Genomic DNA, 53,765 nt, shown 5'->3' with positions numbered 1-53,765 from the left:
CGTATGATTATTTCATTGAACTTTGAAAAAAAATAATCATCTTGCCTCAAAACTTGTTCTTTCTAATCAACCATTCAAAAAAAAAATATTTCAATATGTTAAAACTCATATCATCTTGAATTTTTAAATACTCATATCCAATCACATAGCTTTTACTAAGATATCCTCTTAACATAGATTCATCATATACACTAAACATCAAAGGTGACAATATTTTTTATTTTGAACTTTTTCACTTTTCCTAGAACTTCAATGTCTTTACAACACAAACTTAACATTTCTTACTTTATAATCCTCGTAATGAGTACAAATGATTAACCACTTGAAACAATAGATCATATCTCCAAATTATGGTATAATTCTCGTGCTTACTTTAAACCATTACTTAATCAATCAAAATTTATCAATCATTTGTTCCATAAATTCAAGAAATAAAAGTTTTTCTTCTTTGTCCTTATGCCAATAAGTCTAAGACTTAGATCTGCTTTCATACAAAACCTCAAAATAATGAATCATTGAATGTTTATCTTATGACTATCGTTATAAAATATTTCTCTTCAAGTCATGACATAAGCATTTCTTAAAAGAATGTCAATCAACAATAAAGCCTAAAAAATGAAGGGAACATAAAATATTCTTATCCAAAATCCATTAGTCCTTATTTATTAAAGATTCATCACTTTCTCAACTAATAATAGTACAACAATTTAGAACTTAAAATCAATTCAGGCTTTCATTGCGCACTCTGATATTTCTTTCCAATACAATTCAAACAAATTAACTTTCATAACATCGTTTTGTAACAAGAAAAGCATGTGTCCATAAAATTCCTTGTAATATGCTTCACACCATGTATTCATAACCATAACAACCTTGAATAACAATATCAACAAATCATTTTGTCACCAAAAAGATATCACATAATACTTTAATTTTCTTTTCTTTTCCACTGACAACATAAAATTTTCTATCAATTAACCACTATAATACATATGACATTAATGCAATAGATCATATCCATAAATTTACACCATGTAAATTCAAACATAAATCTCTAATTATCAAAGTTGTCTTCAATTACGAATATTATTCTTTTTAATATACCAATTATCATATAACAATTGATTCTTCATAATCCCCACAAACATCATAATGTCTCAAATTTTCTTTTTACCAAATATATTGCTATCATCTTCATGTCAAAGTTAAAAACTATGCATCATAATCCATAAAAAAAAAAAAAAATTTATAAAGTTTGAACCAATAAGAACTCCAAACACTTGAATTCAGACCAAAAGTATAATTATGAACAATATCCAAATGCATCACATTATTTCAGAAGTTCTATCAAACTTCTCTAAAATTGAATAGATGCTTAGCATCACTAAGTAAACAAAATCATCACTTATAAGATTTCAACCAATTTTTTACCCTTGTAAAATTCAAACAATCATTTGCACTTATAAGATTTCAAACAATCATTCTTAACCAAAACATATATATATATATATATTTTTCTGTAAATCAATTACTCATTTAAAACCAACTTCCTTACTAAATCATCTAGATAACCATAATTTTAATTCATTGCTAAGTATACAACCTCATACCACAATAGGCCATGTTCTCCGTAAATATAAAATTCGAAGGAATCCAATAGTATACTTCAATTAAAAACTATAACCACAAATTAATCACTTTAGCCATTAAAAATATCAGTACACCTTAAATAGGAATTTAATGATCAAACTTCAAATTAACTATACAAACATCTAGCTCGCATGATCAAACCTTAAATACTTTTTTAATAAAAAAAAGTATAACCAAATCAAGTGAACATCCTTCTTTACAAATATAAAGCTATTTACCACAATTATAACATTTTGGACTAATTCCATCAAGACAAATTCTCAAACATTATAACCCATAAATAATTGCATCAAAATTTCAACATATCATTTCATTCCAACTCTAATATTCTATACTTTTAATTTCAACAATGTACACTCATATTCTAATCTTCATCATTGATCAAGGATTCACTTAACACTTATCAAATAATTTCAAAACCTCATTAAGTCGAAAGTCTTTTCTCAAACCCATAGGATCTCCAATAACCAAATTGTTCTCTTAAATAATCTTTTAACTTATAAAATATATCTCATTATAAATGGCGTCAAAAATCTCTTCAACTTATAAAATCGCACTATATCAAAGTAATTACATTTTCTCTTAACTACAAGATCCAAAAGCAATATATAAATATCAACAAAATAACTACACCAAGAATCCATTGAATCATTGATTCCTCAAAATTCATTGAAACTTTAACAACTCCAAAATTCATCGAATCATTTACTTGTACTCACCACTATAGTCTATGGATCAAAGTTATGTCCTTAAAAAATTATCACATTATCCATAGGTCATAATCTAATTCTTAAAAATCTTCACATAATATATAGATTGTAACCATACTCATAGAATATCTCTTTCAATCCAAGGATCATAAACTATATTCTTTAAAAATCACCGTTAATCTACTTATCATAAATTAGCTTCTTAAAAATCTTCAAAGATTATAATCGTAGTTCTTAAAAAATCTTCAAAATCATATTATAAGCTCCTTAACATCTCATATAGTTTAAGGATCATAACCTGAACTCTTAGAAAATCTTCAAGAAACATAACTTAAGCTTTTAAAGAAAATCTCAACACAATCTACAAATCATAATCTACCTCTTAAAATTCTCAAAAGATCGTAACTTAAGCTCTGATATCACTTTTGTCACACCCCGAGATCAAGACGCAATACGATCGTATTACCTTGAAAAAAATCTCAAAGTAATACGAAGCCTTATTTCTTAATCATTCTAAAATTCTTCAATAAAATAATCTATCAAGTAAAATTTATATCTTTAATCCAACTGATAATACATCTTTATATGTGCAAATACAAACTATATAAAATATAAAACTATCTCTTAAGATCTCATTGGTCAATATTTTCTTCGACGACTAAGTAATCTTTTCCATTTTATCTTTTAGCTTCACACAAGACTAACCAAACTTATCACTTAATCATCTGTAAAGAAAAAGTAAAAAAAAAAATGAGCAAACCGCAGCTCAGTAAATATGGCTCACACACCTTATCAGATCAAACATCGTTTTCTTACACATCATATAGATCATTCAAAACATTCATCAAATCATAATATCAAAACATTTCAAGATCATCGTTTTGTCAAATATTTCATAAATTCATAAATCAATATCAAAATATGTCACTTCATAAATCATTGTAAAATATACTATCATTCAAATATCATATTCAAACCAAATCATGGATAAATCATTAAAATCATCATAAATCATCATTATCATTCATTTATCGTTAGCTACAATCACTGCTATAACTCGTGACATTGGCCGTATCGACAATTTCATTCTCATGATCATTGCTAACTATTATAACCTGTTAACCAGGGCTTACGCTAACTACTATTACCCATTAGCCAGGGTCGTATGATCATATCTTTACTAACTACTATTACCCGATAGCCAGGGTCGTAGAACTAAGTTCTGGTGTCGATGATCCCACTTCCCAGGGATGTAAAAACGTAGCTATCATAAAATTATTCTTTAAACATAAATCATTTTCTCATTTCGTTCATAAGCATGATCCGTCATTTATATAGATAAACACAAAATAATCATATGCTTGATCCTATTTTCATACACTAAAAATAATGAAACAAAATATTCATTCATTTAGAAATATACATATATACATATATTCAAAAACAAACAAAGTGTGTAAGATTCTACTTACCTCCATTCGATTTCACTACTTAGTTTTTCTCCAAAAATAATTAATGGTCTATCCAAGATCATTTCAATAGATCAGAATTTAATCAACCCTTTTTTTTAGACTATTTATACAAAAATCAACTAAGTTACACAAAGGGTTAACTTAACTAATTAATACTGACAGCCTGACCTCTTTTCATTAAAACAGTCATATCTCAACATATCCAAATCAGAATTATGATCTCTTTAATTTGTTAGAAACTAGACTTAATAAGCTTTCTAACCATATATGGCACACCTCATAATTCCTTGTAGATTAATTATAACAAATTTTGAAATTCACGTCATATACTACTGCCAAATAGACTGTATACCTTCTAATAAAAATTATATACTTATTCATAGGAAACTTCAAATTCAATTCCGCTTATTTCATTGGAAAGTAGACTCAATAAGCTTTCCAAACATATATGACTTAATCTATAAATCCTTGTATACAAATTAAGAAGAATTTCGAAATTCAACACTGATGCTGCTGTCTTACAGCTTGCATATCCTTAAGTTAAAATTAGACAACTCTTTATAGAAAACTTGGATTTGACTTTCGTTTATTTCACTAGAAATTAGATTCAACATGCTTTCCAATGATATATAATAATCACAGCAATAATCTATCCATTAATACAAAATTCTATTTTAATTCCTTATTGCAAATCACAACATCTCATCCAAAAATAGAATTTCTCCTTCAATCTTTAAAAACTCAAATCCTTACTTTCAGCCTTCAAATTCTATTCAATAATCATCAATAAATCTTAAAAACATGAAATAAACAAAGCCCAATAATTTACCTAAATAGATCATCAAGATTAATGAAGGATTTCATGATTTTTCTTGATTTTTCTCTCAAAACTTCAACTCCAAATAATAGCAATTAACTTGATATTTCTTTTCAAATAAAAAGAGGGCATGTACTCACCTTTAAGGAATTAACTTGATTGTAGCCTCTGATTGTGAATCTCCAACTTGATTTTTCATATTCTCTAACCCTAAGAAAGATGAAGAAGAAGAACTCTATTTCCTTTATGTTTCACGATAGTTAGGTTTTCTTTCATCTAATATTTTAGCCATTTTTCTTTTACTAAATAATGTCTTAATAAACTGATGGGTTTTAGTATTAGTCTAGCTCAATTATTATTTGGGCTGGGATATTACAGTTATACCCTCTAAATGTGTATAAAAACAGCTCTCTAGGTTCTGATTTCAAACAATGCCTAGCTTAATTTCACTCAACTAACTCTTTTGTTGGAACTGAATATGGCTAAATTTTTTATGAAGTACTTTTCCTTTTTCAAAACCCTGTTCTTTTTCTTCTTCTATGGAGTTGTCTTTAGACAGTCTAAGAATCCCAAAGCTCTCCACAGAAACGTGAGCAATATCCATGCAAACAAGTGTACATATCACAAGTATCCTTCTTTTGCTCACAGATCAAACCTGTCAAATCAAACTCTGGTCTTCAATGTAGAAGAGGCTTTGTTGAAGTCCTCATCATTGTTTCCTTACTTCCTGCTTGTGGCCTTTGAAGCAGGAGGGCTCTTAAGGGCTTTTATTCTTTTTGTTTTATACCCATTTCTATGCTTAGTTAGTGAAGAGACGGGGTTGAAGGTAATGGTCCTGGTTTGCTTCTTTGGGATAAAGAAAAACAGCTTCAGAGTTGGAAGTGCTGTTCTGCCAAAGTTCTTCTTGGAGGATGTTGGCTTGGAAACATTTGAGATTTTGAAGAAAGGAGGAAAAAAAGTGGCTGTCAGTAATATTCCTCAAGTGATGATCGACAGTTTCGTGAGGGATTACCTGGAAATTGATTTTGTAGTTGGAAGAGAGCTGAAGGTGTTTTGTGGGTACTTTTTGGGAGTCATGGAAGAGAAGAAAAGAATTAAGGCTGCTTTGGAGGAGATAATTGGAAGGGAAAATTTGGGTTGTGAAGTTATTGGCATCAGTGGCTTCAAGAAATCCCTTGATCAATATCATTTGTTTTCTCATTGCAAGGTGATTTCCAACTTCTACAAGTGTCCTTTCTTTGAAAATCACTTTGGGTAGCTTTTAAACGAATATATATACCAATCTTTAGGTGGCTGATGAAAACCGAAACAAATATACATGCAACGCTTCAATTATTTAGTTTATAGTTTTGACTCTATGCCCCCACCCTAGGAAGATTCAGGTTTATATTTTTGTCTGTCTGCCAATCATTTGCATAACAGATGTGCCTGTGCCGACGTATGTATTTCATTCAAAGTAAACATTAGAAAAATCATCGATTTTGCTACTTTTAATACTGTGAAAGTTAATAGAGAAGACACCTTTTTCTTTCGGTGTTGTGTCTGTCTCTCAATTTATAACGTTTGCCGGTTACTAATTTATTGCATTTGGTTGCAACAGGAAATTTACCTGGTGAGAAAAGCAGAAAAAAGAAGCTGGCAACACGTAGCAAGAGAGGAATACCTCAAACCAATCATTTTCCATGATGGAAGACTGGCTTTCCAGCCAACTCTGTTGGCCACCCTGACCATGTTCATGTGGGTCCCCTTTGGCTTCACTCTTTCCATAATCAGAACTGTTATTGGCTTAATTCTTCCATACAGGATTTCCATCCCTATGTTGGCCTACAGCGGGTTGCACCTCTTTCTTTCAATCCCGCAAACCACCCAGCATCCTCATTCACTTCAAAGCTCAAACAATCGTAAAACCAAAGGCCGCCTTTACGTTTGCAACCATAGAACACTGCTGGATCCCCTCTGCCTCTCTTTTTTATTACAGAAAGATCTCACTGCTGTTACTTACAGTTTAAGCAGGGTATCAGAGCTGTTAGCTCCAATAAAAACCGTCAGATTGGCAAGGAATCGTGATCAAGATCGTAAAAAGATGGAAAATCTATTAAATCAGGGGGACCTAGTTGTATGTCCCGAAGGGACCACGTGTAGGGAGCCCTATCTCTTAAGGTTCAGTCCTTTATTTGCAGAGATGAGCGAAGATATAGTCCCTGTTGCAATGGACAGCCATGTTAGCATGTTCTATGGCACAACAGCCGGTGGCCTGAAATGCCTGGACCCACTTTTCTTCCTCATGAACCCACGACCAAGCTACAATGTCCAAATGCTTGAAGGTGTATCTGGCTTGTCCGCTTGTCATGATCATAGTGAAAGATCAAGGTTTGACGTGGCTAATCATGTTCAGAATGAGATTGGTAAAGCTCTGGGTTTTGATTGCACCAAGCTTACGAGAAGAGACAAGTACTTAATCTTGGCAGGCAACGAAGGACTAATTAGCAAACCCTAATGAATCAACTTGTTGTAAGAACATTAATGGTTTCCCTCGTAAACTTACGACGTTGCCAACAAATGTTACACGTAATGATCAGGTTAATGATTGTTGGGTTTGGCGTGATCACTGGACCTACTTATTGAATATGATCATCTTTTGAGCTGTAAGTAGTTAGTTGTAAGCTGTAAGTAGTTAGTTGCAAGCTGTAAGTAGTTAGTTGCAAGCTGTAAGTAGTTAGTTGTAAGCTGTAACATAATGTATACTTATATATTTTTTGGCCGTATTACTCAATTCTTCTTCGTATCCTGTGGTGGAGATCAGTATTAATAATATCATCTAGGCATTTATGCATGGCTCTCAAGGACTCCCAGTAAAGGAATAATAAAAGAAGAAATATTAATTTTGCATCCAACACAGCATTCTATTAATTATATTGGCGCTTATATATACAAAAATTATATTGGTGCTTATATATATATCTACTTTATTTTTAGATATATTGGTGATTTTATAATTAAGGAGTTGTTGCAATATCACCAAAAAAAAAAAAAGTTTTTAGAATAAAATTGTATTTATGAAAAAAAATGCATCCATCCGAACATTTGATTCAAATGTAAACGCAAGTTATTTTAATTTTTTTTAAATAGAAAATAAAAATATCATTAAATTAAAAATGTTAAAGCAACGATTTATGGTAAATCCATCTTTTACTACTATTTTATTTAGATTTGATTTAGATGCGATGAGAGACTCTTGTCCATCCAACTAAACTCACTATTTTTTTTTTTTTATTTGGGATATCCGGAAAGAAATGAAAGGATTTCAATTTGAACAAAAGGGAACACAAATTGTTGGTTGTTAGTAGTAATTGTCATCCTAGAGTCAAGCAAATGGATTTATAAATGAATGCTAAATCTTATCTTTTTTCAACTTTATTTTTTGTGTTCATTGAATTGTGCGTGTTAGCAATTTCTCAATATGATAGGACTTGCCTACAATTTCAAGTTCTAGTAACTTTTTTTTTTTTTTCATGTATATGCCTTCGCCCTAGCATATATTGGCACCAAATGAAAATACAATTCAGTTCATTTCATTTGAAAAACATATAATACTATGCTAGACAATATTTATGTATGAGAAATTATGTTTAAAATCAATAGTTTTAGGCAATCAAGAAAGGCAAATAAATTTCAAATATGTTTCATTTAAATATTATGAATTTTATTTGTTCATTCCAAATAATATCATCTATGCATTTGCTTAGGGAAAAAAAACATTAATTGTTTATCCAATACGTTCACGAGTGTTTTAAACGTTTTCTTAAATCTATTTTTTTTATTTTATATATTTAAAATTATCAAAATTAAATTTTGTTCATTGAAAATTTTTGTAGGTTATATAATGTACGGGCCCAAAGCCCGATAGTTCAATTAGATGCAAAACAGACTATTTTATTGAACCCAAAAAGGAAAGCTGGATCCAAAGAAGGTAAAAAATTACAGAAAAAGATTGGGTTGCCCTTCCTGAGCCAACTCAAAAATTGAAAAGCTCGAGTAAATAAAAAAAAGTTTGGGTAATGGTTTCGAAAGTCCGTTTTATTAAGATCCAATTAAATGGGCCCAAAGGCCTTAAGGGAAGCATTAAAAAAAGTAATATAATAAAACCATCACTAAATTTGAAGAGGGCTCATGGTGATTTTTTTTGTCGGTCAACGAGAAAAGGTTCCCAAGTAAATTAATCAAATGGTAGGGACCAATCAGTAAATCTGTCTCTCGATCTTTCTTTTCAACATATAACAAGTATTGCTGCTATTAAAATAAATGTAATAACCTGACGCAAATAACCTAGCCGCCCTCTTTTCCCCAACCTTGAGTTCCGCTTCTAGGGTTTTCATTTTTTAAAGAGGAGTTTTCTTAGCTGACCCAATCCAAATTTCCCTTTCTATAAGGTCTAGGGTTTTGGATGGGTACGGAGAGGAAGAGGAAGGTGAGCTTGTTCGATGTGGTGGATGAGACATCGGCTAAGATCGGGAAATCGAACGGCGGAGGATTTGCGGCGATGAACGTCAACAGCTCGATCAACAAGTGGAATGGAAGGCCTTATTCGCAAAGGTATTACGAGATTTTGGAGAAGAGGAAAACCCTCCCTGTTTGGCAACAGAAAGAGGAGTTTTTGCAAGTGTTGAAAGCCAATCAAACCCTTATCTTAGTCGGTGAAACCGGTAGCGGTAAAACCACTCAGGTTGCTACTTTTTGCAGCTGTAAATTTTTAATTTTTAATTTGATTTACTACCTATGAACAATTATTGGGGATTTCTGTTTGATGAAAGAATTAGGCAGTTACATTTTTAGGGTTTTTTTTTTTTTGGTTATACAGATACCTCAGTTTGTATTGGACGCCGTTGATATAGAAACTCCGGATAAGCGTAGGAAAATGATGATTGCCTGTACCCAGCCGCGAAGGGTTGCTGCAATGTCTGTTTCGCGGCGTGTTGCTGAAGAAATGGATGTAACTATTGGAGAGGAGGTTGGTTATAGTATTCGTTTTGAAGATTGCAGCAGTGCAAGAACTGTGTTAAAGTAAGCTTATCTTTCTTGATCTTATATTTGGTATTATTGGCTGCGACGTGGATATGAATGAGAGAAGTATTAAGATTTTCTTGTTTATGTTCTTGGCAGGTACCTAACAGATGGGATGCTTTTAAGGGAAGCTATGACTGATCCTCTTTTAGAAAGGTATAAAGTAATTATTCTTGATGAGGCCCATGAAAGAACTTTGGCGACGGATGTGCTATTTGGGCTTCTGAAAGAAGTGTTAAAGAATCGACCTGACCTTAAGCTTGTTGTTATGAGTGCAACGCTTGAGGCTGAAAAGTTTCAGGGTTATTTTTATGGTGCACCACTTATGAAGGTTCCTGGTAGGCTACACCCTGTGGAGATATTCTATACCCAGGAACCTGAAAGAGATTACTTGGAGGCTGGAATTCGTACTGTTGTGCAGATACACATGTGCGAGCCTTCTGGTGACATACTTGTTTTCCTGACTGGAGAGGAGGAGATAGAAGATGCTTGTCGCAAAATAACAAAAGAAATTGGAAACATGGGGGATCAAGTAGGACCTGTTAAAGTAGTGCCTTTATATTCAACTCTTCCACCAGCAATGCAGCAAAAGATTTTTGAACCTGCTCCACCTCCTTTGAAGGAGGATGGCCCTCCTGGAAGGAAGATTGTGGTGTCAACCAACATTGCTGAAACTTCCTTGACCATTGATGGCATTGTATATGTTATTGACCCTGGGTTTTCTAAACAAAAAGTTTATAACCCACGAGTGCGTGTTGAGTCCTTACTGGTATCTCCGATATCAAAGGCAAGTGCCCACCAAAGATCTGGACGTGCTGGAAGAACTCAACCTGGCAAATGTTTCAGGCTCTACACTGAGAAGAGTTTTAATAATGATCTGCAGCCGCAGACTTATCCTGAAATATTACGATCAAACCTTGCAAATACAGTTCTCACCTTGAAGAAACTGGGAATTGATGATCTGGTGCATTTCGACTTTATGGATCCGCCTGCTCCAGAGACATTGATGCGGGCGTTGGAAGTGTTGAATTACCTGGGAGCATTGGATGATGATGGGAACTTAACAAAGTTGGGAGAGATAATGAGTGAATTTCCCTTGGATCCTCAAATGTCAAAGATGCTCGTTGTTAGTTCCGAGTTCAACTGTTCAAATGAGATTCTTTCAATTGCTGCCATGCTTTCAGGTACTTTTATTTGTTTTCTGGCATGCTTTTTGATTTTGTTGAGTCAGGTCTTAGGAGGTAGTTGTCATGGGGCTCTATCATGGTTGATATTGTCCCTATCTCAATAGTGTTTGCACGGGAGCTAGTGCACAACACTAGATGTTTAACTGTTTGCATGCATACGCTTGTATGCATTGATACAGTTAAAGCTGTAACGTGTCTTAGGTTGTCATCAGCAACTGTCTTGTCTGGGTTCCATGCCCCCCGGTTGGCATGCACCATAGGATTTCTAAGTAAGTGCTGATGCAGATAGTTGCAGTTCTCAGTATTCTCTCATGAAGCAAATGGTGTCTCGACTGTATGCCTCTGCTGACCTACCGTGGGCCTGTTCTGTGATAACTAAATTCTTTCTTTAGTACCCAATTGCTTTGTACGGCCTAGGGAGGCACAAAAAGCTGCAGATGAAGCTAAAGCTAGGTTTGGGCATATTGATGGTGATCATCTCACACTTTTGAATGTTTACCATGCCTACAAGCAAAACGGTACGTACTTAATGCCGTTCTCTAAGATTACGCAAATTTATTTACTAGCAACAATTTATCAAAGAGTCTTACCATCTTTGAAAAAACTGCAGATGAGGATTCGTCTTGGTGCTATGAGAATTTTATCAACCATAGAGCGCTGAAGGCTGCTGATAATGTTAGACAACAGCTGGTGCGCATTATGGCCAGGTTTAACCTCAAGCTGTGCAGCACTGATTTCAACAGCCGTGACTACTATGTCAACATTAGAAAGGCTATGCTTGCTGGGTATTTCATGCAGGTAGCTCATCTGGAGCGCACAGGACACTACTTGACAGTTAAAGACAACCAAGTCAGTATCAATATCACCTTTCTCTGTTTCCTGAGCATGCTTTCTTTGTTGGTGATGTTTTTTCCCATTTTGGAGGTGCATGGGTGGAATGTAACAAGGTGTGTTGCATTATTTATTTTGCAGGTGGTGCACTTGCATCCATCAAATTGCCTCGATCACAAGCCAGAGTGGGTCATCTACAATGAGTATGTCCTGACAAGCCGGAATTTTATTCGCACTGTGACAGACATTCGTGGTGAATGGTTAGTCTCTCCTTTCTTGTAGTTGCCACACTAGTGTGATTGTTTCTTCTTGGTGTCATCATCCAAGAACAAAACGCTGACTTCCTGGATTTTAGGAACCCTAACAAGGGTCTCTAAAATTTTTGTTTGATCACCGGTTAATTGATACATACACTTTTTTGATGAATGCAGGTTAGTTGATGTAGCACCACATTATTACGATCTTGAAAACTTCCCACAGTGCGAAGCCAAGCGTGTCCTTGAAAAGCTTTACAAGAAAAAGGAAAAGGATCGCGAGGACAGTAGGAACAGAAGATGAAGCTTACACTCGTACAAGAAGTTCAATTTTTCTATGGTGCTATTTGCGTGTTATTCCATATTTTAGTTGACAAATTGGAAGATACCGAAATTTCTTGTACCATCGTAAGAATAGGAAGTTTGTCCCTATCTTTCTGTATTTACATGTCGGTCTAAATTTGTTTTTACCTGTTATTTATTATTTAGTTGTTGAACGAACGATTGATATGAAAAAAAAAAAAAGGACAAACAAAAGAAATGAGCATGATTTTGGACCTATAATATCTCGTTCTCGTCAACTGGTGTTTGGTCCCATTTCCCAAAAATTAACCGTGCATAATGAGCCCATGTCAAAACATTTTAATGTTTCGTATCACTAGGGGTTGCTAAAATTTAAGAACAAGAATTAAGAACCTTTTATTCTATTTCATTTTTCTAACTTGTCTTTGCCCCATAGAAACCTAGATCCCAGAGTCGGCGGCCATCGCAATCTGAATACCAGTTCCTCGCAAATCAAGACATCATCTATACATATCTAGATGCCAAGTCCAACAGGCTATAATAGTCAAACAGTCGGGCTAAGGATTTGAAGTTAAGAAGCCTTATTGTATTAAAGGATGTAGTGCATGGCTGTATAGGTTCATTTCACTTCAACGGGAGATTCAATCCGACCGAGAGCCTAAATTTAGTAACAGTACTCCATGTCCCTGTTTCATCGTGTATCTTTCTGAACGCTGAATAAACAGCAGGATAATCCATTATCAATTTTAAAATACCTTCAGTCGCAAGTTTACGAGGTTCCAAACTTGAGTGCAAATAAAAGGCTCTAGCAAATGCACCCCAAACAACCACATCAAGCTTAAAAAGCATCCCCTTACCAATTTCTCAGCTTTATCAAGCTGACCTGCTTTCCCATAGATCTCCACTATACAAGCATAATGCTCCAACCCTGCTTGTATTCCATACTTCTGGTCCATGGAGTTGAAGTGCTTTTAACCTTGTTCAACCAATCCATTATCCCTGCATGATAATAAAATGTAAAAAATTGTAATCTGATAAGGCCCGACACCACCGTTAATCATTCTATCAAATTCCTCCAATGCTCTTCTTCCGAGCCCTTGTCTTGCATAACCTCCTATCAAAGAATTCCATAATACCAAATTCTTCTTTCACATGGACTCGAAAATGCAAAATGCAGCCCCAATATCCCCACATTTTGCATACATATCAACAAGGGAAGCCGAAAATATTAAATCCTCATGTGTCCCAAACTTCAGGATGCTTGAATGACTTGCTGGCTAGTAACAAGATAAGAACTCCCAGCACATGCATCCAAGACACTTGAAAATATTAACTGGTTATGCCTCGTCTCCGACATTAACATTAAAACAAACAGCTTCAAGGCCTCCTGAAACCTTTCACTTCGCATATATCCATTAATCATCACAGAAAACATATTCTTCTCACTCATCTTATTGAACATAGACCTAGCTTTGTTGATCCACTTATTCCTAATGTACCCATTAATCGAGTCCAAGAAACAATATTCCTCTCCGGCATCTTATAAAATACCCTACGAGCCAGCTTAAAATACCCTACTTCCATATATAATGAAACCAAAGCATTCTAACAAGCAACATTCTTTACCAAAATCTCATCAAACACTCTCCCCCACTCCTCTATATCCCCCACTTGTGCGTACCATTTCATCAACGCACACCCACAAACACGCTCATATTAAGCCTCAAACAAACACCAACCGCGTGAATTTGAGGCACCAATAACTTAAACTCTGTTCCCCAAACCATACTAACTAAAATCGAAATGGTGCAGTAATTCGGTTTCAAACCAATCCTACCCATTTCTATAAAGCATTTATAAACTCCCTATGGGTTTTGGCTCTTGTTTAAGCCCGAAAAAGAGGTGTTCCAAGAAACGGGGTTTTTAAGGGTCATTTCATCAAACAGGTCATGCCCCTGTTCTGCCGGCCTTTTTGTAGGTGGGGTTGGATCATTGCATTGCACAAGAATATGTTGCTGGCGTTTGGGTTTCGGTCGAAGAGCTTTGAGGCTTCGTTCAAGTGGTTATATTGGAGGCAATTGTTGATATCGCTATCGAGATCGCCCGTCGAAAGTGCACAAAGATGACGGAAATTTTTCAGAGGAAGGATTCGGGTTCTTTTCAAAATGCGCATGGCAGGCAATAACTTAATCGACACACGTAGGAGATCAGCCGTTGGCCTTTTCTGTTATTGCAGCAATTTGTGTGAACGCATTACATAAACTTTTAGTAAAATTTAAATGCAAAGAACAGCCAGCCTAATACAAATAAAGATAAACACAAAAACACCCAAAAGTAAAGATTTTATTTGGGCATACAATAGTGAATATGATTGCATTAAAGCCTAAGAACCATTTCATCTTCCTCCTCAAATCATCAAGCTTGCGCCTCTTGAAATTAAACTTGAAAACCAGTTCTTAACAACTATTATTAATGTTATAGATTAAGCATTAGCATTCAACACAGCCTGTAACAAACATTTTTTCCTGCTATATAACTTTAGCTTCATAATTTTGCAGCCAAGTTTTGGTAGAGCTCATCGATTTCAGCCTGTTCAATATCATGTAAAATAACTTGTGAGTCTCCTATACTATTTGAAGAATATAATGTCCAAAATTATGCAAATTACCTGATAATATTTAAGCAGTTTGTTTCTTTTTTTCTTCAATGTTGCAGTCACTAGATCTCTTTCCATGTCAAAGGGCACGGGTTCCAAAATGACTCCTTTGATAAATTCAAAACCTCTCATCTGGCTTTCAAAAGATGCAAACAGTAAGTGGATAAACAACCATATAATGGAATGAAAGGAAAGTGAGAGGACTTTTGGGTTTTGCTCAATGCATCCCTCCTCGCCGGCCCAAGCCGCCTTTTGGTTTTGGAGTAACAGTTATTAGCACTCTGTGAAGTCGCAGACAATTTAAAAAAATGTTCTACTCTTGTTAGAGTTCTCAACTAGAACAATGAAACCCTGGTTTTTACAATGTGGGTGCTTATTCTGGTAGTCCTATATGAATTCTTACACAAAAGTTATTGGTTTCTCGGATTAAAGGCTTGTGTTTTCGCATGCAAACAACTGTTACAGCAGCAGATAGGCAGATTATTTTTAGATTCTGCATAAGGCCATTAATCCGTGCCTTTAAATTTCACTATGAACAGAACACAACAGTAAAAGGAAAAGAACTAACAGAACTTACCCCAAAAATTTCATTTCATCAATAAGTATTAGGTTGAATTTAAGTAGATGTTACCTTGTTTTTCTCAGCTGTGGATTTTAGCTCTGAGAGGACATAATTCTGTAGCTTGCTGAGAGAACAGAGCTCAGAAAGTGAACCTGTGTAACCATTCAAGTTTGCCCACTTTTTAGCATTTTCTTCATGTAGCACAACCACAGCAACTAGCATCGACTTGAAGCTGTTTCCATAGACCCATACCTAAACATAATTTATTCAAACATAATTTATTCTATATGGAATTGAGAAATTTGGTTTTGAATTACTTTCTTGTGCAAACAATTAATGAATTAATAAAAGGAGATGCTCACATCATCAACAATTGGAGTGAACCCATAAACATTTTCCAAATACTCAAGTGCCACATACTCTCCCTGGGAGAGCTTAATAAGATTTTTCTTCCTATCAATAATCTTAACAACTCCATTAGGAAGCATTTGGCCTATGTCTCCTGAGAGTATCAAAGAATGATGAAATTAGAATGCAAGATTGGTGATTGATAATTCAGTTTACGAGTTTGACAGGAAATTGAACTGCCCAACCTGTATGAAACCATCCATCCTTGAAAGATTCTCTTGTCAGTTCAGGATTTTTATAATACTCGGAGAAAATAGTCTTTCCTCTCACGCATATCTCACCAAAGGGAGGATTTCCGAGTGGATTGTAGCCCATGTCTGAAACCTCCTCTAGGCGTAACTCATTGTAGACGGCTGGGGCCCCAACAGCACCAACCATGCACATCTCATCCGGAAAACCAATAGTGCAAGCTCCACAAGTTTCTGTCAATCCTATACGAAGGGCAATGCAAATTGTTCAATAGGCATAAAAAATGTATAACAATTATGTATCTGATCATCATTCTGCCTAGAGTAACCGTCAAGGCAACATATGCACCAAACAGTAATAAGCAGTCATGCTTTAAATAGGGAAAGAAAAATGAAAATATCCAAGATGTTTTAGCATGAAAGTGTTATAGGATATAGCTAAATTGTTGTTTTGAAGGTGAATTAAGAAAAAAGTCATCATAATAATTTATTTTCTTCAAAAAAATGCTAGGAACTGCAGCAGAATTTACACTTTCTGCCAACCAACACATTCATTTCTTTCCTTGTTCTTTCCCCCGTTTTAATAGAACCTTGATAGCCTGTTCTTTTTTTTTTTCTATACTTCTATAGGCAGGAATTTACCATAGCCTTGGACAACAAAGGCACAACAAGTGACCCGCAGGAATTCTTCTACTTCAGAGCTCAATGGTGCACCTCCAGATAATAACAATCGAATCCGACCTCCTAACTTAGCTTTGACCTTGTGAAATGGAAAAGAAAGATGACAGTACGTTAGATAGCGGAGAGTTTATTTTCCCCAAAACTTAAAAAATACACTTTTCAAGGAGAATTAGCTTGGTTTGGATCAGTCTCCAGAATTCTAAAGCCAAATATAAAGTAGCACTGAAAATTTACAGCCATTTTGAATAATGCAAACTCGATGAACCAGTCTTTATAGGATCTAGACCCATTAATCAAGGTTCGACAATTTTGAACATAGATGCATGGTAATTTTCTGTTTAGAAGATAAGTTTTTAAAGGAGATAAGACACTACCTTTCTGAAGGCCAACAAATCTGCTAAAGGTGATGCATATTTATGTTTATACCCTCGCTTCATCCAAGAAAGTTTGCTGCAAACGAAGCAAGCATGCATCAGCATCATGGTTATTCTATATGAACTTCTACCACAGGGGACTGAGTTACTATTTGGATGGAGCACTGTCTTACTAATTGTAGAGAGCATCAAAAATCCACCTCCTCAAAGGTCTGAGTTCTTGTAGTGCTTTTTTAATACCTAAAAAATATATTAACTTTGATGAGTGAATCATTGTCACTTAAAATCAATCAGCAGATAAAGGTTTGTCAATGATTTGCCTTCATGAATCATATCATAAACTCGGGGTACACCAGCTAGAAATGTTGGTTTCAACTCCATTATGTCATCTCGCAGTTCCTTCAAGTTCTATAGGAACAAACATTTTTTGAAAATAAGTTATGATCAATATTTAATAATGGATTTGAACAAAAATTATGACTAATCAAGCACATTTGACTTAATAAGGAAAATCATAAGTGAACTTTCGGTTTGTGGACACAGACAATCACTTCCGCATTTTCTCTTTTTCCTCCTTTCTCTGACCTTATGTTTATCTATCCAATCATCACCATGCCTCTGGATATGGCATAATAAGCACCATTCCATAGTGTTGACGTCCTGACAAGACTTTCACTTCATTAATATTACAAGTTCATAACTTCCTTAACACACATACACCCCCTCTTCCCTAGGGGGTGCATGACAGGAGCGTCCCCACCTTCATCCCCCTCTTGCTTTTACATTTCCTCAACCAAACATGAGAATACTATGTTTTTCATTTCCAATCCCTTTTCTCCCCTCTTATCTATTCTTTGACATGTAACTGGGGACCCAAAAGAGTTCCTGATATGTTTAAGAAACAGAGTTTCAGCAGCATACCCCATGATAGTAGCCAACAGATGCTCCTTTATGGAAAAAATATTCCTCAATCATGCGATCAAGGATATGAGCAAGGGGCAGGAAGGACAAATACACGTCATCCACTGTCATCTGCTTAACAAAAGGATATATCAGGAAGGTGAACCAACATTATACTTGTACAAAAAGCACACTTGAAATCCCAGTTCTGTTTTAACACGAAGTAAGTATTAGCAAGAAAGATTACTCTGGTGGTACTTGAACAACAGGAGAAGAATCATATCTGTAGAGATTGTCTATGTGAAATTCAAGGATTAAGTATACCTTGTCCTCAAATTGATCCAAGAAAAGATCAATGCCGTGTACAAATATTGCAATTGTTTCATGTGTTAACACAACACCTTTAGGATCTCCACTGGTGCCACTTGTATACATAATTGTGCAAATGTTAAATGGTTGAGGTGGTGAAATCTCTTGTGGATTTTCCTTTCCCTGATGAAAAAATATGCTCAAAGGTTAACATAGTATTTCAAAAAAAAAGTAATAACGTATTTCAGAAAGGAAAAAAATGGCATGAAAAAAGTTGCAACATTTAAAAAGGTGAAAATGAGTTTCATCAGATCTTAATATGATAGATTTTGATGCAAAATCAAAATGTCAAATAGAGGAATAGTTGTTACAATTTCTACTGAAATTCACATCTAAGCAGACTAAAATTTGGAAAACCATGGTACTTCTACATAGGTTTTCCATAATGCGATTTAAATTTTGAGCATTGCTTACTATAATAGGACAAGAAAGTTATAGGATGGAGTAAACAGTCACAAAACATACCAAACCCAAAATGAAAATGAACAAGAAAATTTTATTTTATTGGAAGTTGAATTAATCTCTCTCTCTCTCAGAATATAGAAATTGAGCGAAACCTAACCATGTGGAGAAACTCGGTCCATGAGTATGTCTTAATCCCCATCTGAGACGCCTTAGCATTGTCTTCCTCGGTCAATGAGGTGAAGCAAACCATTGCTGCAACCAGAATAAAACTCAGTACAGTGCCTTCTAGCAGTTCCAGCAAACTAAAGTTTTATCTAGTCATTTTTCACCTTTCAACCGCTGAGCAGACGAACAATTTGGATTCAAAAGCTGTAAAGGCACGTGCAACATCAGAATGTTGATTGTGAAACTGGGGAATAATATGGAAAAGGGCATTAGTTAAACCTAAACCTTACTTCTTTTACTTTTTTGTCTTGTACAAATACAAAATCAACCTCTGCATGATCTATAATAAAATTTACAGCTCCAGGCCCTGCACACAAGTTACAAGAAGATGAATCCTAAGATTACGCTGTGGATGCTCTTCAATCAAGGAACTGAATTATGTAGGACTAATCTCAGAAAAACATGTGGCAGCACGCCTAGCAATACACTGATTGATGTTGCTATCAAGCAGAATGCTGTTTAGTTCAATTGTATCATCTGGACTAGAGTGCAAAAGGAGTTGAATATTCTATACTATTCAAATCAACAGTGAAACCCACAAATAGCAGGGGAGAGGAACCTGCCAGTCATCCTGATGGTTCAAAATGTATGTACATCATCATGTGTGATGGAAACACCTTCCGCAAATATCTTTTTTTCGGTACTTAAATTTATGCAAGTGTTGAGATACCTTCAGCAAATATCAACTAAGCTTCTAGGTAAACTAACTTATTAAGCAGAAAAGATCTCACTATAATGGGGCTTGAACTGCTTATGTACATGTTAGCCCCAAAGTTGCCTGTTGCAATTGCAATAGACAATGGGATCCATGAAGAATCTCAAATGTCAAACAATCAAATTATAAAAAGCAAAAAGAAAAGCTTCTTCAGCAGAAAGAGGTGATAAAATTTGCTCCAAAAGAAGGAAATTTCTCAAGAGGCAGTTACCCAGTGTATCATAGAGAGGCACACAAACCAAACTGTGGGCACCGCAGGCCTACAAAAATTGGAAAAGGATAAAAGTTATGGAGCCGTTCTAAGGAGTGCCTAAAGGACACTTGCAAGCGCACTACTTTTAAAAAGATTCTCATATTTGATATAATAGCCGTCAGGATACCCATGAGGACGGAAAAAGCAGACTTATTACTTAAAAACTTCAGTAAAACACTTCACACAGAAAGTCTGAAAGCATACCTCCATCGCCATAATCCACTGCGGGCAGTTTGCTCCATAAATCCCAACCCGACATCCCTGCCACACGTATGTAAATAAAACAGTAGAGAGAAAAGATCAGAGTACAAACTGAAATCCCTTTGTTTCAAAATTTCCCTTAATAATTACAAGGCCTCAGAAAATAGACATATTTATGCTTACAGGTTCAGCACCAGATGCTCGCAATGCAGAACCAATGTGCAGAATTTCATCATAAACTTCCTTGTATGTTTTCCAGATATAAGGGCCCACCTAAAGAATAAACAAAGTCAAAAAGCAACTAGTGCGAAATCTGGTACAAATACTGAAATCTTCTTTTGAACATTAATTTTACCTTCCCATCAACAATATTTCGCCATCCAAGCATCCTGTTTCCAGGGTGCTTCTGAACGGATGAACTGCACAGTAAGATCCTTACTGTTGTCAAAAAGAAAAGAAAATTTCTAGTATGCTAAGATACTTAGTTTGTGCAAGGATAATCTAGGTCAAAGTTACCACTAAGTGAGCTTGCAACTGTATTAGTCTAATCACATACTAGATAAGGCCTTCCTGCAGGTATTTTTTAATATCATCCAGTATCATTTCATTGCCTTGAGATGTTTTTCTTTTTTTTTTTTCTTTTTTCTTTTTAGGAATTTGCCTCGAGTTGTTAATGTAACAGTAACATAGCTTTTCCTTCATCTTTAAAATCTAGCATATGACAAATTTAATGGAAAATATTAAGCATAATTCTGTTTTATCAGGTTGTATCAATAGAACAAGTAGCTGAAATCCATATGAAAGAGACTTGATAATAATAATAATAATAATTCCAAACAATAGTGCAACATAAACAGTTACCTGAAAAGAGTCCAAGCAGTAGACATATCATGATCAGGTGAAGGATATCCATTCTTGGCTAGTAGGTTACGATATACGGGACCAATGGATGGCTTCCCATCTTGTCCTTCTCTTCCATCTTCCACCTTAGCAGAAAAGACCTTCATTATTTCCTATACAGAACCTGTGCAGGGAAAACTCTTAGTACATAAAGAGGCTTCCAAAAGTCCAAAAAAAAAAAAAAAACCAAGTATAGTTCAACATACAGCAACAAACATTGAGCTAACAGGTCAATGAAAAGGAAAATAAGGAATCAAATCTTCGCTCCCAATAAAGTTCATCAATAGCATTTCAGTAAGGTAAATGACAAATATCTATAAAAGAAAATTAAAAGTCATTAATGGTGCTAAACAATTTGGACAAAAAATATATGGGAATCAAACTAACATGTACTAAATTCACTTCTAAAACTTTCACCTGCTGACAGAAATTAAAACATGAAAATCAAGTGGACACTAACATATATCATGACCCAAAAGCAAATTAACCAACCGTTAGAAAACCGTTGAGAACAAAGCAAACAAAAAAAAAACAAAAACAAAAACCAGAAACTGCTGCTTACAAGAAAGTGAAGATACCCGAGAGTTTACGAGGAAAGCAAAGAAGGAAAGGATGTTGCTTACAAAGTGAAATCATGAAACCCTGCGAGAAGTGTCATGAATTTAAGGGTAGGAAAGGAGAGAGGGAAGCCAGTTTCAGGGCCGTTGTTAATGTATTTGTCGAAACAGGCGGGCAGTAGTGTTGGTACCTTCATTAATTGCTAACATTTATTGCACCTTTTGCTTGAATTCTTCACGGAAATTTTGGTTTTTCTTCTCCGCCAAAATAACAGCAGAACTGGAAAATCTTACAGTTGTGAAAGTTTATTTAGTCTTAGCATTATTACCACGCTATGTTAATGTTAGGAAACAGCGGGGAAAGGGCCATAATTTCTTGAATATGTTTTCATTACGTCCTCGAGCTTTTCCACTTTCTTAATTGGGTGAGTGAATTTTCTTCAGGAAAGTTTTTCAAGTCAATTACTTACATATTCTCTCCATCTTAAAATATTTATCATATATTATTTTTTATGGATTTAGAAAAAAAAAAAAAAAAACTTTGATTCTAATATATTTAATATTTAATTTTAAATTTTTTATAAATTTAAAATTTCCTAATTTTTAATATCAAAAAATAAAAAATTTTAAAAATATAATTTTAAAATATAAAAAATAAAGTTTTTAAATGTTCAAAAATATAAAATATAATTTTGAGACATCCAAAAAAAAAGTGAACAAAAAACTTAGAGACAGAAAAAGTATAAATTAATATTTAAAAAATAAATATGTAATTGAAATCTTAAATTTTTAAATAACGTATGATTTATACATGAATTTTCAAATTATATATTACATTAATCCAAACTTTAATCTCAATAACTATATAGCTTATATATATGACTTTTAACTAATATTATCAAATAATATATTCATCATACATACTTTCAATATTTTTTAATATAAATTAAAAATATAATATTTTTTATTTTAATTGTTAAAATTGTCTAAAATCAATCAATTATTTTTTGTCATGTGATATTCACATAAAAATTTTTGCAAAATATTTAGCATTTTTATTTAACAAATAATATGTGTATAACAAAATTATATTGATTAAATATATTATAAGTGAATTAAGTTAAAAATATTAGAATTTGAATTAAAATAATATATTATTTAAAAGTTTAGACTAAAATTCTTATATTTAATTTTTTAAGACAATTTGTACAGTTTTGTCAGAACTCATGCTAAAAATATAATCAACTCACTTTTTTATATTTACATAAATATTTTTTATAGCAAAATATAAATAAATGAGTAATTTCACAATAATGAATGCTATTGGATCTAAATATTTAATTTAATAATTTTTTTTCAATAATTTAGTGAGTTTTTTTTTTTTCTTTTACAGATAAGGGCGGACAGTCGAGGTCATTAGGAATAATTCGGTGCCTGTAAAAAGAAGCCTAACCGTAGTTAGGCCTCACCCATTGGCCCACACTTAGATAACGTTGTTGGCGCTCATGATTTTCAACTCTTAAGGACAGTAGCTTGTCACCTCAGATTGATATTGTACATATATGATATATGGACAGTGTTTTCTTTCTTTCTTTTTTTTTTTTAATTAAACAAAAAAACATTAATCATGGAAAAAGACTCATAACCACCAGCTGTGAGACGGAGCTGTCTACAAAAGCTGATTAAGGTGGGGGAAATGAGTTTAAGGTGTGGAGCAGGCTAAGCCATTAAGAAGTAAAATAATTCGATCGAAAGCAATCTTCAATGGCGAATTAAGTTTGTGGATCCCATTGTCCCATATAGTTTATGCATTGAAGATATCCTTACTATGGATCGATATCTAAATTTTAAAATTAATAATTTAAAATATAATATGATAATATGATATAAATATATTATTTATAAAAAATATAAAAATAATTTAATTTAAAATTTTAGATATAATTATATATATTTAACAAAATTAAAAAATATTTTATATTTTTTTATCAATATAAATTTTAAGTCGTTATTTTTATATAAAATATAATATAAATATATATTTTAATTTTTTATATGATATAAGTATATGAATTATTAGATTTACTAATTTTAACATTCATAGCTCTAGCAGAAGTTAAGCTGAGATTTCACGTTATAATCTTCGATCTCTTAACAGGGGAAACACGCATATGGTTGCACTTCCATTTAGGGAAACCCTCTAAAAAAGAGGGAGAAGGAAAGCAATTAATTCACGCGCGCAAGCTGGTTCACCCACCCGTTTATGGGTGGGCAGTGTCCCATGTTACTAAAACCATGGGCTTGCTCTCCTTGATAAGATTATCCAAAAAAAAAAAAAAATCGATGGTCAAGATTGAAGGGAAAGGCTTTAATTTCTTGATAATTTAAATGGCATGGACTCTTGTGGTAAGTAGCGGTAAAAAATGAAATTGAGAAAATCAAAAATTAATTTAAAATTATAATATTTGATTTAGTTTGGATTGATTTTTTTGTTTGATTTGAATTAAATTTAGATATTAAATGTGTATATTAAATTTAATCGAAAGGTAAAAAATAAAAAAAAATCGAATTGAAAAAAATTATATATTTTTTTTAATTTGTATAAAATAAAATTAATGTTTTTTATATCAAAATTTACTTAAATATATTAAAATTTTATATTAAAATAATATATAAAAATAAAATCAATAAATTTAATCGAATCGATACAGTAAAATTCAATTCGATTCAAATTCGAATCAAATTTTAAAACTTTATAATATTATGCAATATAAAAAAAAATCGAACCGAATCTGATCTCATCAAAACTGTTATCACCCTTATGGGACATTTGATTGCAAAATATTATATTCCAAGAAAAAATGTGATATATGAGAAAGTGCAATACTTGAAGTTTTTTTTAATTTCAAAGTATCTCATGTTTAAATTCACTTGTTTTGTTGTGGATAATTCACATATATTAATTTTTAAATAATTATTATAATCTCTTTAACATATATGATAATAAATTTTTATTAATAATAAATATCCAAATGACAAATAATACATTCAACAACAAAATAACACAAATATTTTATTTAATTGTTGTTTTTCTTTACAAAATATCATCAACAAAAAAAATATTATGGATTATTTAAGATTTTTTTTGTTGAAAAATGTCTTAAATAATTCATTTTATTTTTTTTAAATGGATTATTTGAGTTTTTTTTTCAAAAGTACCTTAAATAAATGTCATTTAAAAAATATGAAAGGATTATTTAAAGTATTTTTGGTCCAAAAATACCTTAAATAATCTCTAATATTTTTTTTAAAGGAGATTATTTAAGGTATTTTTACTTAAATATTTTTTAAAATGGATTATTTAAGATATTTTTGGTAAAAAATATCTTAAATAATAACCTTCACTTTTTTTGACCATATAATTTAAAGCTTTTTTACTTAAAACGCATTAGAGTATATGAATTAATTATAAGGTTGTGAGTTCGATTTTTTTTTTTAATGCTTTAATATTTTTTAAGATGATTGTTTAATGCTTTTTTTATTAAAAATACTTTAAATAAACAGTTTCATTACTTATAAGATTTAAAATATAAAATATAAAAAAATTAGAGTATCTTAGTTGGTTAGAACATATAACTATTAATCATAAAGTCATAGGTTTGATCAATTCCTTTAGTATTTTATTTTTGGGGATTACTTATTTTTTTTAGGGATTATTTAAAATATTTTCGATAATAAACGTCTTAAATAATAATAATCAGATTTTTGAAAGGATTATTTAAGATGTTTTTCTAACAGAAAACACCTTAAATAATCTCATTTAATTTTTTTATGATTATTTAAGGTATTTTTCGATAAAAAACCTAAAAATTGAACAAGATTATTTAAGGTATTTTTAGTTAGAAAACATCTTAAATAATCTTTAAAAAAATTGAACATGATTATTTAAGGTATTTTTATACCAAACGTCATTAATTGTAATATAAAAAAATTTTTAGTAGTATAAATCTACAATTGATTTTTAGTCACTTCCAGACATACATTTTAAAATAGTAACGGTTATTTTATAATTTTTTATTTAAATTAAATTTGAAAATAATGCAAATTTCTCTTTTGAAATCCTAGAATACCATAATGAGATGTGAGTTTTTTATTATGAGACTTTACGTACTATTGAAAATCTGTCAATTTATCTCTAAATCAAATTACCTTAACTAAATATTAGAATCAAATACCCAATAATAAAATTTTGAGAAAAAATATATGGATTCCTCAAAATCAAACACTCCCTTAATAATTAGGGGCATCGCTAAAGTACTACACCGAAATTTAAAATTTAATAATAATAATAATAATAATGTTTGATGAACAATTTATAAATATGTTTGATTTCTTTTCGTTTATATTTGTTTGTTAATTTTAATGAATGATCATGAATAATATTTTAAAATTTGTTAATTAAATGAATAAATTACGAATATAAAAAATTTCATCCATATTTAGATTATTCATGAAAATTAATAGAGTATTTGATGAATATTTTGTGAATATGTTCGATTTTTGTTTATTTATATTCATTTATTAAACTTAACAAATAATCATAAATAATATTTTATAATTTATTAATTAAATGAACATATTACAAATATAATCATATTCAATTCGATTATACCTTTTTATATGCTATTAATTTAGGACAATTTATCAATTTACTCAATTAAAGAAGAAATTTGAAGATAAATGTACAGTTAATGAAAAGTAAAAATCACATATTTGATTTTTGTTCTTAAAAAGTTAATGAAAAATATATAATTTAATTATCCATTATTTTTTAGACTTAAAGTGAATTCTATCATTATACTATGAATTTAATTTGAATTTTGTCATTGTATTTAAAATTTATATTATACTTTTAATTTTGTTATTTTGAAACAAAAAAAATTAAATTGGATTATTTCACAAAATATTTTGTTTATGTACACCATAAATTTTACTACTCTTTTTTCAATTTCATTGATTTTTTTGAAAAAAAAAAATATTATACAAAATATTATGTTAATGCAAATTATAAATTTCATCAATTTCGTCAATTTCATTATTTTTATGTTTAAAAATGAACAAAAATAAAAATATAGTGATGATTTAATGAAATTTAAATACAATGATAAAATTCAATATTGATTCACAATCAATGATACTAAAATTAGTTTTATTTTGTCAATTATAAATGTAAATACAAAAAACAAAATATTTTTTCAACAATGAAAACAGTGATGAATCTAATGCATATTGGAGTAAGAAATAATTTGATAATTTATTTGATTAAGAATGTTGAAATATTATTTGATAATATTAATAATGAAACAATTAATAAAACCGTTTTTAAATATGTAAAAATGATTATAATATCAATTTATTGAAAAAATATTGGTTACGCCATCAATACTGAGTTGTGACGCATAGACACCTCTATGACCGTCGGTAAATGTAATAATTTGTATTATCATATCTTATAAAATATTATATTTATATTATATTTTATATAAAAATTATATATTATAATTTCTATAGATAAAAAATATATAATATAATTTTTTAAATTTTATTAAATTTTTTATTCATATAATTTTTATATTATCCTATCATGATTCAAACTTTCAGTTTTACGGTCGGTTAACCAATTGCTTTCAACATTTTTGGATCAGAGTAGTTGTGATCTGACACGACTGATGACAATTTGACACAGATTGACGATGAACATGGAAAGTGAAATGCGCAGCCCAATCTTTGTTCCCTTCGAATTTGATAATTTAGATAAGATAATATGAATATAATATTAAAATAATATAATTTAAAATTTTAATAATAATTAAGTAAATTTATTAATATTTTAAAAAATATTTTATATTTTATATTAATATAAATTATAATAAATATAAATTTTAATATTTTATAAATAATCTAAAAAATCACTCTATATACTTTAATAGACATTTTGATGTATCCTATTTCAAAATGTTTTTTTTTATCCTTTTATCAATGTGCTGTTAGGTAATCGTTAATCAACATAAATATGAAAACACATAATTATTTTTAAATAATTATAAGTAAAAAAATAAAAAGCTAATTATATAATGATGAAAACATTTTTATAATCTTTATATTCAAATTTATCAACTCATAAGCAAATAAAAAAAATCCATAATTAAAAAAGAAATTAATTACTTATTTTTTTAACAATCAAAATACTTATAAGTTTAAGAATAAAATTTAAATTTAAATGAAATCATTATTCTGATTAAATTAAAAGAAAAATATAAATATAAATTAAAAAATATATCTAATTTGTTTGGTTAAATTGATAAATTTAAATGAAAAATATTTTTATTTTAATTAAATTTTATAAAGTTTTCTATCAATTATTTAAAATAATTATATTTTTTCACATTTGTTGATTAATGATCGATTAACATGATTAAAAGACAAAAAAAAAGTTTTATTTTGGAAAAGAAGAATCAAAATGTAGGAATGTTTTGAAGGGATTTTTTTTTTTTTTCATAAATGTTTTGAGGAATCAAAATTTTTACCCGCATAAAAACGTCATAAGTCCGCTGCGCTGTTCGCTGGTGTGTTTAGGTTATGCCGTCAATGAAAACATCAATATGAAATTAATTGCTGCCTCGTTTGGGTCGCTTGCTAGCAGCCTCTTTGGTGCCCACCGTTTCAATGATACCTGCCAGCCAAAGAAAGTGACTCTTCCGCCGCCGCCACCCCCGTCTAATCCCACGACATTGGTTTTACCTGCCTAGCTACTCCCCCATGGTAACAAGGTGGAGTTGGCAGATCCCTTAATTACTTTTACGTGTTTTTATGAAACTTTAATCATTAAAATTAAAAATTTAACCCTTCATCAATAAAATTAAATCGGCTGTTCAAAATTTTGGTTGTCATAATCAATCTATGTATTTATCCTCATCAGTGATGTGCGTTTACTTTATATATTTGATAAGGTAATCCCATAAATGCACCGTCTATAATAATGTATAATTGATTCAGTATAGTTGGTTAGAAGAGCGAGGGGGAGAAATCCAACTTATTCCATGTTTTAATTAGTCTAGTTGTTTATGGTTTGTTGGTATTAGTTGTTGGTTCTTTAATTGATTTTTCATTATTTATTTGTAAAGTCTTTGTCAATACTTGCTTCCTAAAGACTATTATTAAATTTATCAATTCATATATTTATATTATATAAAATATTAAAATAGCCAAAACTGTCATCTAGTGATTAAAAGATTAAAAAAAAAACATGTGAACATAGATTTTATCCCCGTAATCCTCTTCCCCCTAGCACGAGCATTTGTCCTCTTATACACAAAAAAAAAGAAAAAATCGTGAAACAGTATTTGGGATCATAACTTGGTCTATTCCTTTATCAGATTTTGCCTTTGCCTTCTTGGTAAAATTCAACACTTGCATATATTCATTGAAATTCAAAATAAGATGCTAACGAGACGAAATATATATGCGTTGATAAAAAATAGAACTTGAAAACCTCAAGTACCCCCACCCACCCCCCACCCCCCCCCCCCCCCCCCAAAAAAAAAAAAAAAAACGTACTAAAAACGAAACACTTTTTTTGACAGAAATGTAACGAGTCTGATGACCATACAACAATGACTTCACCATTTTATTCAAAAAGGCCCAACACCTAAACTTGGTAGCCATCATGCCCTGGTCCAACGCTCAATGGAAAGAACATCACCGAGGAAATCTACAAGCCCAATACTCATCTCTCACACTCCAGAAAGCAACCCGAGCTCTCAGGAACCCCCTTTATTATTATTATTATGTTTACATGGTAATAACATCACATAAAACTGGAGTCCAATTCCCTCCAGCCTCAGGAATCCAATCATCTGCGATTCACCAGAATCACAAGTAGTAAAAGAAAAAATTAAAGTCTCACATCATGGGTGAAAAAGCTTCACTTCTGTGAGTGTCGGTGGAGCAGCAATATGTCAAAAATCTATTAAAAGGGCATCAATAAAGGTTTCCACAAAAGTAAGTGTTTCACATTTTTAGTATTTCTATTCTAGGGAAGCAGGTCCATATTTTGACTCAATAAGACCCATTACTTAACATACATGACTCCGAAGATGTAAGCTACGTGCATGAAACAACTAAAACATTCGGATGATCAAATCTAAGAATCAAAATGACCCTACTGACCTACCCTAAACACAACAGTTGAATCCGCATATTTAAGAACAACAATAATCACCTGTGGTGCAGGAGTCTCAGCATTATGAATAAGTAGCCATGAGTAGCGTACCCTCAATCATGGCAACTTCCAAGGGGCAGTAGCTAATTTTTTAAAATCACGTGAGTCATTCTGAATAAGTTCGCTTAGAACATCAACGTGCAGCTTCAAGCTACCAATCTTAAGATTCTTAATCTCCTTCTCTGACTTTATTACAGTATGTCGTTCTTGTAACTGAATAATCTTCTTTTCAATCTCTTCCATCTCTTCATCAAATTTACTTATCTCCCTTGTATACTCAATTATCTCCCTTTCAGCATTTTTTCTTTCCCCTAGATGCTGGTCTTGTCCTTCTTTGATTGACTGTAATTCACTCACGCGATGTCGAAGCAATATAACATCAAATCCGTGCTTTTCCAAGTCATTAAGACTTTCCAAAATGCTGTCAAATGTACTTCCAGGATCATCAAAATGCAACATGGATATCTTCTCGAACAAACTGGCAAAGGTTACCATGATACCAATTGCTGATCCTTCACGAAACTCCTCTTTGTTTTCAGCCAGAGGTTGAAAATGTGGTTGTTGGGGCACAACGTGGAAGACATCCAAAGATTCAATTGTTCGCCAAACAGGTGATTTCTTCACAAAAGGCAAACTCCGATCCTCATCCAATGGACTTCCACCTCTGACATCAATTACAAAAGATTCTACAGGAACATCAACCAGTCCTCTTTCCTCATTCCATTCATTGAAAAGCCTACCAGAGGAAAGTCCTAGAAGAAAACAAACACTAAAAAATGTCATAAATATAAAAGCCAAGTGATGATCTACATTTATGTACCCACTAAGCAAGCAAGAGAGAGAGAGAGGAAATGAACGACAAAAGAAAATGAGGATTCATAAATCTGATGAAGCAGCTTACTTGATTCTTCATCACCTGAAGAGTGCATTCCTCCTATCCAAGTTGATAGAGGTTGATCTTCATCAGACATGCTGGGAATCCCAACAATTGCCAACTGAACCTCTTTTGTTTTGTAATCATCACTTGTCCTTCCTCTAAATGCATCTTGAGAATACATTTAACAATAGAATGTTAATTTACCATTTATAAGGAGATTAACCATAAACTAGAAAAGACTAATGGATACTCGGACTACATCTACGTCAGGTAAAAGACAGCATAATAAATGAGAAAAAAGTGGTCGGTAACATGCATAATCTTTCCTCCGAACATCAGCATCCCTCCCCCACCCCCATGCAACAGAAATTTCACCTTCTTTCTTGTGAATCACTAGCCCAATCTTTTTTCCAGGTAATTTCCCCCATTACACCTAGTATTCTTCCATAAATTAGTATACCACTTGGAAAAATCATTTAAGAAGATGATAACTGCTACACTTGGGTTATAACATTGTAAGTGTTCACCCCAATGCTTCCGAGAAGCCTTATATAGCAGTTTTATACTTTCCTTCAGGCATATCAGTAACATTGACAAACCAAGAGTTGAGACCCCCATGTACCTGCCAGCTCCACCCCTTTATGTATTGACAAATCAGCTTCATCACTCATACAATCTTTTACAGCTTTTTCATCAGTAATACCTCCAGCCCCATTTTGCTCCTTACCTACAAATCATAATACTAATTTTGCATAGACACAGATTTACATATACCCATAAAAAGGGTGAAGCTTATTTATCATATACCAGCTTCAAAAGCCTCTGGACTTGTAACTACGGATTTTCGTGATTTACATGGTCTTCCCCTCTTTCTTTTCTGATTGCTTACTCCAACTTTATGCTCCTCTATTTCCTATATCAGTAAAATCAACAGTTAAAAGAACTACTAAAGGTACATATGTTTATGTCTATGTATATACATATACATATACATTTATATATACATATATATATATATATATATATGTTAGATAACATATTAAGATGAAGACACAGACCGTGGAGCAGGCTCAAGAAAATAGAAAATTTTAGCAAAATGAGCTGACGACAATCAAACAATTAACCAGTTAATTATGCATTAATTGTAAAACAATAACATTAGATATAATTTTATTCTTTGTATTAAGTGTTTCAAATACGAGTAGCACAACAACATGCTTTTCTCACAAGAAAACAATATCCAAAGATGAACTCCTTTTTTTTTTTTAAGGAGTGGGTAGCAGGAAAGAGGATGTGACATCATTTACATTTCAGGGGTTCACAATAGGTTATAGGAACAATGACAAAGCGTACAGGAAAAACAATTTGTAATGTATAACATAGCACATTATGGCAAAGTTGCTCAACTTCTATAAGCATTTGAGAAATGATATCCCAGAAGTTGAAAGTTTGACACAAATATAGTTCTGCACACCTTAAACTTGACCACAAGTGCTACATACTTATGATCATGAGAAGGTAAAAGAAATATAGGTCAAGATTAAGCACTTGCAACAGTTTAATGACACACTTTGTTCCCATTAAGAATTTAAGCCATTTCGAATTTAATAGAATATATTGGCAGTTTTCTCTCAGCCAGAGACTATTAAGAATTTTGCTTACCATGTTCTCATTTTGGACTGAATCATTTACATTATTCTTTTCCATTAGCTTCAGAGATTCCTCATTAGGAATCTGAAAAGAATTTTCAGCCCGTAAAGTCTTTGTGAACTTTGCTGTTAATCCTAAGATGATAGGCAGTTCAACTTCTTTTGTTTTAACCTCTCCATTGATTTCTTCTGCAATCCCTGTAGTTCCCTCATTGCCTAAAAATATGTAATACTCATTAATTTAAACAATATATCAAACTGGTGCACATGTAACAATGGCTATATTTACCTGCAGTCGAAACCTGTGGGCCTTTACTTGGTGACTTTCTAGCCCTTACATTCCTTTTCACAAGGTTATTTGTTTTACTGTCTACTGAACCAACTTTCTGCCTCTTAGTCGTCTGCATTAGTAAGGGGAAATGTAGGTCAAATGACAGAAGTAGAGAATGCTGATAATATTGGCTGATGGAGCCAGCAAAAACAAAGTGACAATAATTAAGCCTCATTACCCAGTTAGAACGGTGATGTTGACAGAAAAGGCAGTCATTCGAAGCAGTTTGCTGCAAAGCAAGTAGGGCACAGTGAATATCCCAGTTGAAAAACAACTTTGTTTAACACTTGGAAACAACCCATTGAGCAGGATCAACTATGTCAAGCAGGCCAAATTTTGATGATATTCATGTAGATATGATTGTTTTTAGTTAGCATGATTCTAAAGGGGCAACCTAGTTTTTACTTCTTCTTTGTGTAAACCTTTTGCAGGTTATACTTGAATGCAAACATGATTTTCTAGCATATTTTAGAACAAAACATACTCTAACACACTGAAGTGTTAGCAGCTATGTGCTTCAAAGGAAAGGCAACTCAGGGACACAAAACAGAAACTACAGAGTAGTAAAGTAGTACACAGGATTTTAAAGTGATATTTATACATTTCTCATCATCGAATAGGAATGTATTAACATATCCAAAAGAAAAAAAGAAGGAAATGAAAATGATCTGATGGTGATAATATGAATAATGAAACTCCAAAAGAAGAAATCTAACTCACAGTTGTGGCTACGGTTAAGAGGCTTTCACTCTTAGAACAAGACTGATCACTAATCACCATTTTCTTCGTGTGTCTTGTTGCAGTACCTCCAGTCCTTGGAGTGCCTTCTTCACATGATATTTCATTAGGCATATCTTTTAACTGATCATCTGTGACTGATAATCGCATCTCCATTGCATTTTCTTCAGTTAACTTGTTCAAAGGCCGTGTGCGGGAAGTGTTACCATTTGATGTTTCCAGATTGATCCTCTTCTTGCTTGGGAGTAAAGCATTGTTTTCATCAGTGGAAGTTGGCTGCTCCATAATATTCTCACTTATCTTTGTCGAAGGAGTCTTATCTTCAGTGTTATCCTTTGTGGAAAAGGAATGTTCAAGTTCACCAGCCACCTCGGTGTTGTGGGTACCAGCGAGAGCATTTCCTATCTGCTCGTGCTCGTCAGAAGCAATTAAGACTTGCTGAAACAAAAGCCTATTGCTTAAGCTACCAATAAATGAATGACATCTGCACTTGCATGCCACTAAATTTCTGAAATAATCACAAGGAAGTATTCTCAAACCACCAAAGGAAGTCTAGGTGATGGCAGAACTAGTACAACATTTAAGGCATTCAACACACCAACTAGTTACTTGTAAAACTGAGCAGATTTTAAAGCAAAGTGAAATGTATAATCCACAACTGGTTCAACATATCCATCTAACGAAAGTTGAAATAAGAGTAGAATAGGAGATAAGACATAAAAACTAAGCATTTTTCAAACTGGAAATATAGAGAAGGCTATCACTGAAATGAACACAAATCAACCTAGACACAGTCAAAAAGCACTATCACAAATTGTTATTTCCTTCTCCTTTTAAGATAAAAGTAAAAGGTATGAATTGGACCCATGTTCGATACCACAAACACAACATAAACAGCTCATTAGTTTCAAAGTGGAAAAATAATCTGAAAAAGAAATTTATCATCCAAAAGGAAGAGATAAAGGGAGAGGTACCTTGGAATTACTAACCCATTTGCCATCAATCCATTCAATGTTAGGCCTCAAATCAGAGTGACTGAGTTCCTTGTCCTCATTTCCATGCTTAAAAAAGACATTGTACCTTCTTCCGGTAAGAACTTTGGTAATTACTCCACTTCGCCAACCAAAATTATATATTGTATCGACTCTTTCCAGCAATTCATAATTTCTATCTGCATAACGAGGAGGAGTGGGTCTGATGTGGAGAGAATCTACAACAACTTTTACTGTCCCAGACTCATCATCATTCCTAGAGCTCTGATACTTCACCAAGAAAGTATTCTCCTCATTTTCTTTTATTACTATTGCAGGGAGCCAAACATCACGTAAGTTTTCTTTGTCAATATTTACCTCCACAGTTGTCCCTGAGCTAAAAATGGAGCCTGTTGATTGCTTTAACAGAATAAAATTAAAAATCAAATCACTCATATGGTACCAAAAGTCAACCAGGCTGCAAATGTCCTCAATTCCAAAAATGACAAAATGACAGACAACAGGCTAGCACAGTTTTGAAAAAACAGCAGAGATGTATCGAAATTTACAAATAGATGCAGAGTAGAAACCAATATAAAAAGACGACATAAGTTAAGTATGACATAGCGGAGAAAAAGGCAATTACATTTAAAAATAAAAAGAAACTAAACAAGCAGCATGCGTGACTCAGGAAGATTACAAAGTTCGTGCAGCTATAACTGCCTTTAGCATCCAACCGAATTTGCATGATTCCAAGGCCAAAATAGATATGAAATCAAAATTAGCAGAGATAAAACAAAGAGAGCATAGCAAGTGAAACATATGGTTTGAGTTAATTATTCAAATCAAACAATAAAAAGACCCTAACATCCTCTATAACTAATTATGAAAGCATAATTGAAATAGCAAATATTCAATGTAAAAAGGCTACATGCAGTGAGATCCGCAGTTTCAATATCGAAAAAAAATTATTCCCAAAAATTAATGAACCCCACAAATTACCCTTTCCCTCCAAAATAAAAATACAAAATATGAGCTCTCAAATCCGAAATAAGACCCCAAAATTCCAGATCAAAAAGAATTGAAAAATACATATATAAATAAAGAAACAAGACGGGCATGTTGCAACATACCTGCTTTCCTGGTCGAATCCATTTGCCATCGATCCAGTTCCAATGAACCCTCAAATCTTTCCCATCAAACTCAATAGCGTCAGGTGGATTATCAAAATAAACCCTATATTTCGACTTTTCCAAAACCTTTCTCACAACCCCAGTCCACCATCCATCTCTATACCTCGCATCAACGACGTCGTTTAACTCAAACCCCGACAGAACACCCTCCTTTTCATTAGGTGGCAACGGCCGTATCAAAGCGGGGTCGACATATTCCGTCAAAGGGGAGGAGCCATCTTCGGCGAGTAAAGTCCTGTACTGAACCAGGGCCTTCTTCCGTTTCTTGGAAGTGAATTTGGGAGGGGATTCAAGAATTGTGGCAACGTACCAAGCGCCTTGTAAGCCTTCCTCGTCGCTGCTGACCTCGACTGGGGTTCCTTTTGCGAAGTGTTGTTGTTGGAGTAGGTCAGTGTCAGGAGGATGATTCAACATTTTTTTGGTGAAAAATGTGGTTTGTAACATTTCCAGCAGAAAACCCTTCCGAACTTTTTTTTGGTCTTTACAGTCAAACAGCTCGAAAAATTGAAAGGTTTAAATAGTCATTTGACTCTTACACTAGGCCATTTTTACTGTCAGTTTCATACTTAAATAATTAAATTTTACATTTAAATACTTAAACTTCACAATTAAAATTCTCAGTTACATAAATTTCACTTTCGTGTGCTAAGATTACTCAAAAAAACTATCATCGTTAACCAAAAAAATATTTAAGAGATAATTTATATAAACACTTAAAAATAATATTCAATCATTTAAAATTCAAATTTTAATATTTTTATTTTTCCTGTCTGATTTTAGTTAGCATTGAATTTTTTATCAGTAAGAACCTTGGCATGAGATACCACGTCACACTATACATAATTAACAAGTAAACAAATGGAATTTTCCGCACATTGCACCAAGTTTATCGAGCACTGACAAAATTTCCTATCTGGCGAACTTTGAATTGATAACTAGCTTTTTTTTTTGTTTTATCCTGTGCAACCAGACCTTGCTTGCACACTGAAGCAGCAAGAAAAAAAAATGGAAGCAAACCAGGGTAGCGACAAGGAAAGGACGCTCAAGCTGGATTGCGTTGCATCAAATAATTTCTGAAAGACTGGATAAAGGGCGCTTTGGGATTTCTTTTAGCCTTGACGATAATGTGGTAGAACTGTAAATGTCACGCATTTTGAAAAACAACCTTGAAAATTACTTGAGAATTCAGCCAATCAGGTACTTCATAATTTGTAGTCACGAGTTTGAACAGACAAGCTTCATAGTGGATAAGAGCTAGGTGATTGACCAGCAATACCTATGCAGGAATATGAATTGGACAGTGACGCGACTTCTTTAGTTCTGAAATCTGGGGAAGTATCTGATCATGCTCTGATGAAGAGGCAACCCATTACTGGTCTCTTGGTTAGAAAGATTATCTATTTAGCTTAGTTTGATTGGTACTCCTGGTGAGAAAGATTATGAACTTAGCGAGTCCCCGAGACCTGAAGAAAATTGGCGAGGCACCGCTGGAGTAAACAGCCACATTCACCAACCGGAAACTGGAGGAACCGATTTTTGTGAGCTTTTATTGACATTACGCAAACCTTGAGTAGAGATTTTTAGAGCCAGCATAAACATTGATATACAAAAGCAGGAAAAATAAAAACACATGAGATGACACTCTTTGTATGTATTTGTTCTCGTCAGAAACTAAAAACTAAAAGGTACATTTTATCTTCATCACTACGAATTTTCCTTACATGACATGTAAATTTCCATTCTCATACAGGGAAAAAAAAATATTAGCAGTCACCTACCAGGAACATCTACAAAATCAAATGTCTAATTCTCAGCTAATGAAATCGTTGAAATATATGTTTCAGGTTATGGATTCTGATGCTTTATGCATATCATTAAAAAATATGTTTGACTTTTCCCTACTTGTGACTACAAAGCTTGGTCTAGGGTAAAAAAAAAAAAAGCTACGTAGTCAAACCATGGAGCTTCAACATCTGCTTCTGATGTCCTTGGCAGATTCACAATTGGCTGCCACGTGCATGTCCCTGAAATTTGGCACCATAATCAAATCCAGCACGGTGAATTTGGTGAATTAGAAAAGCAATATCCTCATCAAATACTAGTGAAACATAGTAAAAGATACAATAGAAAAACCATAAATGTATTGTGTATAACATCTAAACTGACACCTAAACCAAGCATGGAACATAGCCACACCATAGAAAACTCTCTTAACTTATATGAGGTCAATTTGTTTGCTCACCCTTTATTATAGGTCTGAAGCCTTCTACTTTCTTTGCCTTTTATGCTGCTGAAGATGAAGTCTCAGATACTCTTCCAGATCCCTAGAAACAATATCATAAGAGAAGATAAATTTCTAAACTTAGCAAAGCACGGAGAAAGAAATACAAAGGCAACAAAATAAATAATAATAATAATAATAATAATAACGTACATAATTGGCACATACCTTGCATTTCTGCTCCCTTTTGCCAACTCTGTCACCAGGAATTACAATTAAATATGAAAGTAATCAAAACCATTAAACTAACTCATCTCAGATTGAAAAAAAAAAAAAAGGAAAATTAGATATATTACCTCTAAAACTAATGGTTTCAGGGACAAAATGTACAATCCTGATCCGCAGCACCAGGTGAACGCTGCTCAATTAACAGACTTCAAAATTTCAATATTTAAACAATTGAAAAAGGGCAGGGTTCTCATAATCACACGTCTGTAAAACTATGAGATTTAAAAAAATTAGAAACTCCAATTTTCAACCTTTGATGTGCCTGGCATTTTACCATAGGAGCCATCACAGAAAGATGAACCCTCTGCCTCCTTGTATTGCAACTGTTAAAGGACATAAATCCATGAGCTGTGAAAACAGCACACCGCTTCTAATACTGTATACTACTAATCAATCATGATTCATATACTTATAACACCTTAGCTTAATTACTGTATTCTACTGATAAATAATAGTACATAATTTAGATTTTCCAAACTCAGAATCTAAAACCCCACGCTTTTAACACCTTAGCTTAATTGGTATAAGTAAAACAAATTATCTAATTTATCTTCAGAACTTCCTATCAGAAAAGAAAATATTATATTCAGGACTCAAACGAAAATGAGAAATACCATGACTAAAACACATTCTTTTTTTCATAAATAATAAATTCATTAAAAGAAACTGGAGATGTGAACTATCACTACATCATACAATAATTTTGAAGGAATTTTTTAACTGTAGATCTTAATAAAGTTTGGCCCTCCGTTAAAACCTAACAAAGATACTGACATTGTCAGGGAAACACTAGAAAAGAAAATGAGACACCTCAGATTCTAAATAATGCTGAGTCAAATCCTGAGCATGTGCAATAGTGCATGAAAATAATTAATATTTTTACAGCACGATTCATGCATTGTTGTCGGACATTCACCAAATGACTATATATCACTGTCTTAGTTTATCAATTGCAAGTCATTCTTGTCTTAGTAAAAAACAAAAAAAAAAATGAAGACAGTTAACAAGGGAACAGCACATTACTAGTGCTAACAATCATCCAAGATATATAGACAGAATGGAAGCCTAGAATGTATAAAAAAGAAAAAAAAAAGTGGAAAAGCATCTTACGCTGAAAAGGAAAAACTTTAAATTGACATGTAAAATAAACTTCCATTCATCAGTTTACTTTTATGGGGAAAAAGGAACTAGAAAATAGAAGCAAAATACAACTTAGGCACATTTTCACTTAACTATAAGCCTTAAAGGGGTGGCACTTTCTACATTGAAGGATTACGTATTATAAGAACAAGCACAAAGAAGACTGGCATTCTACAGATAATTTTGAGATATGAAAATCAAATAACTCTTTCTGGAGATTTAGCAGCGTTAGAATTTCTTTTTTTAATTCAAGATGCTCAGCACAAACAGCCTTTGTTGGCACCTTTGGCTCCAAATTCTAAATTAACCTGTAAAATATTAATTTAAAATTTTTATAGCCAATTTCAGAAAGATATTAAACTAGAATAATGAAGAGTGTTCATAAGATTTAGAATTAAATAACAATCAAATGGCTAGAAATAAGGAGCAGGATCTATTTCGCCCTAAATTGGCAATAATTATTAAAAGTAAATGATAAAACAGGGTCATCTTACAAAGACAAAAATTACAAACAAGCACACTCAAGTTAAAAAAAAAAAAAAGGTCTGTTTCACTGAACCTCTACACTGTCTCCAATAAAACCAATTTCATCTAAAAACATAAAAAGGCCTTACGATTTGAGAAATCATAGATTGAATAGGCTGAAACCCTCTTCGAGAGAGCGGGAGAGGAATCATTATGCATAGAACTTGCCATTAGACTAAGGTTAAAAAATTAAGTAACCATAGAAAAGAGTTTTCATATCTGGTCATCGTGCATATAATATAACATCATCCACCAATAACTCATAGCACCAAATTTCAGGAAGCATAGACAAACCCCAAGATCTTGTAAGGTTTGCTCAATCCGCTTGATTGTCTGAAGTGCAGCAGATGAGCTTGCAGCTTGGACTATTTGCTCAAATGCATAAGTTCTCCAATATACCCGAGGCTGAAAATTATATCACAGCAGTTAGAGAACTTTTATACAAGAGCAAAAAGTATCAAGTAACAAACTTAAAAAAAAACACACATACACACAAACACTCTTCCATACAAACTTCCAAGGAAAGGTAACACTTGCCTCCTCAGGTATTAGTTTGACCATAAAAATATTGGAAGCAAACAGAAATGAATTATTAAAGGGGAGCACATATAGTAAGTCAAATTACATATATTTCCCAAAGACAGAAGCAGTCACTTCCAATCATTTATTTTTATTCTTTGATGGAGAGAGAGAAGAGGAAAACAGAAGACTAGATGTTGCACATACCATACGGAAGGAAGCAAAATTAGAGAAATTATCAGCCATTATTGAGGTAGAAGGTGCAACAGCTGCAGGTGGAACTTGAACATTGGATGGAGATATAGTATCCCCATGACGAATAGCCCTCTCAGCACTTTCAGGACCAATACCGGATGTGGCAGGAAAATCAGGCTCTTCAGCACCTTGAACAGTATAAAACATAGAAAGCTATATTATTCTAGATTGTGGAAAATCCAGGTGAAATCACATATGCAAGTACACAAAAGCACACGCCCCTTTGATTTCTAGCCAAGTTCCAATTCGATTTACAACATCATGTGACTATCAAATCAAGTTGAGAATCTTATGCCTTTAGGTTTCAATTGAAAATTCAAGTGTGAAATAAACTGACAGAATTAGTTAAACTCCTTTTTCAGTGGCAATTGCAACTGCCAAAATAGTAGCTTGTCCAGTTAATACTTACTCGTGCAGCCACGTGTGAGTCAGCTATTCTTTTTGCTTCAGCAAGAACCTGCTGAAACAAACCATAGAATAGTGAAGAATTCATGTACGTATTCAACAAACAAGTCTACATGCAAATAACTGCTGGGAAGGTCACATATCAAACAGCAGTAATAAGTGCCAAAGCAAAAAAAATGTACCTCAGCATCTTCCGCTCTTGGTGCTTTGTTTGAGAAAGGACCATTGATAAAGCATGCTTGCATTCTGTCTATTGAGAAATATTATAGGGTTCTTATACCCAGAGGATAATATAAGAGATACACTGTATAACAATTGAAAGGAAATAATAATCTAGAGTGATATTATAGTCACCAAAATAGCTTATTTCTGTTCCTAGAAATTCCAACATAAAAGTAAATCATTCTATAAAGTTCCACGTATATAGCTACCAGACCTTAACAAGAGGTTGCCCTGCAACTTTGCCAGGAGATGGAGCCCTAGCAATCAGTATGGCTCGAGCCACTAAATAAAGATAGTGCCATAATCACCATGAGAACCACGTAACATCTCAAAGATAGAGTGAAATAAAATCATATGTAAATCCAAACTGTAAAAAGAACAGCATGAGAGTGATTTGAATGATTGGAAATAGCTAGTCTAGAAATTAGATAGAATACCACTATAATAACAATCCTTCAGTTCCTCCAGAGTCCGGAGTGTTGAGAACATGTCAGAGTGTCAGATATAATGATGAAGCGGAGATCAAACCATTCACACAAGTCAAACAATTGATCTGTCTCTTCCTTAGTCCAGATCTAATTAACAAGGTAAAACAAAAGAGAATTAACCTGGCAAATTGAATCGTTGGCAGCACAAATACGGGACTTAATTCTACTATCTACTTTCACTATTTCAGTTAGACAAAAAATGAAAAAGCAGTTAGCGTAAAAAAACAAAAGAAGAGCTGCAACCTCAAGTTGATACATACAGGATCAGTTAAAATACTTTTCATACTCCTCATCGGTGTATCTGATAACATCAACAGAGTACACCACACCAGAAAACGAACAAACATGTTCAATTTCATGAACAAACAAATGCATAAAAGCAAAAGATAAAGAAAATAAATACAGCATTAATTATTTTGCAGCATAATATAGACAGAGAGAAAAAAGAAAAGCAAAATATGCGCATACCTTGTTATACTTTGCAAAGGAATAATCACCTGTGGGTGGAACACCATTTACAACTCTCACCTGAAAGGCATAAGAAAGACTAGGACCTTAAAAATGCCAACTTAGTTAAGAGGGAGTTTTATCTAGAAACATATACTTACCCAGTGGTAAAGTTGCAAATAATCCTTTCGGGCAGACCTTGTGAAAGGAAGTCACTGCCATGTGATCTGAAGAGAATTTCAAAATCATTGAGAAACAACCCCCCCTCCCCAAATTATAGCGTTAAACCACCTAGAAATATCAATGTAAATCATTCAACATGAAAATATTGTAGTAATTTGTATTTTTATGCTCCGTTTGATTGTTGCTTAGCTACTTAATTTTCCTTGTTTGCTCTTACTTCCTAAGATTTTGATACATGCAAACGTATTTCCATCAAACTCAAAATTTTAATCTTCGATTCGTCAAAGATATATTTTTTGCATTTGCATCCAAATGTACTTTTTTCTTTGAAACCAAGATGCATGCAAAAAAAAAAAAAAAACACTCTAAAAAGTAAATGGGGTCTTGGCAAAACCTTCTTGTCCGATGGTGGGCGTCGTTTCAATTGCGAGACGTCAATCGAAGGCATAGGGGAGCCAACCCTCCTGTATGGGCATAAACCTTCAAATTCCACCCTAAAAGATAACTAAACAAAAGAGAAGCCCTCTTTCACTCGGTTCAAGCTAAAAAAATGAAAAACAAGCAACTTAATTTGTGTTTTTTTTTTTTTTAACCTCACTAGAAATTCCATCGGGTTTTCTATGGGTATCTTTCTGGGGCCGTGATTTCTTCTCTTCGGTTATTGGCAACGGAGTTTTGGGAAGTCCAAGGACGTCCTTCGCGTCCTGTAATGACATGGTGCGACGGTTTTGGTTGACGTGGTTATAACCTGTTAATCATTTTTGCATGAATATTGTAGTGGAAATTGTAGTATGTTCTGTTGGTACAATTGTCTTATTATCCATCATCGTAGCAAAGTGTTTCAGGCTGTTACTCAGTTTGGTATAACTTAGGTCCTGAAAATGCCATTTGGGAAGACTACACTGTGTTGAAATCACTGTTTCCTTCATTTGATCCTTGGGGCCAAGGATCGGTTGAAGAGGGGGGCAATGTAATGAACTTAGCAGTAGGGGATACTGCCAACTACAAGGAAGTTGAAATGAAACATGGCGCGACGGTTTTGGATGATGTGGTTATAAATTGTTAATCATTTTTGCATGAATATTGTAGTGGAAGTTCTATTATGTTCTATTGAGACAGTTGTCTTATTATCCATGATTGTAGCAAAGTGTTAGCATCAATTGCGAGTGGGTTTGTGAGTCATGTACATATAGCAAGTAGGTTATACTGACCAGTTATGATGAAAATGCATAATCATTCTGTTATGCTAAACTCTTTGCTGTAGGAAACTTACTCCAAGACAAGGAACAGCTTAGTAAACTGATGATTGATTAATTAACCAAAGCCCAGGATAGGATGAAATATTACGCAGATAGGAAGAGGAGTAAAAGGAGGTTTCAGGTGGGTGACAAAGTTTACTTAAAACTTCAGCCATATAGGCAAACATCATTGGCCTTGAGAAAAAACTTGAAACTTTCCTCCAGATACTGTGGTCCTTAGTGGTCGAATCTAAAATTGGTTCAGTTGCCTAGAAGCTAAATTTACCTCTTACCTTTAAGATTCATCCTGTGTTCCATGTACATTGCCCCCCTCTTCAACCAATCCTTGCTCGTAAGGATCAAATGAAGGAAACTGTGATATCAACACAATGTAGTCTTCCCAAGTGGCATTTTCAGGACCTAATTTGGACCAAAGTACTAAAAGTTGAATAACAGCCTAGTTATTTCTTTTAATAATCCTCTTGTCAAGCATAGTTGTTGGATATACCAATGGTTGACCATCATCATTAACTTCAGGTGGTGATATATTTGGAACAATCTTAGTTCCGATCAATGAATTTAGTAGTAGGGGATACTATCGACTACAAGAAAGTTGAAATGAAACATGGTGCGACGGTTTTGGCTAATGTGGTTATAAATTATTAATCATTTTTGCATGAATATTGTAGTGGAAGTCCTAGTATGTTATGTTGGGACAGTTGTCTTATTATCCATGATTGTAGCAAAGTGTTAGCATCAATTGCGAATGGGTTTGTGAGTCATTTACATATAGCAAGTAGGTTGTATTGATCAGTTATGATGAAAATGCATAATCATTCTGTTATCTGTTCTTCTCTCTCAACTTGCTTACTTCTCATTCTCCTCTTTTTGTGTTGTCGCAGACTAAGGTTGACGATTGGGAATCAGCAATGATGTAACACCAAAAAAAAAAAAAAAAGAATAAGAAGCAGAACAAGTTGAGAGAGAAGAATAGATAACAGAATGATTATGTATTTTCGTTATAACTGATCAGTACAACCTACTTGCTATATGTACATAACTCACAAACCCACTCCCAATTGATGCTGACACTTTGCTACAATTATGGATAATAAGACGACTGTCCCAACAGAACATACTAGAACTTCCACAGCAATATTCATGCAAAAATGATTAACAATTTATAACCACATCAGCCAAAACCATTGCACCAAGTTTAATTTCGACTTCCTTGTAGTTGGTAGTATCCCCCACTGCTAACTTCATTACATTGCCCCCTTTTTCAATCGATCCTTGCCTCTAAGGATCAAATGAAGGAAACTATGATTTCCATACAGTGTAGTCTTCCCAAGTGGCATTTTCAAGACCAAAGTTGGACCAAACTACTAAAAGTTGAGTACTAGCCTGGTTATTTCTTTTAACAATCCTCTTGTCAAGCACAGTTGCTGGATATACCAGTGGTTGACCATCATCATTAACTTTAGGTGGTGATATACTTGGAACAATCTTAGTCCCAATCTTCTTTTTCAATAAACATACACGGAACACAGGATGAATCTTAGAGGTATGAGGTAACTTCAGCTTATAAGCAACTGAACCAATTTTAGATTTGACCATATAAGGATCATAGTATTTGGAGAAAAGTTTCGAAGTTTTTTCTCAAGGCCAATGATGTTTGCCTGTAAGGCTGAAGTGTTAAATAAACTTCGTCATCCACCTAAAACTCCCTTTCACTCCTCTTCCTATCTGCGTAATATTTCATCCTATCCTGGGCTTTGGTTAATTGATCAATCATCAGTTTACTAAGCTGTTCCCTATCTTAGAGTAAGTTGCCTGTAACAGAGACTTTAGCATTAGTACTAACATCCCAAGCCATATCTGGGGGCTTATATCCATACAAGGCTTGGAATGAAGTCATTCTCAGGGCAGTGTGAAAAGTAGTGTTGTACCACCATTCAGCCAAAAAAAGCCATTGAGCCCATGTCTTAGGCTTCATAAAGCACATGCATCTTAAATACTGTTCTAAACACTAATTCACTCTTTCTATCTGTCTATTTATTTCTGGATGATAGGGAGTACTGCAATGAACATTTGCTCCAAATAACTTCTTAAACTTTTGCCAAAATAGACTAGTAAAAATCTTATCTCTGTCAGATATTGCAGCATTTGCAGTTTCACGCAACTTATGAACCCGATTCAAGTATGGTTTTACTACCTTTGAAACTGTGTATGGGTGGGTTAAGGCTAGGAAATGAGCATACTTGGTGTATTTATCAGTGATGACAAATATACAGCTGAATCTTTGTTAAAGTGGTAATCCTTCAATGAAGTCCATGGTAATAACTTTTCATGCTTGCTGAGGAATAGAAATTGGTTGGAGTGAACCAGGATAAGGGACATGTTCATCTTTATTTCTCTAACAAGCATCACACTTTTAGACATAGTCTTGAACCTGTTTCTTCATTCCTGGCCAAAAAAGATGAAGCTTGACTCTGTAGTAAGTTGCTTAGATCCCTAAGCATCCTTTTTGAGGGGTGAATCATGTAGATTATGTATAATTTTCTCTCTAAACTATCCAGTACTGCCCACATATACTCTCCTTTAAATCTAAGCACTCCATTGCTAAAGGTATAAGAAGGTTTTCAAGTTGGTTGTACAACCAATGTTGTAGTCAGCCTTTGAACCAAATCGTCACCAATATAGCTTTGCTCGATTTCCCTAACCCACTCTGGCATGACGGTAGTGGTGTGCATACATAATAGTGGGCTATTTCCTCATGCTGCCTAGAAAGGGCATCAGCCACCCTATTAATCTTGCCTTTTCTATATTGGATTGAATAGTCCAATCCTAGTATTTTAGTTAAGCTCTTCTTTTGAATACCAGTAGTTAATCTTTGTTCCAATAGATGCTTTAGGGCTTCATGGTCTGTTTTAATGACAAACGGTCCACCTTCAAGATAATGTCTCCACTTGTTTACTGCCATTAGGAATGCCAAATATGTCTTGATAAATCAACATGTTTGGGTCCCAAAGCTATGCTTAAATAAGCTACTGACCTTTTTTCTTGTGATAAAACTACCCATATACCAGTACTACTTGCGTCAATCTCCAAATAGAATGGCTTGCTAAAATTTGGTAATCTTGGAACAGGTGCCCTACACATCGCCTCCTTGAGTTACTGAAAAGCTATTAAAGCCTTGGAAGTCTAACAAAATCCATCATTCTTAAACATGTCAGTAAGCGGTTTGCTAATCACCCCGTATCCCTTGATAAACTTTCTATAATAACCAGTTAAGCCTGAAAACCCTTTCAATGATTTTAGATTTTTTGGTTGCTGCCATTTTTGCATTGCGATCTGTGGCCACCCCATTTGCAGAAATTATATGCCCCAAATACTCCACTTGCCTCTGACTAAAAAAGCACTTGCTTCCTTTTGCTTTTAACTGGTTCTGTCGTAAAACTTCAAGAACAATTTGTAAATGACTTGTATGCTATTAAGGTTAGGGCTATAAACAAGGATATCATAAAAAAATACTAAAACAAATTTTCTCAAATAAGGAGCAAAGATAAGATTCATCAAGGACTGAATGGTAGCAGGGGCATTAGTAAGGCCAAAAGGCATTACCTTAAACTCATAATGGCCTTGATGAGTTCTAAAGGCTATTTTTGGTATGTCTTCCTCTTTTACCGTTATCTGCCAATACCCTAATCTGAGATCAATCTTGGAAAAATAGTTGGCCCCTATTAACTCATCTAAGAGATCTTCCACTACAAGAATGGAAACTTGTTCTTAATCATCGTAACTTTTAATTGTCTGTAGCCAATACATAGCCTCCAAGAACCATCTTTTTTTTTTACTAGCAAGCATGGTGAAGCAAAAGGATTTTTTCTGAATTGAATGAATTTAGTAGTAGGGGATATTGTCGACTACAAGAAAGTCGAAATAAAACATGGTACCACAGTTTTGGCTGATGTGGTTATAAACTGTTAATTAGTTTTGCATGAATATTTTAGTGGAAGTTCTAGTATGTTCTGTTGGGACAGTTGTCTTATTATCCATGATTGTAGCAAAGTGTTAGTATCAATTGTGAGTGGGTTTGTGAATTATGTACATATAGCAAGTAGGTTGTACTGATTAGTTATGATAAAAATGCATAATCATTCCATTTATCTATTCTTCTCTCTCAACTTGTTCTGCTTTTCATTCTCCTCTTTTTGTATTACATCATTGTTGATTCCCAATCTTCAACCTTAGTCTGTGACAAATTAGTATTAGAGCCTGCTAAGATCTAACATATAAATTGGGAAAGAACAAGAAAATAGTATTGATGGTTGAAAGAACTTGCTAAAACACTATGCAGGAACAAATACTAGCTATTCAGAGTCGGTTGGAGAGCATGAAAGTGGCAGATACCTCCATTCCCAAATGGTGAGAAGAACAAAAGAGAACCTTTGAAGTTCAAATGGCTGAGAATCAAATTAGCCTTACCAAGATAATAGAATCTATGCTACAGAAAGGTATTATTCCAACTCAAGCTGAGAGCTATTAGGGATTACTTATTGTGCAAACCATAAGGGAAGGTAAGAGCCCCCTTGAGATAACTGTTGTTGATGAACATAACAAATATAACTTTAGACCAAATGACCTAGGAATATTGCCTAAGTTTTCCCAGGAGAATAAATAGCAAAGCCACTATAATCATTTATCATCTAGCAAAAATAGTGAGATCACTCAAAGTCTTAACTTTTCTGTGAGATTGAGTGCCTTCACTCCTAGGCCCAAAATTGAGTTACTGGAATTTAAAGGTGATAACCCTAGAGGTTGGCTAAGGAAATTTGAGAAATATTTTAACTTTTTAAAGGTTGCTGAACATTAAAAATTAGAAATTGCTGTAATGTATCTAATTGGGAAAGCAAAAGTTTGGTTTGATGGCTATGTGATGCAGAAACCACGGTTTACCTGGCACAAGTTTACAATTGATTTATGTAAGAGGTTTTGTGACAGGTCCTATTCAGATGTCGTAAAAGAATTCAACAAAATAACCCAAATATCAACTATAAAAGGGTATTAGAAAAGATTTGAAGAGTTAAGGCCGTACATGTTGGAAACCAATCCTTACCTGGATGAAATTTATTTTGTATCAAATTTTATAAGCGAATTGAAGAAGGAGTTAAAGCCTCAAGTTAAGGCTAATGAGCTTTTAACATTAGCAACAACTTATAGACTTGCCAAACTGCATGAGTTATCCTTGAAAATTGAAAGTAAAAAGCATAAACCATACACCAAACCAAACATTTTTGTGAACACTAACCTATACACCAAAAACCTCACCCCAACTTAGAACCAAACACAAAAGCACCTAACCAATGCACCAAACTCATCTCAGAAACTAACCCTTATAAAGCAAAGAATGATGCAGAACCTATGCTTTAAATGTGGAAAAATTTCTTTTCCTGGTCATGTATGTAGAAATAAACAATTGAATGCTATAACAGCCGACGAACAACTAGATATAGAAAATAAAGACGAAAGTGTTGATGAGCTTGAAAAAATAGGACAGCATCCATTAAAAGAATCGAATCACAACGACAGTAGCCTGGAGATCTCTATTAATGCCTTAACTGGGAATGTTGGTCATAGTACTCTTTGGATCCATGGAACCATTGTAGACATCAAATTTGTCTTGGCCTTTGAGTTGAACATCGATTCTAAGACTGGGTCCAAATTTGCCATTTTTATTTTATTGCTATTAAATAATATATATTAATAAGATAATAATATTATTATTAAATATAATAATAATACAAAAAAGAAAAAAAAAAAAACAAAAGGGCCGGTGGTAGTGGGTGCCATGCACGGCGCTACTACCACCCCTTGTCCACCCATGCATACATTGTCACCTCCTGTTCACCTCATGTTCATCCTTGCATACATTGCCACCTCTTTGTTTAGCCTTGTGCTCCTGTTCACCAAAGATCTATAAAGCATTAGCACTTATGCCCTACAAAAGAGGGATTCGTGCCTTTCCCAGTCACAGCCTCCACACATCTTTTTTTTTTATAAAAAAAAAATCCAAAACAAAACCAAAAAGTCTACCAAAAACCAAAAAATAAAAAATAAAAAAAAATACAGTTCTCCCCATAAGAAGGAACCATCAGCGCCAAGCCCCTACAACAAAAAATAATAAAAAAAAAAGTCAGTTTTAGTTTATAGAAAAAAAAAAGAGAGAAAAGAAACCAAAACTTTAAGTCCTGATCTACGTTGATTGGGACTGTTTTCGGTGATCAGAACACCAGATCTGGGAAGAAGACAAAGAAAGAAAGCATTGAGGTGTTTTGGAAGCTCTCCAACGTTGGCGACTGGCGGTCGGTGGTGAAGCACGATAGACAACCACCGATCATTCTGTCTAGAGAGAAAAACTCTGAGAAATGAGAAAGGTAGAGAGAGAGAATAAGAGAAAAATAAGAGAAATTTTTTTTTTAGCTTTTATAGAAGGCTGAGATTAAAAAAGACGTCGTTTAAGGAAAGGCTGAAACGAAGTCGTTTTGCTGAAGGAAAAGACCGCGCGTGGGCTCGGATTCGACCCGAGATTCGCGTAAATCAACCCATCGACCCAACTCCCTTTAGCCCCAGGCCTAACCGATCCAACTGAACCGAAACTGAACCGCTGAACGCGATCCAGATCAAACCCGAACTGCTGAACCTGATCTGGACTAGCCCCAAATCGTTGAACTAGACCAGACTGCCAGATCGATGTTGATCGGACCGTTGACCGGTCTGGTTCAGGTAAAAAAATTTATTTATTTATTTTAAATATTATTTTTGTTACTTTAAATTTTATTATTAATATTTATGCATGTTAAAATGTTTAAAATTGCTATAATAAATTTTTGCTATTTTATAATATTGTTAAAATTTTTATAATTATGTTATTTTTAAAAATAAACCTAATAACAATACAAAATTAATAAAAAATATGTAAAAAAAGAAAAATTTTATCCGATGATAAGATTCAAAGGTATTTCGAGTATTGATACCTACGAAATCTCTAGGTGAGAAGATTTTTTTTAAATGCTACCAGTGTATTTGAGTATTTATAAAAAAATTTCAATACAATAAAAAAAATTTTTTGTTATAAAATAATAAATTAAGAATAAATAATAAAAAATTTAGAAAAAGCAAAATTTTATCTAATGACGGGATTCTAAAAATATTTCGAGTAGAGATGCTTTAAGAAATACCTAGGTGAGAAGATTTTTTAAAATATTATCAGTGTATTGAAATATTTATAAAAAAATATTCAATATAATAAAAATTTCTATTTTCTTCAAAGTTTTATATGAAAGATTAATAAAAATTAATAAAATTTCTAAATAAAAAAATAAAATGTGTGCATTAACGTATTATCATTTGCATTGTATGCATTACATAATTTTTTTACGAAAAAATAAATTTGAGCCTCCAAAGATGAGATTCTAAGGTATTCCGAGAAGCGATGCCTAAAAAATCTCTAGGTGAGAAAGAGTTCTTCTAATGTTACTAACCTACTAGAGCATTTTAAGAATTATTTCAATAAAAAAAGTTTTAATTTATTTTTCTTGAATAATATTTGAATAAAAAAAACCAACTCCCAATAAATGAAAAAATAAAAAAAATTATTTTTTAAACACAAAAAATAATATTGTTTTTTATCAAAATCAAAGGATAATACGTATTTAATTGATACCATTTTAAACGGGTACTGTGGGGGTGCTAATCCTTCTCAACGCGTAACCGACTCTCGAACCCAGATTATTTTACAGACCATAAAATTATTTTTTTAATAAATTTTAATAAATTTTAAAATTTTATTAAAATGATAAATTTTAATAGGTGGCCAATCGCACATAGCCAAAAAAGATTGGTGGCGACTTTTATTTTTTTTATTTTCATTTTTCAAATTCGTCGGACGGCTTCAAAACCATTATGATAGCTTGGCAACTCCGCTGGGAAAGCCATTTATTTTCGAGAGTCAGGCCAAAATTAACTATATGTTATCATTAAATTTTGATTTAAACAGTTCTAATCGATTTCTTAGATTTTTATTTTTCACTTTCAATAAGAAAAAAAGTAAAAAAAAATTAACAAATTGAAAACAAAAAGAAAAAAAAATTGACACATGTTTCTTTTACTATGCCTCTTATGCTTTATTTTTTTGTATATATTACTCTTGATAAATTATGAAATATATACACAGACAATGACATGATGCATCTCATGCATGAGCTCTATACCCAGGCTCCGTCTTTTATAGGAGGAAGTAAAGTACCTATGCCCTCATGAGGTGATAACATCCGTAATGGCAAACAAAATACTTTCACTCAAATTGAATCGTTTTCGTTCATAGCCTGTAATGGGTGAGGATCAAGATGTTTTACTAGTTCAGTGTGGACAATAGTAAGAAATAATTTGAGAACCTTTAGATGCATGTCAACCCAAATCAAGCATGTAATAAGCCATAGGAAGCTAACCTTAAGTAGAGCTTTGCCCACCCTCTTGTAGAAAATACCTAAGTCCAAAATGTATATGAATAAAAGTTGTGTGTAATACAAAAATAAAACAAAATAAAAAAATCTCAAAAATTTTTTTATTTCAAACCACCTCCTCACACTAACTCAATTTTGTTTTTTTTTTCTTTTTACATTAATCATATTATATAGTTCTACATAAAGGTATTTGCTTTAAGATATCTTTCTCCTAAGAAGTCTTCATGGATCCCATAGAACTATAGACTTGCTCAAATATCATGAAGAATTTTTAATGTTAAAATTTGTCCAAAAGCAAATATCTCCCACTTGCATTCATGCATTATGTGCACCATTTTTTATTTTTTTAAAAAATAAAAAATGTAAAATAAAATTTTCAATATATTGCATTTTAATTTTTTCTTTTAAATTTTTTTGGTGTTGAAGGGTCAAGAATAGCTCGTCCACCAAAAATTTTTGATTCAACCTACTTGCCATTCATACAATACCAGAGCTCAAATAAAAATTATAGAACAAGAATAGGTCAATCGATTTGAAAGGATTGAGAAGGTTCAAGAAGGACTAAAAGAGGATCCTAATAGGGTAATGGACATGCTCAAGAATTTGGATAAAAAAAAAGCAGTGAAAGAAAATTCTAGCCTTCAAGAATAATCTTCAGACATGGTGGATTCTACATACCCTCCAGGGTTTGAACCACGACCAACTTAACCTTTTCAAAAAATCAGCATTCAAATTTCTACCCTCGGAGGATATGCCAATCTTTATCCAGGGATGACCTCTATACTTGTTTCAAGATAATTCCAAAATTTTACTAATCCTGTCATGATAGAAAAATCATCTGAACCAATCCTGATTCCAGACTCAGATGATTCCAAGGAGAGAAAAAAGCTAGAGATAGAGACATCTGAAAAAGTAAAAGATACCAGTGCTCAATAGAAGATAAAATTATTAGAAGAAAGACTTAGGGCCATAAAGAGAATAGATTTTTATGGCTCCACGAATGTAACTGAGCTTTATTTAGTTCCAGATGTGGTCATTTCACCTAAATTTAAGATCCTTGAGTTTGAAAATATGATAACATAAAATGCCCAATGACTCATGTCACTATATATTGTTGCAATATGACGACATATGCTCGTGACGAGAAGTTATTGATGCATGTATTTTAGGATAACCTTACAGGATCTGCAGTCAGATGGTATATTCAACTAGACAAGATTCGTATTCATTCCTGACAAGAGCTCTCAAAGGCATTCATTACACAATATCGACATGTCATGGATTTAGCTCAAGATCATCTACCTTTATAGAACATGAAAAAGAAGGTAATCAAAAGCTTTAAAGAGTATGCACAGAGATGGAGAGATATAGTTGTATAAGTTTAACCTCCTCTCACTGAAAAAGAAATAACTGTTTTATTTGTAAACACCCTGAAAGTACCGTACTATGAGAGATTGATAGATAATGCCACTAAAAGTTTTATAGATATGGTGATATCCGGTGAAATTATTAAAAATACTATAAAGAATGGCAAGTTCGATGTAAGAGAGATAAGCAAAGCAAAGAAAGGTGAAACCCCTAAAAAAAAGA

General features: G+C 33.1%; 4 protein-coding genes and 2 pseudogenes across 17 annotated transcripts; 2 read left to right on the top strand and 4 right to left on the bottom strand.

Moving 5' to 3' along the window:
- The first annotated feature begins 5,069 nt into the window (after positions 1–5,069).
- On the top strand, positions 5,070–7,434 carry LOC111313384 (putative glycerol-3-phosphate acyltransferase 3). Its single transcript, XM_022914052.2, has 2 exons — positions 5,070–5,856; positions 6,250–7,434. Exons 1-2 carry the CDS (start codon positions 5,128–5,130, stop codon positions 7,144–7,146), a joined length of 1,626 nt encoding a protein of 541 aa, XP_022769787.1. The 5' UTR covers positions 5,070–5,127; the 3' UTR covers positions 7,147–7,434.
- A 1,519-nt stretch (positions 7,435–8,953) lies between these two features.
- On the top strand, positions 8,954–12,546 carry LOC111314050 (putative pre-mRNA-splicing factor ATP-dependent RNA helicase DEAH2). Its single transcript, XM_022915037.2, has 7 exons — positions 8,954–9,372; positions 9,508–9,710; positions 9,810–10,894; positions 11,290–11,415; positions 11,508–11,746; positions 11,870–11,988; positions 12,160–12,546. Exons 1-7 carry the CDS (start codon positions 9,094–9,096, stop codon positions 12,284–12,286), a joined length of 2,178 nt encoding a protein of 725 aa, XP_022770772.1. The 5' UTR covers positions 8,954–9,093; the 3' UTR covers positions 12,287–12,546.
- A 263-nt stretch (positions 12,547–12,809) lies between these two features.
- LOC149512106 (pentatricopeptide repeat-containing protein At5g16860-like) lies at positions 12,810–14,458 on the bottom strand (annotated as a pseudogene).
- Positions 14,459–14,485: 27 nt separating this feature from the next.
- On the bottom strand, positions 14,486–21,862 carry LOC111314052 (long chain acyl-CoA synthetase 1-like). Of its 8 annotated transcripts, none has more exons than XM_022915042.2 (20): positions 21,746–21,862; positions 21,084–21,246; positions 20,578–20,641; positions 20,406–20,495; positions 20,226–20,282; positions 19,980–20,028; positions 19,284–19,360; positions 19,158–19,197; positions 18,986–19,080; positions 18,379–18,546; positions 18,076–18,186; positions 17,475–17,562; positions 17,328–17,394; positions 17,155–17,230; positions 16,742–16,859; positions 16,097–16,342; positions 15,866–16,005; positions 15,573–15,755; positions 14,954–15,073; positions 14,486–14,874 (listed from the first exon to the last, which is right to left on the bottom strand). In XM_022915042.2, the coding sequence occupies exons 2-20, from the start codon at positions 21,227–21,229 to the stop codon at positions 14,830–14,832; spliced, it is 1,980 nt and encodes a 659-aa protein (XP_022770777.1). In that variant the 5' UTR covers positions 21,230–21,246; positions 21,746–21,862; the 3' UTR covers positions 14,486–14,829. The 8 variants fall into 8 exon arrangements, with proteins under 8 accessions (XP_022770777.1, XP_022770776.1, XP_022770779.1 ...); XM_022915041.2 differs by having other exon boundaries at positions 21,685–21,756; XM_022915044.2 differs by having other exon boundaries at positions 21,701–21,756.
- Positions 21,863–29,682: 7,820 nt separating this feature from the next.
- On the bottom strand, positions 29,683–36,208 carry LOC111314049 (DUF724 domain-containing protein 6-like). 7 transcript variants are annotated; one of them, XM_022915032.2, is made up of 10 exons: positions 35,660–36,208; positions 34,530–34,946; positions 33,538–33,993; positions 32,996–33,046; positions 32,776–32,887; positions 32,500–32,702; positions 31,645–31,750; positions 31,460–31,564; positions 30,862–31,005; positions 29,683–30,712 (listed from the first exon to the last, which is right to left on the bottom strand). In XM_022915032.2, the coding sequence occupies exons 1-10, from the start codon at positions 36,161–36,163 to the stop codon at positions 30,018–30,020; spliced, it is 2,793 nt and encodes a 930-aa protein (XP_022770767.2). In that variant the 5' UTR covers positions 36,164–36,208; the 3' UTR covers positions 29,683–30,017. The 7 variants fall into 7 exon arrangements, with proteins under 7 accessions (XP_022770767.2, XP_022770768.2, XP_022770771.2 ...); XM_022915033.2 differs by having other exon boundaries at positions 32,500–32,684; XM_022915036.2 differs by having other exon boundaries at positions 34,530–34,936; positions 35,660–36,170.
- Positions 36,209–37,967: 1,759 nt separating this feature from the next.
- On the bottom strand, positions 37,968–43,348 carry LOC111313383 (SWR1-complex protein 4-like; annotated as a pseudogene).
- Positions 43,349–53,765: the final 10,417 nt, after the last annotated feature.

This window comes from Durio zibethinus, chromosome 23, assembly GCF_047325235.1.
Source record: "Durio zibethinus cultivar Kanyao isolate XHJ-2024 chromosome 23, ASM4732523v1, whole genome shotgun sequence".
In the NCBI taxonomy this organism is placed as follows: Eukaryota; Viridiplantae; Streptophyta; class Magnoliopsida; order Malvales; family Malvaceae; genus Durio; species Durio zibethinus.
The sequence above is the reverse complement of the archived record's forward strand: the minus strand, read 5'-3'. Positions and strand labels throughout refer to the sequence as shown.

Excerpts from the sequence above, each read along its gene's own strand:
- LOC111313384 (XM_022914052.2), top strand. The coding sequence starts at position 5,128 with ATGGCTAAATTTTTTATGAAGTACTTTTCCTTTTTCAAAACCCTGTTC. Across the intron at positions 5,857-6,249 it reads ATTTGTTTTCTCATTGCAAG|GAAATTTACCTGGTGAGAAA; the intron begins GTGATTTCCAAC and ends TGGTTGCAACAG.
- LOC111314050 (XM_022915037.2), top strand. The coding sequence starts at position 9,094 with ATGGGTACGGAGAGGAAGAGGAAGGTGAGCTTGTTCGATGTGGTGGAT. Across the intron at positions 9,711-9,809 it reads AGTGCAAGAACTGTGTTAAA|GTACCTAACAGATGGGATGC; the intron begins GTAAGCTTATCT and ends TGTTCTTGGCAG. Across the intron at positions 11,989-12,159 it reads ACAGACATTCGTGGTGAATG|GTTAGTTGATGTAGCACCAC; the intron begins GTTAGTCTCTCC and ends TGATGAATGCAG.
- LOC111314052 (XM_022915042.2), bottom strand. The coding sequence starts at position 21,229 with ATGAAGGTCTTTTCTGCTAAGGTGGAAGATGGAAGAGAAGGACAAGAT. Across the intron at positions 18,187-18,378 it reads TGGATCAATTTGAGGACAAG|ATGACAGTGGATGACGTGTA; the intron begins GTATACTTAATC and ends TTTGTTAAGCAG. Across the intron at positions 14,875-14,953 it reads AACTGCTTAAATATTATCAG|GCTGAAATCGATGAGCTCTA; the intron begins GTAATTTGCATA and ends GATATTGAACAG.
- LOC111314049 (XM_022915032.2), bottom strand. The coding sequence starts at position 36,163 with ATGTTACAAACCACATTTTTCACCAAAAAAATGTTGAATCATCCTCCT. Across the intron at positions 32,888-32,995 it reads AACATCACCGTTCTAACTGG|ACGACTAAGAGGCAGAAAGT; the intron begins GTAATGAGGCTT and ends TTACTAATGCAG. Across the intron at positions 30,713-30,861 it reads TTCAGGTGATGAAGAATCAA|GACTTTCCTCTGGTAGGCTT; the intron begins GTAAGCTGCTTC and ends GTTTTCTTCTAG.